The sequence below is a fragment of the Cibotium barometz genome, chromosome 25 (assembly GCF_041138505.1).
Source record: "Cibotium barometz isolate CiBa-2024 chromosome 25, ASM4113850v1, whole genome shotgun sequence".
Lineage (NCBI taxonomy): Eukaryota > Viridiplantae > Streptophyta > Polypodiopsida > Cyatheales > Cibotiaceae > Cibotium > Cibotium barometz.
The window spans coordinates 48,383,232-48,455,320 of NC_141070.1; positions in this window are offsets into that span (position 1 = coordinate 48,383,232).

Sequence of the window (72,089 nt, forward strand, 5' to 3'; positions counted from 1 at the left end):
AGGGAGGACCATACATTTGAGGTGGAGGCGGTGGATACATCCCTGCTGAGGGGTGGGGGTATGCCCTTGAGTTAGACCCCCAGGTTATTGTTGCAAGAATTGAGGGGGTTGCAAAGCGACAATCGTCTTCTTTGAAGCGGGGTCAGACTGAACTTTATCAAACTTTTGAGCAATCTCATGTGCTAGCACCATAGTTTCTGGATTCTCCCATTTAAGCTTGAGGCAGAATTCGTCACTTGCTCTTGCTCTACAAGGTAGCCCAGCACATGCTGAGTCATTCCAGCTCAAAATCTGGCATTGTCCTCCTGCGTGGCAATTAAACGGTCCAGGAGCATGGCCTCTCGATCCACATATCGACGCGCCGTCTCACCTTCTGACTGCTTCAAGTTTGCCACCTGTAGGTACACATTCTCCAGCTCCTCTTCTTTCCTGAAATACTCAATCATCGCTGATGTCAACCTTGGCCAGCTTTCGCAAACGTCTTCAGCCTGCTTTTGATACCACACTTGAGCCAAACCCTCTAGAAATGTGGGAAGAACCAACAGCCATCTATCTTCAGTAAGAAAGTTGAGAGAAACACAACGGCGCTTGAAGGCCACAAGATACTCATTTGGATTTTCTTCAACCCGTCCACAGAACACGGGAATGTCAGCCATGCTTGGAAAATGGAAAAGAGAGAGATGAAATGAGGCTTATCTATGGGCAAACAATGGAAAAGAGGTAGCTTGAACTGAAAATCAGGTGAAGATACATCCACAAAGCACACATATGCAGGGTAGGGTGTGACTGGTGTATTGTGAAATACTACACGGGAAGAATCTTCAGCATAGAATAGCTCATAGACAATCTTAAAAGGACCAACCCTCATGATATCGCATCCATTTTTACAAGCGAGGGTTAGAGACGGTGCTACATGAGGTTGTTCATTAAGGCAAACAAGAATGCCATGACAAATGTCAACAGTTGGAGAGCTTGCACATCACCTTTAGCTTCTTCCAGTTCTTGTAATCGCCATGCTATTTCTTCAAGGGGTGTGCGGTTTGGCATCCTTCTTTTGAGCAATGTCCTTGAGAACCTTTCTGATGATCTTCCAAAGTCGGTAAACTCGTATCAAATATGCCCAACACTTAGTTTCATGTGATGACCACAACCTTTGCATTCCTTACAAATGATCACTCTCATTCGTGGCTTGCGACTTTTTTGGGGCGGTGCTTCCGCTCGTTTCATGCGTGATAGAAGTACAAACTTCATGTGCCAAGAAATCAGCAACTAGATTTTGAGCTCGAGGGGTATGCTGAATTTTTACCTCTTCAAATTGTTGGCAAAGTTCCAATGCTTGTTGATGTCATGAAACCAAGCCTTTGCTCCGCACCTTCCACCTTCCACTAGTACTTGTTCACACATGAGTTGAGAATCTCCTTGCACCTCAAGTTGCTTGATGCGATGTTCTTGCACCTTTTGTAGCCCAAAAATGAGTGTCGAGTACTCAGCTTGGTTGCAAGTACTTGCTGGTGCAGACTTGCTATAACAATACACCTCATCCCTTGGTGAAGTAAGCTTCACACCTACACCACCAGCCTTGGTTGAAGGTTTGTATGTGCCGTCAAATTGGAGGAGCCAAGATGTCATCACACCAAAACTAAAATTCGGACATCCCAAGTTTCTCGGTAGTCCAAGATAGGTAGAAGGAGAGGGTGAGGAGAATTCAATACTTGAGCAAGACGTTTGGCACCAAATAAACTTGCAATCCTTTGTTGATAGTTTATCTTTAGACCAAAAATAATTACAACTTGAAGCTCAAAATGAGGCACAAAAGGTTGATTAGGTACAAAGGGATTCCTTGGCCAAAACATTACCAACCATAGCTGAGCCCTAGAAACTTTTGTAATGAGATCGAGAAGAAATCATTCAAGACGAGCTCATCCACAGGAATTATAAGCAGATGCGCCAAATCTCCCCCCAAGCTTGGGAAGCATCCCACCCTTCGAAGAATGTCACCCTTTTAATTACCTGTGATGCAGCAAGTAGCTCGATCACCACACAATGAGTAGAATTGAAATCAAAGTCCTCCCAGTGTATCACTAGTTCTTCACCTTGAATCATCCACAGTGTATCATCCCACCCGTCGTCTCCTTGAACAATGCATTGTACAATCAGTTGTTGAAGATTGACATGAAGATCAAGAAAGAGATCTCGCCAATTGGTAGCGGTAATGAGTGGAGGACACCAAGCACCAAATCCTTGAACTCATCGAGAAGTGACATAAATATCCACCCTCCTTGTGTGGCATGTGTCCAAGGAGTTATCTTGAAAAAGTTTAAAATCTACGATCTAGTATCAGATATGAATAGAGCACATGAAATGAAGTACTTTTGATTTTTACAACAAGAGGAAACTCCCTACGGTTAGAGAGTTACAGTTCATGAGATTTCACCATATAAGCAATATCATTACACTTTCATCACTTCCTATTTGCTGGCCCATAGGTAAGTCTTCCTTTTGTGAATGGGGAGGTCTTGGGTTCAATTCCCACTCCTTAATAAAAAAAGAGCAGAGGAGAAGAGAAGAGAAGAGAAAGAGAAGAAGAAGAGGATAGGGGAACGAGATCTTTTGCAGGAGCCAGAAAAGTCTGCCCGCGACGTGCAGGTGCACCAGATGACGTAGGAACCCAGGAAAACAGTTGCGATCTATCCGCGATGCGCAGATGCACCAGAAGACACAGGAACTCAGAAAACAATCGCGATTCGTGATCTGTCCGCGACGCGCAGATGTGCTAGCTTCAACCAGGGGGCATGCAGTTGTTGTTCCAGATGCGTAGGAGCGGTTTTGCAGGTGGGGTCGACCAGAAGATGCATGGCGTTGTGCAGGAACCTAGAAGATGCGCAGGAACCGCAGGCTAAAGGCACAAGAACCCAAAAGATGCACAAGAACTGTAGGCTAAAGGCACAGAAACTAAGAAGTTTTGCAGCCGCAGAGACGGAGAACTACGAGCAGAAGATACACAAATTGGAGGCGCAGAAGCAAAGAACCGCACACGGAAGGTGCTGCAGAACTACACCCAGCCGTAGGAGTAACAAATTTTACACCACTAGCCGTGGAGATTTCGATCCCAGCAGCCACACCAATACTATTAACTAGAAAAGAAATCAATGCATGAGGCTAGACGCTAGGCATGGCGATGCTCGAGGGCCATGGAGGAAAAGGGACCGTGAGGGAAGAAGCATTAACATAGGTGGGGAAAAGGGATTAAGAGGGGTGGGAATGAAGAGGGGGACTATGGCACAAGGGGGAAGGAAGAGGGGGAAGAGGAGCATGTACATGATGGGAGGTGGAATGTAGAGATGGAGACATCAAGGGAAAAGAGTCATGCTTTATTGGAAAGGAAGGATGGGGGGGGGGAAATCAAAGTACTAGCTAGGTGGCCTTACAAGAATGAGCGTGTTCCATCAAGGAATAGCCCCCTCCTTTTATAGCCAAGAGAGGGGGTCTAAATGCCTCCTCCCACATGCATGGTGTGTGTGGAAAAGTCTCTCATGTGGGCTAGGTGGTTACACACTCTCAATTGTGTGCGACAACCCTTGGCCTCATTTTTCCACATATATCAACCCCCATATCCCAAGTCTAAGATACTCCTTTGGTCTCTTCCCAATTTTATAATACATTTAAACATCTAGGAGGACAAGTGGAGGGTTGGCACAAGGAATCTTGCCACCTCATCCTACTTTCCCATTATTTAACTTGCATTCTTGGACTTTCTATACCCCCCCACATGGGCCTATCCTACATGGAGGGAATAATCCAATATAATATCCATCTCCACCTATTTTATATTACTTCTCCCATGGTCCTTGGGCCATATCTCACTAAATGCAGGTGTGGGACCGCCTAGGTGGAGGGGCAGTACATGGAGTACCCATGCCACCTTATCATTTTATATTATTACTACCATGGATTATGTACAACACACCTTATGGTTCCTCTTACGTGGAAGGATGGCACATGGTCATGCCCTGCCACCTCAACCCTGGGCCTTATGCATACCATATTTTATTATACTATAGCTACACATACAAGCACACACACATATTTATGCCTTTTACCTTGGTCAAATTTATCCATAACAGTAGCTGACATATTCATGAAGGCATTGGGCGGCGCAGAGAAGCTGCGCAAGCTCAGAGACCTACTTGGTGTGCAGCAATTGGGATTGAGCTCAAGGGGGAGTGTTGAGATATCGAGCTCCACTCGTGATATGCCAGGGTGACCGTTGTGCATTTATGTCACCGACTTGTTAGTTGCAGATACGGTTGGTACACCACCCATGAATAATAGCTAGATGGCAGCTATCTTTATGTACTCTAGTTAGTGGCTCAGTTAGTATGCCACCTTAGCTAGCTGATTTTGGTTTGAGACCCACATATAGGATTCACCTATTCTTTTGTACTTAGAGTTCTTTTGGCTTACACAACTAAGAAGAGGAAAACTATTTTCAGCCTCCACCTTTGTGTATATTCCCCCATTGTGTATGTGAGAAAGCCGCAAGTGAGACTCCTTCCTTCTCTCCCACTCTCTTCACATGGAACGTTCCCATTTGATTGTTGGATGAGCAGATATGATCCTGATTTGGAATTGCTTCCATTGGATAAGCACGCGTGCGTTGAGGTAATCTTCCACTTGTAGAGCAGCCACAAGCTCTTGATAGACCACCGTTGTGCATTGTAGTGGGGCTTCATTGGTGTTGTCTTCCAATGCCTCATTGTTGTGCATTAGCAATTGGAGTTCAAGCTTGGAGATGATTATCTTTTGGGAGTGCATCTCATTCATTTTTTCTTTGTATTGTTGGTAGATGTTGGTATATGCCTCCTTAAGCTTTCTCATTTGCAAGGTGACCTTTGCCTGTTGAGGAATGTCTTCAGTGGTATTGGACCATTGGTCCAAGACTGTCTTCAAGCTTGTCTTTGCAATCCTGGAGCTCTTCTTCTTTGTGAATTAGAGTGAGTCGAGCTTGTGCCACTACCTCCGTCTGTTGAGCATGTGCGGATGTCAAGGAGTTATAGTAGGTATGTAGGATTGCCGTTGCTTGTACTGCTGCTGTCAGTTGTGTTTGACTTTGGTGGAGGTTGAAGGTCACATCCCTCACTGCCTTCTCTTGAGCTTGGAGAGCTTGGTTCATGCGCACTTCTTCTACCTCCTTCTCATCTATATGCGCCCGAAGTGCCTTGACCTCTATGGCAATTGCCTGGAATTGGTCTTCGATTTCTGTTGCAGTCTGTCTGTCCAATTCTCTTGCATATTCTTCTTTGGCCAAGCTATTGAATAGTTTTGACATTTGGATCATTTGGCTAGCTTGATGTTGGAGAATGACAGACGATGATGAGGACTGGCAATCCTTTGCTCTAAGTAAGATGTTGCTTCCTGGGAGAGAGCATAAGTCGATGTGGGTGGCCAAACAAGTTCCAGTGTGACTGGGCCCCGTCTCAGTGTTTGTGTAGGCCAGTGGTGACTGGGGTGGCATTTGTTCTTCTTAGTCATGCACTGAATCCTCTTTGGAGCTATCGCTCTGGACCACAAATGCATGTGGTCATCGTGGTTGAGAGGACGTAGATGGCTGCGAACTCTGGAGGGGGTCTCGTGGTTGAGGCGGTGGGGTCTTTTTGCGCATCCTCTTTAGTGGCGGCATCTTTTCTGAACCTGCATCCATGTGCATGTGGTGTACCATTAATCATTAGATTGGTTGGCATGCAGGTATGACCTTTCTATGTGTTTGTGGGAGATCTTATTTTTATACATTCTTTGAGAATGTGGAATGAAAGTGTGTGGTACAATTATTCATGCAATCATCTATGTGCCTAAGCGAAAGCGTGTGAGTACACATGACCTAGTAGCTAGGTAGGGACTAGCTATATGTTTTTTTTTTGTTGGGATTGGTCATAGGGTAGCTAGAACTTAAGCATCACTTCTCAGCCCTAGGTTAAAATCGATTAGCTATATGTGCAAAGATGTACATATGCAAGTGAGTGCTCGTGATACAATCTAATCCTAACTAAGGAAGACTTGGTTTCCCAAATCTTCATTTTTGTCAAGGATGGCTTGCGTGTTGAAGTAGTAGCGCTTCATTCGGCTCCCGTTTATTGTTGTGTTGAATTGGACTCCATTCAATGTTTCTAGCAGAACAGCTCCGATGGGATTCATCTTTCGTACTCGGTAGGGTCCTTGACCTAGATACTTCAGTTTCCCCTTGTGTACTTTGGCATTGTATAACAGGACTAAGTCGCCTTCCTTGATGTCTTAAGCTTTAAGATTTCTATCAAACCATGCCTTTCTTTTGCATTTTTTTGTTGTCATGGCATGGTAGGCGACTAGTCTTGTCTTTGTATGCTTCTCCAACTGATAGAGCCTTTCTTTCAAGGATTCATGGTCTCCCATGCATTCCTGTACTGCTATGCATAGGCTTGGTATTACAAATTGTAGTGGGACCATAGCTTCAAGGCCGTACACCAATTGAAAAGGTGTGTTTCCTATACTGACCTTGAGTGTGGTTCTGTATGCCCATAAGGCTGTATTCAGTTTCTTTGCCCAATCATAATGCTGTGGTTCTACTACCTTGGTGAGGATAATGCATATTATTTTGTAGGTGGATTCAGCTTGTCCATTCCCTTGGGGGTAGTAGGGTGTGCTTTTTCTATGGATTACCATAAAGCTAGACAAGAGTTCTTGGATTACCTCATTGACAAAATGTGTGCCTCTATCCGACACAATTTCAATGGGGCATCCGAACCGGGTGATCACATTTTTGTATAAGAATCTTGCTATGCTTTTGGCATCTACCTTTCTGACTGCTTTAGCTTCAGCCCATTTTGTAAATTAATCAGTTTGGCCACAATGATGTAGCATGCCTGTGTTCCTTTTGTTGCTAGATGGATGGGACCCACATAGTCAATCCCCCATTTTTCAAATGGTTTTTGTGCAACAACTATTGTTAGGGGATTGAAGCCTTTATGTTGTGGTTTAGTAGTCCGTTGGCATACATCACAGCCTTTTACATATTCATAGGCATCTGCCCACAGTATTGGCCACTAGTAGCCTGCAAGGAGAACTTTTCTTGCTATGGCTTCCCCTTGGAAGTGTCCTCCTGCAATGCCTTCATTAGGGTGAGCACCTTCCCTTATAGGTATCGTGTGTACTGCCACTTCTGGTGAAATTCCTTTCATTTCTTTGTATGACCATGGTAGGCAGTCACGGTATTCCATTAGGAGTGCTTTCAGTTTGGTTTCATCTTCCTGTGGAAGCTGTTTCCCAATGAAAACCAGTTTTTCTTCCTCCCCTTCATTGTACGTTTTTTTGCCGGTCCCTCATAGATTGGAGTTTCTCCAATACTATCAGTTTCTTGAAGTTTCAGATTCTCGTAGTGGTCTTGGCATTGCTATTGGCGCACTGCCACTTGTGTAATTCTTGAAGTATTTTGGCACTTCTCAAAGATCAGCCTCTGATGGTGTTGAACTAGCCTGGCATGTGCCATGTGCACTGGGTGGCATAGTTGCATTTACCAATTTGTTAGGCTCTTCTTGACTTTCTTTTTGTGAAGTCTCTTGATCGAGCTTCATCTGCACATGTGGCTTATATTTCCTAAACTTTTTACGTCGGGAACTGTGGGGTAACTTTTCCACTGGTAACGTGTTTCCAAGTAAGGGTTCATTTGCAGCGCATACTCCTTCCAGTCCCTCAGGGGACCATTCAAGAGGTAGTGGTTCTAATTTTGAGGGAGCTGGCTTTGCAAGGTACAATTCGACGATCCTTGTTTGGACTCATTCGAATTCATTGAAGTGTTCGGGCTTGGCTTTTCTGCAATTTTCTCCTTCAGCTTTCTTGCGGGATCTTCTGCTATTATTCAACTTTGGAGGTGGAACTTTTGGGAGCTTGACTGCCATTAGGGCATGCAAAATGGCTAAGTTATTATCAAAGATTTGATCATCAATTTCAGCATTTTCAGCCTCTATTTCAAGGTCCCAAGGAAAATCGAAGTCATCATTGGTCTGGGTACCTTCTTTAGGTTCATTATTCCACCCGAGGTTCATTATTCCACCCGAGGTCAGCCATAAAGAATGGCACCTCTAGATCGATTGGTTCTTCATGTGTGAGTGGAGGATCTACCTGTAGCACCTTAGCATCAATCTACGAGAAGATGGGGTCTAATCAGTGGTAGTTGTTGATGCTTGTCAATGTTTGTATCTACTTATTGACATTGCTTTGTGAGTCCCCCGCTATGGTATGCTATTGCAAGGGAGCTAATTTGCTTGAGATTTTTCCGTGGAAGATGTGTCATCCAATGCTCTAGGCACAATTGGTTTTATAGCTCCTATTCCCACATTCACCCTGACTATAGTGTCACGATTTTGGATTGTTGTCAGTCTATCAATTCCCCAGTCATGGAGGACTGATGCTTCCCGTAACCAAGGACGTCCCAGTAAGATTTGATAGGATTTTTTGGGGAGATCCAAGATTGTGAATTGAAGGGAAAAGCAGACTCCTACAACCTTTGTGGACACGCCATTCACTATTCCCAAGGGTTTAGCCCGTGAATCATTGGCAAGGTGTATGTTGAAATTAGCCTTTTTCATTGGTGGGAGACCCCATTCTTTGTAGAGCTCCTTTGATAGGACATTTACACTTGCTCCACCATCCACTATGGCTTGGACTTCATTATATGTCTTGTGGATCAAAGGCATAGTAAAGTTGCGTATGTCATCTCTCTCACCCATCTGCACAGGGATATCTTCGATGCCGTTCATAGGTGGAGGGGGATTTGTGAGTTCAATCCATCCTTTGAAACTCTCCCAGAGATTGGGACAATTCCGTAGGAGGATTCCGATGGGAATCGACACAGGGCAACTCAAGATGCTAGAGAGTGCGGCTCCTTCAATTTGACGTGGCGGTACATTATGTTGTGGAGTCTGTTGTTGGAACAAAGGCTCCAGTACAGTATCAATACTATGTGGGGCCAAGTCATGGATTGGGTCTTGAGCTTGTTTCTCAGCCTCAAATTGTTGAAGTGCTTGAAAATGAGCCTTCTCCACCTCTGCATTTGGGTATGGAGCTTATTTTAATTGAGGCTCGGGAGTTGATGTGGATGGGCTCGGCTGCTCATTGCTTGGCGGAGGTGGAGGCACTTGTGCTTTCTTTTTAAGAAGTCGCTTTAATTAGATTGGAATGTTAGGGTCCTTGGTGGCCTCTTTCTGTTGGCGTGTAATTACATTGACAGGTTGTGATATTACACTTACCGTAGACCCAGACTTTGACGTTCCACCATAATGATGCCGATTGGGATGTCAGGCTTAACCTCTATTTGTTGTGGGACTTTATTTTTCATGGGACAATCCATACAGGCATGTCCTATGCCACAATCTCTGCAGAATGGTTGGAAAGCAGTGGGGTTTCTACCACGATGAGGGCACTCTGCGATCCGGTGATTTTCTCCACAACCGTAGCACTTGATTGGTGCTCGATATGTGTTGGGACGTACTTGATTTGCATTAGACCCTCTGCACCTTCTACATAGTACATTGGGTACTGTGTTTCATACTCAAATGTCGAGTCTACTTCCTCGGTGTAATTGATGTATTGGAACTGCCTGAGGAGCTGGATTTGGTGCTCTTGGATATGGTCCTGGATTTGGATTCTTGAGTAGTTGTGGGACCTGTGTCCGAACAGGAACAAGATTTAGCCTCGGAGATGGGGGCGCTTGTGCAAGTGCCGGTTGCTTGTACACTGGCATGGGTGCCGCTTGGTATTGTTGAGGTTGAGGTGGGTTTTTGCGCATGTTGAAGATGCAACTGTTTTCATCATGGCCGCCGATGACGCAGATATGGCACCACAACCTTGGCAGTGGATTTGCTTGTGTAGTGATCCTAGCTCTTAGGACGACCGGGCACTCATTTGCTACATGATTGGCCCTTGATTGTTATTATTTCTTCGATTAAAGAAATTGTCAGCGGTCGATATCCCCATCATTGTCATGATGGCGTCTAGCCATGTTGTGGCGTGGAGGATTTAAAGGGGTGATTGGATCCGGGGTAGAGGATTGTCGAGGGCAGTGGTTGTAGCAAAGTTGTATGCGGATTTGGCGAGTGTTGGAGTCGGAGGCATTGGCCGAAAGGTAGCTCCATGCAAATTGGGCGAGATTTGCAAAGGGTGTCTCTATTGCAAGTGCGGGTGTTGATGTAGTTTTGTTGGGAGGGTTAGAGTGGTAATAGTTTGTGTAGGGACCATCATGTTAATAATGTGCCTAAGATTGTCCTACGTGTGTAGGAAAATGTGCCTGTGCAGACAAATCATCAATTGGAGGTCACGGCATAAAGATACGAATGAATTTGTGTGAAATAAGGCCCACATGGGGGTGCAAATGAGCGAGTGCTATGGATGCCAAAATGGTGTGCAATCGGCTAGAAAAATACCCCGTAGCGTGGTGTTTCCGTGTGTGAAATCTTGGTTCAAACGGGGTCCAATTTGGGTCCCAAACGGGCACGATACGATGTGTTGAAGTAGGGGTAAAATTGGCCTTGGGGGGGGCTTGGTCTTAAGGGTAGTGTGAATGGACTTTAAGTCCAATTGAGGGGTTTAAACCAAGTTAATTCTAGTTAGATTAACTAACCTATATCCTCCCAATTACTGGAACTGGGTAGTTAACCTAACTAGTTTTACTAACTATAGTTAGTTACTGAAGGTTAGTTAAACTAACCTAACTGTTAGTAACTAACCTAGGTTCAACCTAACTAAAATAAACTAACCTAACCTAGGTCTAACCTAATCTAGGTCTAACTAACCTAACCTTGGTTAGTCTTCGGGTTAGGTTAGGGATTTTTAAAAATAAAAATAAAAATAAAATTTGGGGGGGCGAGGGTGGGTTTCGACTGGAGTCTGTGGGGGGGGGAAGGGGATTTTTGTGTTCGGCAGCGCCGGGGGGGGGGGGGGGTGTGTTTCGAGTGGCGGCGCGGGGGGGCGACTGAGAGAGGGGGGATTTTCAAACGGAGGGAAGGGAGGTGGAGGGGAGGTTGGAGGAGGTGAGGCGGGGTGTGGATGGCAGAGGGCGGCGCAGGGAGGAGGTGGCAAGGGTGCGGGGGGTGGATGGCGGAGGGCACGGGAAGGAGGTGGCGGAGGGGTATAAAAGAATGATTTTCAATAGAATTAAATTCTATGTATAGAAAGATGCATATTGATTATTATTTTAATTACAAAAGTGTTAAATTCATCAAAATGGATTTTTATGCATAAATAGACGCATAAAAGAATAATTTTTTTATTATAAAAGTGTTACTTTCATCATTATTGATTTTTATGCATAAAATGATGCATAAAAGAATTTTCTTAAATTATAAAAGTGTTACTTTCATCAAAATGGATTTTTATGCATAAATAGATGCATAAAAGAATAGATTTTTTATTATAAAAGTGTTACTTTCACTATTATTGATTTTTATGCATAAAAGAATATATTTTTTATTATAAAAGTGTTACTTTCATCATTATTGATTTTTATGAAAAAAATGATGCATAAAAGATTTTTTTTAATTATAAAAGTGTTACTTTCATCAAAATGGATTTCTATGCATAAATAGATGCATAAAAGAATAATTTTTCTCTTATAAAAGTGTTACTTTCATCATTATTGATTTTTATGCATAAAATGATGCATAAAAGAATATATTTTTCATTATAAAAGTGTTACTTTCATCATTATTGATTTTATGCATAAAAGAAAATTTTTAATTATAAAAGTGTTACCTTCATCAAAATGGATTTTTATGCATAAAAAGATGCATAAAAGAATACATTTTTTTATTATAAAAGTGTTATTTTCATCATTATTGATTTTTATGCATAAAACGATGCATAAAAGAATTTTTTTATCAAAATAAGAGTTCACTTTAATCCTATGTTTAAATCCCATGACTATTGGAAAAATGAATAAGTAAATACTCAGTGAAGGAAAATTATACCGTTTCATATTCTCTAGGATGGTAATGAGAAAATTTAAAAAAAACTATCGAAGTCGGAATTTTAGATAAATGACTAATTTATTCCTCATAGGAATTCGTGTTTAGTTTTGAATTCAGTAAAGTAGTAATTGAAATATTACCTTCGAGAAAGATAGTTCAGGGAGAACCTTTACAGACTCAAACCCTGAATCAGACTATGACCAAGACGTAACTCCTTCGTCAGTTTCAAGAAATGACGATGTGACCAGTTCAATAATCTACACTCAAATCACCCACCGAATTTGAAACTAAGTTGAGACCTTTGATTTTGATCTGAGGATCAAGAATTCAGAATTCAAGGAATTCTGCTTGGGAATCCAGACCTGTGATCTAGAAGTCTTGGGATACGGAATTAAGATATACTCATTGTATTCAAAAGAAAATCAAAACTGAAAACTTGCATAGAAATCCTATTTTCTTAACTTACGCCAGAATGCTGGAGGGAGCATTTGGTATATGTGTGTTCTAAGGGAAGTTCGGTTGCAACAGCTTGGGGGGAGTGTTCAAAGGACGGCTCATGTGGCAAAGCCTTTGACCAGCCTCGATATGGTTAAAATGGTGCGCTTCCGGTGTACGATGGACGAGGGCTGACGAAGCGGTCTGTGAGTAAAGTGCCAGGACACCTAAGGAGGATCCTGGGGAGGGTTCTAACCAGGCGATGCACGGGCTCGCGGTGCCAAGGACACCCATGCGTATGTCGAGGAAGATATATATGTATGATGACGAGAAACTTATTGTAATCTGTTATTGGATCTCGTTGCTGACCTACTGGTCTCAACGGAGAGTCCAGAGTGATACTGTTTTGTGAGAAACAAGGACTGAATGGAAATTTTGAGTTGTGACATCTGTACCCAGTAATTGTTTGTTAATGGATTGTCTTTTAGATTAAAGTTTGAAGAGGAGTGTGTGAGTATCTGTATTCTAAAGCAAAAGTTAAGAAAGGCTTTCAATTACGGGAGAGAATGTAAGATTCCTCCCCAGCCTCTCAAGATGTCCAGCATCTTCCCCTCTAATCAAATCCTTCTTCAGAAATATAAAAGATCTTGTTTCTACCTGTTTTGACCTAGAGAGAGAAAATATTCTAGAGAGAGGTTATTCAGATTTTGAATATTTTTGGATGGAAAAATATCTCTTCTTATTAAAATAAGTTTCCCCGAAACATAAGTTCAAAAAGATTTTCAGAAGGTGCAATAGAAATCAAGTATAATCTGTTCAAGAGGCCTTACCCTAGGGGTCCAGATTTTTGAAAAATTTTAAATTAAGTTTTTGAGGGGCCAATTAGATTTATCCAATTGTGTGGAGAAGATAAATAGAAGAAATAAACAAAATCTTCCCAAAAATGAGTAAATACTCACATAAGATGAAGAGTGGACTAAGGACCAAAGGAATTACTAAAAAAATAGATTTTTGACAACTCAGAATGGGGATTCCCCCCTCATGAATGAGGCGCCTACTTCACATGTGTGGTGGAGTTTTAAATCATCAAAAATTGAGATATTTCATCTCTCCTCTCTCCTAATTCAAGTCTCTCCTCTCTCCTCATGAATGAGGCGCCTACTTCACATGTGTGGTGGAGTTTTAAATCATCAAAAATTGAGATATTTCATCTCTCCTCTCTCCTAATTCAAGTCTAGTTCCAAAAAGTAGCTAAAGTGACCTAAAAATGGTCAAAAATTGACCAAACTGATCTAGAAAATTCTAGAATCAGTTTGCTTGGTTAGGAGCTCACTTTTTCCTACAAATACAAGCCTCCCCCTTTGTTGAAGCTTAATAGTGTTTTATGCACTGTTACTCTACTCCCAAGAGCCAAGATCTGTGAATTTCTTAATAATTCACTAGTTTTTGACCATTCCCTCTTCTAAAGAATTGGTGGCCACTCTTGTTGCAAACAAGAGTAGACCCCTCAAACCATCAAGCCAAAGAAAAGCTCCGAGAGTTCATGTAAACTAGAAATCTTATATTTTTCTTTATTCTTTTAATGGTGTTCTAAATTGTTTGTTATCTTAAAATGATAAACAGATGCTATGCCTTCTTGGAAAGGCTTTCCCCCTCTCTCATTCTTAAAATCAGCACTTCTTTATCCCAGTAAAGTGATCTAATTGTTAGAATTAAACTTTTCATATTGTTTCTCTCTTAAAAGTGAAAATTGATTAGTTTGGAATGCTTTAAACCAATTGGGGATAATTCCTAAGTAGATTAAGGTTAGAAAAATTGAAAAATGGTCAGCCATACAAAGGAGGTTATGGCAAAATTTTCTAAAATTTTGTGAAATAAATTTCATCTTTTATTAATCAAAAAGAGTAATCCCCATCGTTAGTGTATTCTAAAAGTGTCATTTTCATTCATGCATAGAAAGATGCATATTGATTATTCTTTTTATTATAAAAGAGTAATTTTTAATAGAATTAAATTCTATGCATAATAGAAAGATGCATATTGATTATTTTATTATTATAAAAGAGTGATTTTTAATAGAATTAAGTTCTATGCATAGAAAGATGCATATTGATTATTATTTTTTATTATAAAAGAGTGATTTTCAATAGAATTAAATTGTATGCATATAGAAAGATGCATATTGGTTATTTTTTTATTATAAAAGAGTGATTTTCAATAGAATTAAATTCTATGCATAGAAAGATGCATATTGATTATTATTTTTATTTAATAAAAGAATGATTTTCAATAGAATAAAATTCTATGTATAGAAAGACGCATATTGATTATTATTTTTATTACAAAAGTGTTAATTTCATCAAAATGGATTTTTATGTATAAATAGATGCATAAAAGAATTTTTTTTATTATAAAAGTGTTACTTTCATCATTATTGATTTTTATGCATAAAATGATGCATAAAAGAAATTTTTTTATTATAAAAGTGTTACTTTCATCAAAATGGATTTTTATGCATAAATAGATGCATAAAAATTTTTTTTTTTAAAAGTGTTACTTTCATCATTATTGATTTTTATGCATAAAAGAATATATTTTTCATTATAAAAGTGTTACTTTCATCATTATTGATTTTTATGCATAAAATGATGCATAAAAGATTTTTTTAATTATAAAAGTGTTACTTTCATCAAAATGAATTTCTATGCATAAATAGACACATAAATGGATTTTTTTACTTTCATCAAAATGGATTTCTATGCATAAATAGATGCATAAAAGAATAAAATTTTATTATAAAAGTGTTATTTCATCATTATTGATTTTTATGCATAAAATGATGCATAAAAGAATATATTTTTCCTTATAAAAGTGTTACTTTCATCATTATTGATTTTATGCATAAAAGAAAATTTTTAATTATAAAAGTGTTACCTTTATCAAAATGGATTTTTATGCATAAATAAATGCATAAAAGAATAAATTTTTTTATTATAAAAGTATTACTTTCATCATTATTGATTTTTATGCATAAAATGATGCATAAAAGAATTTTTTATCAAAATAAGAGTTCACTTTAATCCTATGTTTAAATCCCATGAATATTAGAAAAATGAATAAGTAAATACTCAGTGAAGGAAAATTATACCGTTTCATATTCTCTAGGATGGTAATGGGAAAATTTAAAAAAAAAACTATCGAAGTCAGAATTTTAGATAAATGACTAATTTACTCCTCATAGGAATTCGTGTTTAGTTTTGAATTCAGTAAAGTAGTAATTGAAATATTACCTTCAAGAAAGATAGTTCAGGGAGAGCCTTTCCAAACTCAAACCCTGAATCAGACTATGACCAAGACGTAACTCCTTCGTCAGTAATCTTCAAGAAATGACGATGTGACCAGTTCAGTAATCTACACTCAAATCACCCACCGAATTTGAAACTAAGTTGAGACCTTTGATTTTGATCCGAGGATCAAGAATTCAGAATTCAAGGAATTTTGCTTGGGAATCCAGACCTGTGATCTAGAAGTCTTGGGATAAGTCTTGGGATACGGAATTAAGATATACTCATTGTATTCAAAAGAAAATCAAAACTGAAAACTTGCATAGAAACCCTATTTTCTTAACTTACGCCAGAATGCTGGAAGGAGCATTTGGTATATGTGTGTTCTAAGGGAAGTTCGGTTGTAATAGCTGGAGGGAGCATTTGGTATATGAGTGTTCAAAGGACGGCTCACGCGGCAAAGCCTGCCCAGGTCTTGACCAGCCTCGTTATGGTTAAAATGGTGCGTTTCCGGTGTACGATGGACGAGGGCTGACGAAGCGGTCCCTGAGTGAAGTGCCAGGACACCTAAGGAGGATCCTGGAAGGTTCTGGCCAGGTGATGCACGGGCTCGCAGTGCCGAGGACACCCATGCGTATGTCGAGGAAGATATATATGTATGATGATGAGAAACTTATTGTAATCTGTTATTGGATCTCGTTGCTGACCTGCTGGTCTCAACGGAGAGTCCAGAGTGATACTGTTTTGTGAGAAACAAGGATTGAATGAAAATTTTGAGTTGTGACATCTGTACCCAGTAATTGTTTGTTAATGGATTGTTTTATAGATTAAAGTTTGAAGAGGAGTGTGTGTGAGTATCTGTATTCTAAAGCAAAAGTTAAGAAAGGCTTTCAATTATGGGAGAGAATGTAAGATTCCTCCCCAGCCTCTCAAGATGTCCAGCATCTTCCCCTGTAATCAAATCCTTCTTCAAAAATATAAAAGATCTTGTTTCTACCTGTTTTGGCCTAGAGAGAGAAAATATTCTAGAGAGAGGTTATTCAGATTTTGAATATTTTTGGATGAAAAAATATCTCTTCTTATTAAAATAAGTTTTCTCGAAACAGAAGTTCAAAAAGATTTTTAGAAGGTGCATTAGAAATCAAGTATAATTTGTTCAAGAGGCCTTACCCTAGGGGTCCAGATTTTTGAAAAATTTTAAATTAAGGTTTTGAGGGGCCAATCAGATTCATCCAAATGTGTGGAGAAGATAAATAGAAGAAATAAAGAAAATCTCCCCAAAAATGAGTAAATACTCACATAAGATAAAGAGTGGACTAAGGACCAAAGGAATTACTAAAAAAATAGATTTTTGACACCTCAAAATGGGGATTCTCCCCTGATGAATGAGGCGCCTACTTCACATGTGTGGTGGAGTTTTAAATCATCAAAAATTGAGATATTTCATCTCTCCTCTCTCCTAATTCAAGTCTCTCCTCTCTCCTCATGAATGAGGCGCCTACTTCACATGTGTGGTGGAGTTTTAAATCATCAAAAATTGAGATATTTCATCTCTCCTCTCTCCTAATTCAAGTCTAGTTCCAAAAAGTAAGCTAAAGTGACCTAAAAAATGGTCAAAAATTGACCAAACTAATCTGAAAAATTCTAGAATCAGTTTGCTTGGTTAGGAGCTCACTTTTTCCTGCAAATACAAGCCTCCCCCTTTGTTGAAGCTTAATAGTGTTTTATGCACTGTTACTCTACTCCTAAGAGCCAAGAACTGTGAATTTCTTAATAATTCACTAGTTTTTGACCATTCCCTCTTCTAAAGAATTGGTGGCCACTCTTGTTGCAAACAAGAGTAGAACCCTCAAACCATCAAGCCAAAGGAAAGCTCCCAGAATTCATGTAAGTTAGAAATCTTATATTTTTCCTTATTCTTTTAATGGTTTTCTAAATTGTTTGTTATCTTAAAATGATAAACAGATGCTATGCCTTCTAGGAAAGGCTTTCCCCCTCTCTCATTCTTAAAATCAGCACTTCTTTATCCCAGTAAAGTGATCTAATTGTTGGAATTAAACTTTTCATATTCTTTCTCTCTTAAAAGTGAAAATTGATTAGTTTAGAATGCTATTGGGGATAATTCCTAAGTAGATTAAGGTTAGAAAAATTAAAAAATGGTCAGCCATACAAAGGAGGTTATGGTAAAATTTTCTAAAAATTTGTGAAATAAATTTCATCTTCTATTAATCAAAAAGAGTAATCCTCATCATTAGTGTATTCTAAAAGTGTCATTTTCATTCATGCATAGAAAGATGCATATTGATTATTCTTTTTATTATAAAAGAGTGATTTTTAATAGAATTAAATTCTATGCATAATAGAAAGATGCATATTGATTATTTTATTATTATAAAGGAGTGATTTTTAATAGAATTAAATTCTATGCATATTGATTATTATTTTTTATTATAAAAGAGTGATTTTCAATAGAATTAAATTCTATGCATAGAAAGATGCATAGAAAGATGCATATTGGTTATAGAAAGATGCATATTGGTTATTTTTTATTATTATAAAAGAGTGATTTTCAATAGAATTAAATTCTATGCATAAAAAGATGTATATTGATTATTTTTTGTATTATAAAAGAATGATTTTCAATAGAATTAAATTCTATGTATAGAAAGATGCATATTGATTATTATTTTTATTACCAAAGTGTTAATTTCATCAAAATGAATTTTTATGCATAAATAGATGCATAAAAGAATAATTTTTTTATTATAAAAGTGTTACTTTCATCATTATTGATTTTTATGCATAAAATGATGCATAAAAGAATTTTTTTAATTGTAAAAGTGTTACTTTCATCAAAATGGATTTTTATGCATAAATAGATGCATAAAAGAATAAATTTTTTTTATTATAAAAGTGTTACTTTCATCATTATTGATTTTTATGCATAAAATGATACATAAAAGAATTTTTTTATTAAAATAAGAGTTCACTTTAATCCTATGTTTAAATCCCATGAATATTGGAAAAATGAATAAGTAAATACTCAGTGAAGGAAAATTATACCGTTGTTCAAAAAGATTTTTAGAAGGTGCATTAGAAATTAAGTATAATCTATTAAGAGGCATTATCCTGGGAGTGAAGATTTTTTCAAAATTTTAAATTAAGGTTCCTATGGACCAATAAGATTCATCCAAATGTAGGGAGGAGGTAAATAGAAGAATAAAAGAAAAATCCCCCAAAAATGAGTAAATACTCACATAAGATGAAGAGTTGACTAAGGACAAGATTAATAGTTAAAAAAGAGAGATATTTAGGTGAAATGCACTACAAGAGCTTGAGGGCATACCGACGCTAAAATACCGACGCAAATGTCGAACGTCGGTATGCCCGTCGTAATGTTGGAGGAGACAAGTCGGGCGGGGTATTTTCAAATTTTAGTTTACCGACGCGTATACCGACGCTTATACCGACGCCATTCCGTAGTATATACCGACGCATATTCCGACATATATTCCGTAGTATATACCGACGCTCGTAAGTTTTTTACATCCGAGAGCCTATTTTCTGTTTTTTTCGCAGAGTACAGCGCGTTACAGAGAAGGTCTCTTTCTCTCCCTCTCCTCTTTTTTCCTCTCTCCTCTTTTCTCCTTCTTTCTTCTTTTCTCCTCTTCTCCTTCTCCTAATATGTTCTTGCTTTTACTTTTTAATTTAAGAATTAGGACGTTTAGGGTTTTGTGTTTTTTTGGCTCTCTATGCATGTTGAGAGCTCTCTATGGATGCATAGATCTCCTAATGCATGCATAGAGATTTTAGGGTTTTGTATTAGTTCTTATTCTTGTGTTTAATTTACTAATTATTTTATTTAATATTTTATTTTGCAGCTCTTTCACCTCACCAATCTTTCACCAATCCTCTCCTTCAGCTTCGCAAAAAAGAGGTAGATCCTCTTTCGATTTTTCTTGTTTATGCTATTTTCTATGAATTATTGCATCCCTGTTTTATGGTTTAGGGTTAGTTTTGGGTTCTTGTAAGCTTATACATAGGATTAATTTAATATCTATGCATAAAACCTATCATAAGCTTGCAATCTCTATGCATAGCCTTCTTGCAAGCTTTATGCATAAGCTCTATTCATAGAGCTTGCGAGCTTGTGAAATCTCTATGCATAAGCTCTATGCATAGGCTTTATGCATAGAGTTTGCAAGCTTGTGAAATCTCTATGCATAGGCTTTATGCATAGAGTTTGCAAGCTTATAAAATCTCTATGCATAGGTTTCTTACAAGCTTATAAAATCTCTATGCATAGGTTTCTTGAAAGCTTGCATGGACATTGTACATAGAGCTTGCGTAGCCTTCTTGTTGAAAGCTCTATGCATAGCCTTCTTGTAAAAGCTCAATGCATATGAAATCTTGAAAGCTTGCATGGACATTGTACATAGAGCTTGCGTAGCCTTCTTGTTGAAAGCTCTATGCATAGCCTTCTTGTAAAAGCTCTATGCATAGCCTTCTTGTAAAAGCTCAATGCATATGAAATCAGAGGGATGAGCTCAAAAGTGAAAACCAATGTTTTGGATGCCAAGGTTTTGGTCACCAACTGAAAGACTGCCCGACTCCTACCATGTTAAGGGGACAGGGAAGTCAAGGACCCCGAGTTCAGAGACCAACCCTTTTTTACCAGTCCAATCAAGGTCCGTCTCGCCCAAGCCAGGGAAACCCTAGAAGAACTCCAGCTTAGCCATCTGCCTCTATCCAGAGTAACCTCAGAACTCCTTCCCAGAATTGGGGCAACCAAAGAGAAAGAGTTCCACCTCAGACTGCAGCAGCCCCAGCCAGAGTAGTCACAATTTCAGATGTAGTAGAAGAGGAAAGAGGGCAGATCTATGCTGCAATTGAAAACCAAGGGCCTAACCATCAGTTCTCAGTCATCCATACTCCAGCAGAGTATCAGGGTAAGCCTTTTAAGATTTTGATTGATTCAGGCAGTTCTCATTCATTCATTTCCCCTGGATGCTTGTGTAAGCTAGTCTTAGAACAGAAATCAGGGAAACCTATGCAAGTTGAATTGGCCAGTGGGAAGATTCTTTTCACTCACCATGAGACAGATCTTATCCAGTTCAATCTAGATGGTAATGTAACCGACTGTCAGTTCAAAGTCTTACCTCTGGGAGTTTTTGACGGGGGGATCCTTGGAATGGATTGGCTCCACAAAAATCAAGCTGACATACACTATCACAATGGAACCATTTCCTTCCATGACCTTCACGGGAACAAAGTTCAAGGAACTGGAGTTTCCAGATCCCCAGACCTTCAGTTAATAAAAGCTTCCAGGTTGCTGAAAGGACTTAGGAAGAAGTAGCAAATTTATGTTGTCAAAATGAACCCAGTAGACTCAAAGCTCAAGGCTAAAGAACCAGAATGGTTAAGTGAATTTGATGATCTATTCCCAGCAGAACTAACTGAAATGCCTCCAATTCGGGAAGTAGATCATGTGATTGAATTGACCCCCGGAGCTCAACCAGCCCTACGCACGTACAAAATGCCAGTTCCTGAAGCCATCAAACTTAAGGAACAGCTTAGACAGCTGTTAGAACAAGGGTTTGTAAGACGCCTGTTTCACCTTAGACAGCTGTTAGAACAAGGGTTTGTAAGACCCAGTGTTTCACCTTAGGGTGCGCCAGTTCCCTTTCAGAAAAAGAAAGATGGAACGCTTAGTGTGGACAGAGGTCTAAATCAGCTGCTGCTGACAGTTAAGAATAAGTATCCTATCCCAAGAATTGATGAGCTTCTGGACAGGCTAAATGGAGCCCAGATCTTCACAAAGATAGATCTCAAATCCGGGTATTACCAGATCAGGATCAATGATCAAGATATACCAAAAATAGCCATCAATACTCGCTATGGGCATTATGAATTTACTGTCATGCCATTTGGATTGACAAATGTCCCAGCTGCATTCAATCACTTAATGCAGGACATTCTCAAAGAATACTTGGATGATTTTGTTCTAGTTTTCTTTGATGACATTCTGATTTACTCAAAGAATGCAGTTGACCATGAGACTCATGTCAGAAAAGTTCTTGAGATTCTAAGGAAGCACCAACTCTTTGCAAAAAAGAGCAAATGCACTTTCTCTGCTGACCATGTTGAATACTTGGGCTTTTTGGTATCCAAAGATGGAATTTCTCCAAATTTCGCAAAAGTCCAAGCAGTCATAGATTGGCCTGAACCAAAGACAGTGAAAGAAGTCAGAGGATTCTTGGGATTGACTGGTTGGTATAGAATTTTTATACCAAAGTATGCTCTCATAGCTTCCCCCTGACTAATCTTCTCAAGAAGAATACCCCATTTCAGTGGTCTGCCAGGTGTCAGAGTGCTTTTGATAAGCTAAAGACCGCCTTGGTAACGAGTCCCGTTCTGAAGCTGCCAGATTTCTCTCTACCCTTTGAGGTAGTAATAGCTGATGCAAGTGGTTTTTCCCTAGGAGGTGCACTCATGCAGGAAGGTCATGCAGTGGTCTATGAATCCCGAAAGCTCAGAACACATGAGAGGAATTATGCTGTCCACGACCTAGAATTACTTTCACTAGTCTATGCCTTAAAGTTGTGGAGACATTACCTACTGGGAAAAAGATTCACTTTGATGACAGACCATCAGAGTTTAAAGTGGATCTTCACTCAGAAGGACCTCAACATGCGCCAAAGAAGGTGGATGCAGACCCTGCAGGAATTTGATTTTGAAATCAAGTACCGCCCAGGCAAAGAAAATGTGGTAGCAGATGCCCTCAGCAGAAAAGCCTCCTTGCTTGCAATTTCTGTAATATCAAATCCTTTGATTATTGAAGCAAGAGAGAAGATTATGCAAGATAGATTCTTTGGCCCTATTGCTACCCTACTTATGCAGGAAAGCAAAACTCCACAGGAGTTGAACAGAGTTCAAGGGTACAACCTAGATGATGGCATTATGTATTATAATGGCTATGCATTCCCAATGATGAGGGAACCCAAGGATCAAATTCTGAATGAAGTCCATGATGACAGCCTTATAGCAGGACATCCAGGTTTCATCAAAACCTACATGTCTGTAAAGAAAAGCTTCTTTTGGCCTGGTCTGAAAAAGGATGTACTGAATCATGTACGTCAATGTTTGACATGCCAGAAAGTCAAAGCTGAAAGAGTAAAAATGCCTGGGAAGTTACATCCATTGGACGTCCCCCAGATGAAGTGGGAATGTATCAGTATGGACTTTATTACTGGATTACCTTCAGTGCAATCAGGTTACAACTCCATTTTCATGGTAGTTGACAGACCAACCAAAGTTGCCCATCTGATCCTAGTAAAAGAAACTTACACTGCAGTGGATGTGTGGCCAGAGTGTTCCTCAAAGAAATCTTCAGATTGCATGGCCTACCCAGGAGAATAGTAAGTGATCGAGATCCCAAGTTTACTTCAAGGTTCTGCACTGCATTTTTCGAAGCAGTGGGAACTTTCTTGGATCTCAGCACAGCTTATCACCCTGAGACCGATGGTCAAACTGAACGGGTAAACCAATTAATTGAAGATATACTTCGGTCATGCTGGCAGGGAACCCAAGAAGTGGCTAAGCTATCTGCATCTAGTTGAGTTTGCCTACAATGCTTCTTATCGCCGAAGTATCGGGATGAGCCCTTTTAAAGCTCTGTATGGACAAGATTGCTTAACTCCATTACCTTGGTCCGACCCATTGATTAGGGTCGAGATGTCCAGACAGATGCTTGACAACATGGAACAGCAGATGCAGTCAATTCGTAAAGATATTAAAGCTGCCCAAGATCGACAGAAGCAATATGCAGATAAGAAGAGGACAGATAGAGAATTCAAAGAAGCAGATGTGGTCTTCATTCGAGTACGGCCCAAAAGAAGTTCTCTATCTCTTGGGAAGTACAAGAAGTTATCCCCCAGATATTGTGGGCCATATCTGATTACAAAGAAAGTAGGTGACTTAGCCTACGAGCTTCTTCTCCCTCCTCATCTCAAAGTTCATAATGTATTTCATGTAAGCCTTCTAAAGAAATATGTGCCAAGCCCAAATCATGTACTTGATGAAATCCTAACCTCTTCAACCCAAGGGCAACCTGAAGAAATTCTTGATGTTCGAGAGAAGATTCTCAGGAACAGAATTCTCAAAGAACTATTGGTAAAATGGAAGTTCTATCCTTTTGAAGATGCCACCTGGTAGAATGAAGCCGATCTGCAGGATTACCCCCAGTTTGCGAGATGAGGGCATCTCGCGTTCTTCAAGTGGGAGAGAATGTAAGATTCCTCCCCAGCCTCTCAAGATGTCCAACATCTTCCCCTGTAATCAAATCCCTCTTCAGAAATATATAAGATCTTGTTTCTACCAGTTTTGGCCTAGAGAGAGAAAATCTTCTAGAGAGTGGTAATTTAATTTTTAAATATTTTTGGATAGAAAAACACCTCATCTTATTAAAATAAGTTCCCCTGAAACAGAAGTTTAAAAAGATTTTCAGAAAGTGCATTAGAAATTAAGTATAATCTGTTCAAGAGAGGCATTATCCTGGGGGTGAAGATTTTTTCAAAATTTTAAATTAAGGTCCCTATGGACCAATAAGATTCATCCAAATGTAGGGAGGAGATAAATAGAAGAATAAAAGAAAAATCTCCCAAAAATGAGTAAATACTCACATAAGATGAAGAGTTGACTAAGGACAAGGTTAATAGTTAAAAAAGAGATATATTTAAATGATGTATTTTTGACACCTTAGTATGGGGGAATTCCCCTCATGAAGGAGGTGCCTATTTCACATGCTTGAATGAGTTTTAAACTCCCAAATAATGAGATATTTTTATCTCTTCTCTCTTCTGTTTCAACTAGATCCAAAAAGTGAGCAAAATTGACCCAAAAATGGTCAAAAATTGACCAAACTGATCTGGAAAATTCTAGAATCAGTTGGCTTGGTTAGAAGCTCACTTTTTCCTATAAATAGAAGCCTTCCCCTTTGTTGAAACTCAATAGTGTTTTGCACTGTTACCCTGCCTCTCCCAAGTGCCAAAAACAATGAATTTTACTCATAATTCATTAGTTTTTGACCTTCCCTCTTCCAAAAGATTGGTGGCCACTCTTGTTTCAAACAAGAGTAGAACCCTCAAACCATCAAGCCAAAGGAAAGCTCTCAAATTCACTAGTAAGTTGGAGATTCTTCTCTTTTCCATTCATTTTATGGTTTTTTTATGATTTTTGTCTTCTCTAAATTGCAAATGATGTTATGCCTCATTGAAAAAAGGCATTCCCCTCTCTTCTTTAGTAAATCCAACAATTCTTTATCCTAGATGTTTAATTATTGGATAAAATCAAGTTTTCTATAATGTTTCTCTTAAATAAGTAGAAAATGTTTACATTAGAATGAATTAAATACTCTTGGTGAACTTCTAATTAATTTTAGTAAGTAAAAATTAAAAAATGGTCAGCCATACAAAGGAGGTTATGGCAAAATTTTTTGAAAACTTATGAAATAAATTTCATCTTTTATTAAACAAAAAGAGTAATCCCCATCGTTAGAGTATTCTAAAAGTGTCATTTTCATTCATGCATATTGATTAATTTTTATAAATGAATGATTTTCAATAGAATTAAATTCTATGAAAGATACTTATTGATAAAATTTTTATTATGAAAGTGTTACTTTCTTCATTATGGATTTTTATGCATAAAATAATGCATAAAAGTATTTTTTTTTTAATTACAAAAGAGTTACTTTCATCATATTGATTTTTATGCATAAAAGAATAATTTTTATTATAAAAGTGTTACTTTTATCATTATTGATTTCTATGCATAAAAGTATGCATAAAAGAATTTTTTTTATTATAAAAGTGTTACTTTTATCATTATTGATTTCTATGCATAAAAGAATATTTTTTTATTATAAAAGTGTTATTTTTTTCATTATTGATTTCTATGCATAAAAGTATGCATAAAAGAATATTTTTTTAATTATAAAAGTGTTACTTTTATCATTATTGATTTCTATGCATAAAAGTATGCATAAAAGAATATTTTTTTAATTATAAAAGTGTTACTTTTATCATTATTGATTTCTATGCATAAAAGAATAATTTTTTAATTATAAAAGTGTTACTTCTATCATTATTGATTTCTATGCATAAAAGTATGCATAAAAGAATATTTTTTAAATTATAAAAGTGTTACTTCTATCATTATTGATTTCTATGTATAAAAGAATATTTTTTTATTATAAAAGTGTTACTTTTATCATAAATGATTTTTATGCATAAATGGGTGCAAAAAAGATATTTTTTTATATTAAAAGTGTGATTTTCATCATAAATGATTTTTATGCATAAACATATGCATAAAAGATTTGTCAATGGATTTTTTTAATATTAAAGTTTTAAAGAGGTGTGTGTGTATCTGTTTTCTAAATCTAAAGTTAAGAAAGGCAATTCAATTATGGGTGGGTGAGTATTTGTTTGGTTCTAGCGATTCCAGTGGTAGGGTGGTGGCTAACCCATGGGCCGGATGGGGTTAGGCTAGAATCAGTGGAGTTTTAATAATCAAACTGAAAAATCTTAGGATTATGCTAGGATTCGAGTAGCTAATCAATTCCCTGATAAATTTCTCAAATGAGTGGATCAACGGCTGTGCCTGATCTTGATTAGGAAAAAAGTGTTGAATTTACTCAGATGATCAAATTATATCAGTGATAGTTTCCTTCTATCTGGTTTATTCAGGTGAAGGATAGTTTAGAATTGATCTCGTTAGAAAAATTTGTTAAGAAAATTCAAAAAGGTGGAATCGCCCCCGCTTTCCGGGCATGGGAAATTTTCCCGGTTTCGGTTTTCGGAGTGACCACCAGCCTAGTCTCGTGCCCGGACATTCGTGGGCGAGGCCTCGAGTGAGAAACCCTGCCCCGCGCATCAGGGGGCTACTTCCGCTGTCAGCTATACCGGGAGTCCGATGCACGGAGGGGCACGGAGGGGGCAGAGGGATCTCACAACTCCACTACCATAGTGCACGTTGGATCACCCCTAGCACTACCATGCTCATCACCCCGGTCGATTTGTTCAATCCTAGTACCCTATTTCTGACGAATGGATTGAATTTGTGATTGAAGGACTGATTTAATAGTAGTGATTTTTTCATTCGTCGATCTCTCAAATACATTCCTTCTTAAGATTGCCTCTTGCAACCATTTCTTTGGCTTTGATTAGAACTCTAATAACTAATTACAGAAATAGAAAGGGTGGTGTTGGTGGATAGCAGTGCCCCACCTCCAACTTCACTAATAGCCAAAGTGTGTTGGCAATTGTGAGGAACTCTAGTCTTTCATGTTCACATAAAGCACATTAAGTTGCATTATTATTATGTCTGGAAGAGGCTTATTGCAGGGATATTAGCCTCGCTTATGTCTCTATGCATGATAATGTGGCATAAATGTTCATGAAGCCTCTCTCACAAGAGAAGTTGGAAGCTCATCTCACAAAGCTTTGGGTTTATTTCCATTTGAGGATTAATCAACCACATGATCTTTGTACATGCTCACATCATCATTATAGGGGGGATTTGTAACCATTTATATGGTAGTGATGTATGGATGTAAGCTAATAATGGGCTAGTGCACTTTTTCCCTCCTTAAAGGGGTTTTCCCCCCCAAGAGTGTGTACACACTCTTATGAGTGTGTAGGTGACCTTATCATGTCATTTCACTTATACTTCACTCATTCTCATTAATCTACTTTGAGTGTTATGCTTCTCTGTATCTCTACTTTGAGTGTTATGCTTCTCTGTATCTCTACTTCTTGCATCTGTGTTGTGTATGTTGTTATTCTAACAAAACAAGCTATGTATGATTCATTGTCACTGGGAAATGAGCTCGCTTGATGTAAAGGGATTTTCCAATGAAGTAAAGATCTCCATTCTCCAAATATATTGTCTTCCATACACTCCAGCACATGAATGTTGTAGAAAATACACATGATACAAGAAAGAGTCTTTTGTGTAGAGAATGCACATGATACTCTTTTGTGTTTGTGAGGATGCTTCATCGTTCAAGTGTGGGAAAATTGATAACACACTAAATAAGCATAATATCACACACTTTATCATTCATTTTATTTCTAATATATGCATAAATGCATCCTAAACACATCCACAATATCATGCTTTTCATAATTCAAAATACTGAAAAAATAATCATCACTATACACCTTTCCTTAGTTCCAATTCTATTTAAAATACCCAAAATTGTTCCAAGTCCCATAGACTATTCCTCACTATTATCCATGCAATTCCATCACTATATCTTTATCCTTAATCCAATTCCATTTAAAATACATTAATAAACATATCAACTCTCACCTATGTCACTAAAGTCCTCACTATAGCCTAGTATCCCTCTCACATAAACTCACAATACCACTTCCTATAGTCTTACCATTTTGAACCTATAGTCATACTATTCTTAATAGTAGTGGAGTGATTTCCATAAGACTTAATCTCAAATCCATCCTTTTACATCACTACTCCATACATTTCCAACACTATTTCCTACTATAGTGAACTTATCTCCATTTTTCTTAATAGTAGTCAAGGATTTCCTTAACACTTAACCTCCAATTCCTTAGACATTTATTCATGCATGAAACTTCCTATTTCCATCCTTTACCTCCTTTAATCACCTATTTTCTCAAAACACATCACTATTCCATAATATTTTTACACTATACCTCACTATTGTTGGCACTATTCCCTCACTAGTATCTCTCTATGTTACATAATATCCACGGAGATGCATTGATGTGCTTGTGTGCCATGCTAGTGAATTGGTATCATGGGTGACCCCACATTAAATACTAGTTACCTAGTGTTATTGGGATAGCTTGAGACCATGCTTGACGGGTGTATGTTATTGAAGTGTGACAAGTAATGCCATGCTTAACACATGTGTGTTGTCAAAGTGAAATATGTGGAGTACGCTAGACAACTGCACACGGTCAAAGTGTAACAATTTGTTTATGCAAATGACATGCTATGCTAGATAATGTGTATAATGATTCATCAAAGTGTAACAAGTGGTAAGACACACCATGCTAGATGATGCATAAAATGATACTCTCATCGAAATGTAACAAGTGGTGAGTGTATGTTGTGTTTATGCCTATCAATGTTTCATATTGTGATTAATTGTTGAGATAGTAAATTAATTGGAATAACTAATGTCTTTACGTTTATGAGATAGGTGATGGGAGCAGTGCGTGTGTCACACATGGAGGATCGTATTTGTATCATCTGGTATTATTATTATTTCATATGATTTATTTTGTTGGCCATGTACCGAACGATTGTACATATTATTTATATGCGCCTATGTGTGGCATTGCTATTTTACTAGCACGTGTGATAGAGGAGTTTTGGCTGTCTTACACTTAGTGTGTGAACAAGATTTAGTGCTTGAGTTATTTTTGTAAATTTGGAAAAGCAAAACCCTATTTTGTATGCACAACTATTATTAGCTCCTTAGGCTATATTTTGAATACAATTCTCAAAATACTCATGTAATGAAAGTGGAGTTGCACCCATGAGGGAAAAGATTGCACCCAATAGTGTATTGATGGTGATGTTTACTCTATCTCATGTTTTTATGTTATTCTTAAATCTTGTCGACTTGATTCAAGTCTATGCTTTGTTCCTTGATGTGTATGTGAGTTTGACTAATTCTTCAAGAAGTACATGATTTCCTCTGAGAGTGGTATTAGAGCTATGTGAGAGTGGTATTAGAGTTATGGGTACTTGCACTTGAAGAAAGGGAGAAGCGCACAAAAATCAAGCGGACAAAGAAGGCAAAAGCTTAAGGACAAAGGTTGCATGGTTCATGTGAATTTTTTGGAGAACAAGAATTTAATTTTTTGGAGAACAAGAATTTAATTTTTTTGGAGAACAAGAATTTAATTTTTTGGACAAACAAGATGATGAAGTTGTTGATCTATGGCTAGAAATTCATGTCACCTTTCTCCCAAAACCACTGGTTTTGATAAATTTGACAAGGTTTGAAGATCCATCTTTATCGACGCTAAAGGGAAGCCTTAAGAATCATTCTCCTACTCTTGGATTTCAGGATAGTGGCAAGAGAAAGATTTGTATAATGGAAGGCTTGGGATTTTTCTCTTCTCTTTTTCTTAATAAACAAGATAATAGTTCTTCATTCAATTAATTGGGAAACTAGTTTGATTAAGCTGTGCTTAATTACAATCATCAATGGATTCTAATTAGCCATAGGAGGCATTAAGGAGCGATGAATATTATAGGTAACCTTCATAAGCTTATGTTTTCCATAAACTAAAATGGTCATATTTCTTTAAGCTTCAAGTCTCTCACAAGTTTTTAGTGAAGAAGCCTTGGGTCGCCACCTGACTATTAAACTTCCTCCCTCTCCTCACTAGCCACACCCAAATGCTTAATGTATTAAAAAAAAGCTTTTTAGTTAAATCTTAAACTATAAGCTTTTACTACCAACACTATAAAGCTTAATTATTAGCTTATGATACAAGTTTTTCCAACATATATTAAAAGTCTCAAGCATTTACTTCCCCACTCTCCTTACCATTAAAAGGATTTCCAAGCTCTACTCTTTAAAGGTTTGCAACACTATTCTTTCACCAAGTGGTTTTGCAAATCGTCATCAAAGCTCTCACCCAAAGTGGAAGGATTATGTAGCACGCATTACAAGCCATTGAAAATTCAAGGGCCAAGTCTCTCGAGCTCTTCATGGCAAGTTCATGCCCACTTCGATACTACTTGATGGTCTCTTGGTACTTGTGGATTTTTCTTCTCATAGCACAAGCTGACCGACTTCTTCCAAATTGTGGATGATAGCGAAGTATTATCATTATTTCAGTAATTTTCATTTCTACATTTAAAACTTACACTTTTTATCTATCTACATCTACCCCCAACCATTTAAGAGAAAATTCAATCACTCCAAAACCAAATTCTAGTTTTGACAAGGAGTTAAGAATGGATCTAAAGGATAGATTATCCCGCAAGAAGAGGAATAGAGATGCTAGTAATGGTGAATCTTCAGACTCCGATGGTCGCCAAATTCAGAGAACTATGAAAGCTACTCTTATAGAGCTCAAGAATCTAGGAAAGAAAGGAAAATTAGCCGCCGCAAAGCTTTTACCTTTCAAAATTTTGATAGCAAGAAAGATGCTCGCACAATACTTTCTTGCCTTAGTCAACTTAATGATTACTTTTCAGGGGAGAAATTCTATAATAATGATAAAATCAAGTGTGCTACCAATAATTTGATGGTGGAAAAGGATCATTTTATTTTACAATGGGCAATATCCTCTAAACATAGTACCCTCCCTTCAACTCAAGCAATTGCCCCCAATCCTTTACTCTCTTTTTTTCCCTTGCTCTCTTATTTGGGTACTACCCAATGTAAAAGGTTGTTACAATCCAAGATCACCAGCCCCAACTCATGATGCGTCAGTGAGACCAGCCTGTGGGGCATGTTTCACTACCAACAGTAATCAGTGCAACGTCCTTTTGGGAGCCAACAGTAGCTTAAAACTAGGAACAACTAGTGATTCATCTAGCAAGGATGACTCTTAAAAAGGATCAACTTATGTGTTTCCCATAGTGATCTAGCCAAGAAGGAGAAAACCACATAAAAATCCTAAGAAGTATCTTCTCTGCCCATGGGGATGGATCTTCATTGGCTTCACTATGTTGAGACCATGGATTCACATGAGACCTACTCTAGATAGTGGGAAGCCGATCCTTTAGGCCAAGACTGTGTCCAATAAAGGTGATGGGAGCTCATGAGCTTTGAGTGAGTAAAGCTCTTGAGCCGCGAGATGTAAGCTAAGTCACGGCGGTTAACAGAGAAAGAAGCCAAACTAAAGGATCTTACGAGCCTCAAGAGGAAGATATGAGGTAAGCGCCGGAGTACTTTAAGTTCTAAAACATTGGGAACAGGGTGGTACACCATGAGATGGCTCAAAGAAGCCCTCAGTCAAGCCCTCGGTCAAAGCGAGGTCAAAAAAGTAAATCTTGCTGGCCCCAGGTGAAGAACCTAGCAAATGTTTATTGCCAAGACCTCACCCGTGAGAGCAAGAAGGAAAATTGATAGCCTTGCTCAAGGAATTTCACAATGTTTTTGCCTAGAAATACATTGACATGCAGTGAGTTTCTCCGGAACTATGGTGAACTACACCATCCCTCTCAACGAAGGCACAAAACCACCCAAACAAAGAGCCTATCACATGAGTCACACGAATTCCAAGTATGGACAAATGATCAAGGAGGACATTAGACAAGCTCATAAATTTGGGATTTGTGTAAGAAATTAAGGGTATCACTGCGCCGAAAGTGACCATTTGCTAACCTATGGCGGACATTGAGACGTATTACTTTTTACGTCATATAATTATTTTACGTATTTTGAGTCATGGGCTGGGTTTGTCCGTACCACATGTAAAGGGTAAGGGGATTGGGTGATCGCCCATGAGAGGTGCACCCCGAATTTCATCAGGATAAGGGTAAGGATCGGTCGACCATGTGTGGGCACCCATGTGTGAACAGCTAGGTCACATATAAAAGTCAAATGTAACCTAAAACCTCTCATTCTCTGAGTGTTGAATACAAGGAGTGATCTTGCTTCATCTTCTCCATCTCCTTCTCCAGTGTAAGGTCCCGGTCTCCACCGCGCAACGGATCCGGGGTACTAGCAGCGGAAGTAGCACATCGTGCGCGGGGTAGGGGTCTCACACTCGGAGCCTCGTCCACGGATATCCGGACAAGAGACTAATCCATCGGTTTTTTCCAAAACCGAACCCGGAAAAAACTTCCCTTTTCCGGACAGCACGGGCGATTCCACCAGGATAACTTTTTACTCTAACGTAGTCAAGATCATTACTGATCACGCTGATTCGACTGCACCTATAAAGATACTCGGTCGGATCAAGGAAGAAACTTGCACTTGGGTCATTGGGATCAACGCTTTTTTTCCCATCAAGAGGCACAATCGTTGATTCCTATCCATAGAACAATTACTATCCGAGATTTACTTTATCTATCATAATAACAGAAATTGAGTCTCGATTTATGGATCCATCAGTCCAGCCTAACCCCATCCAGTCCCATGGGTTAGCCAACCTCCCAACCACTGTAGTGATGGAATCCAATTAGGAATTTGGTTAGGTTTTGTCCCGGGTACTAAGAAAAAGAGTTCCTAGGCCCCCTAGCCGGAAGTTCATGCAAACATAAAACTAGTCACACCACTTACACACCCAATATGAAATCGCCTTTTTCTTAGCATCAGCTAAGAAAAAGGTTTTATCCCAGGTACTAAGAAAAAGAGTTCCTAGGCCCCCTAGCCAGAAGTTCATGCAAACATAAAACTAGTCACACCACTTACACACCCAATATAAAATTATCTTTTTCTTAGCATCAGCTAACTTTAAAACAATCCTTTAATGAAACCATTATATCACTGATGACAATACTCATAGTTTCTGGTTGAATCCTTATTTCTAGTCATTCATTCATCGGTATACTTATTGCATCATTGGTAACTAGAACGCTCACCACCTGTTCACTCAGGGGCCTTTTCCATAGTTCCTAGCTCATAGTAACCGGCAATATATTCATATAATAGAATGGAATCTCCGTGTGGAAGATCAGCAAGATCAACCCACAGATCCATATAAAAGGGCCATGGACTCATCCATTGAGGACCAGCAAGGTCAATCAACCAGATCCATTCTCGGTTTCAGAAAAACAACTCTTATTCCTTGTTCCAATATCTTCCACGATGCACGTGTGGGTATCTTCGACGACCCAGAGCCCGAGCACCGTATGGTCAGCACCCTCTAGGATCCTTCGCAGGTGACCTAGCGCTTCACTCATAGGCCGCTTCCTTGGTCCCTAATCCACCGTACCGGAAGCTCACCATTTAAATCAAACCGAGGCTGGTCAAGACCTCGGCCGACCTTGCTACGTGAGACGTCCTCCATTGACTCTCCGTCAGCAGTTGCAACTTTATCAGTTAGGTCTCCTTGACCTTAATCCACAAGACGGTCAAAATGCTTCCCCAGCATTCTTGACATAAGACATTCATTTACAAACAGTTCACAAAATACAGTTTCTATATCGAACTCTCGTCTTTTCCATTTTATCATCCTTAGTCCACAATTACTTATTCCACATCCCATTCATATGTATTCATCATCATCCATTCACTCATATCGACGACACATTATTTTCCATACACATTCACATTCATTATTCTACATACACATCCATGCATACATCCATTTTCACATCCTCATTCATACATCCACTTCCACATACATACATCCACATCCGTATCTACATCCATACATCCACATCCACATCTACATTCATATCCATACATCCACATCCACATCCACATCCACATTCACATTCATACATACAAATCCACATTCATACATCCACATCCACATTCACATTCCTACATACATATCCGTATCTACATCCATACATCCATATTACATCCACATTCTCGCCCTACACATTCCATATACATCTTATCATATCCTATCACATCTCATACACATCTTATCACTTCTCATACACCCTTATCACAACTTATCACTTCCCATACGCATCTTATCACATATTATCACATCTCATACACCTCTTATCACGTCTTATCACATTTCATATCTTTTTATAGAATACAAGAGAATTCTTATATTTGATATAAGATTTCTCTACATTTTTATTTATGCATAAATTCCATTTAAGGAGACTAACACTTTCGAATTAAAAATCAATCTTTTATGCATCTTCCTATGCATAATTTCATTTTAAATGAAAATGACACTTTTGAATTAAAATTCAATCTTTTATGCATCTTCCTATGCATAAATTCAATTTGGATGAGAATTGACATTTTTGAATTAAAAATCCATCTTTTATGCATCTTCCTATGCATAAATTCAATTTGGATGAGAATAACGCTTTTGAATTGAAATCTTATTCTTTTATGCATCTTTCTATGCATAAATTCAATTTAGATGAGAATGACACTTTGAATTAAAAATCAAACTTTTATGCATCTTCTTATGCATAAATTCAATTTGGTAGGAATTACACTTTTAGAATAAAAGAATTTCTCTTATGCATCTAAGTTATGCATAAAATCCATTTATGATGAAAATCACACTTTTAGTATAAAAAGAATATCTTTTATGCATACCTCTATGCATAAAATCCAATATGATAAAAGTAACACTTTTGATATAAAAATTTATCCTTTATGCATACGTCTATGCATGAAAATAAAAATGATAAAAGTAACACTTTTGATATAAAAAATTATCCTTTATGCATACTTCTATGCATGAAAATAAAAATGATAAAAATAACACTTTTGATATAAAAACTTATCCTTTATGCATACTTCTATGCATAAAATAAAAATTGATAAAAGTAACACTTTTGATATAAAAATTTATCCTTTATGCATACTTCTATGCATGAAAATAAAAATGATAAAAATAACACTTTTGATATAAAAACTTATCCTTTATGCATACTTCTATGCATGAAAATAAAAATTGATAAAAGTAACACTTTTGATATAAAAATTTATCCTTTATGCATACTTCTATGCATGAAAATAAAAATGATAAAAATAACACTTTTGATATAAAAATTTATCCTTTATGCATACTTCTATGCATGAAAATAAAATTTGATAAAAGTAACACTTTTGATATAAAAACTTATCTTGTATGCATACTTCTATGCATGAAAATAAAAATTGATAAAACTAACACTTTTGATATAAAAATTTATCCTTTATGCATACTTCTATGCATAAAGGATAAATTTATCCTTTATGCATACTTCTATGCATGAAAATAAAAATGATAAAAGTAACACTTTTGATATAAAAATTTATCCTTTATGCATAATATAAAAATTGAATTTCTCCATGATTACAATGAGATTCTTTTAATTAATCTAGGATGATAATTCCTAGAATATGGTAGGAAGTCCTCTTTTCATGCTTTGAATGAAATTATTTTGTGTAAATTTTTATAAAATTTTGCCATAGCTCTGCTGCTATGTGACTGATAAATCTCAATTATTTTAAAAGATAAAGCTTATCTTTAAGGGAATGATTAGAATGATCCCTAATTGGATCATTAATCCATAATGGATTGAATAAAAAATAATCATGAAATACATAAACTAAAAGCATAGAAAAAAAACCATTAATTTAGTCTCAAGCATAGATTAATCTTGGATTAAGGAAAAGCTTTATGAAAAGCTTCATTTGGATTGAGAATGGGTCATGAGAATGACCATTTCTTGAGTGAGAGAGAGAAATTACATAAAAACCATTAGAATTTAAACATAAATAGAAATTTATGTAATTCTTTACTATCATTAATCAATTAACTTCAATAGCATTCATCAAATTATGTAACTCTTCACTACTATTCATTAATTAACTTTAATAGCATTCATCAAATTATGTAACTCTTCACTACTATTCATCAAATTATGTAACTCTTCACTACTATTCATCAATTAACTTCAATAGCATTTAAAAACCATACCAATAAAGCTTCTCAAGCTTGAGAGGGATTGAGAAGAGAGAAACTTGAGAAATTATAGAAAAGATCAATATTCACTAATTACCTTACAAATTGCTTGATTCTTTGTTCACGGTAGAGGCCCCCAACCAATCAATTGGTTTAGTATGTTGATGGAGCCACCAATGGGGATTGAAGAAAGAAGAAAGTGTCAAAAACTAGTGAATTATTAATGAATTCACAGTTCTTGGCTTATGTGAAGTAGAGTAGCAATGCATTAAACATTGTTGAGTTTCAACAAAGGGGAAGGCCTCTATTTATAGGAAAAAGTGAGTTCTTAACCAAACAAACTGATTCTAGAATTTTCCAACTCAGTTTGGTCAATTTTTGACCATTTTTAGGTCAGTTGAGCTAACTTTTTGTAACTAGACTTGAATTAGGAGAGAGGAGAGATGAAATATCTCAATTTTTATGAGTTTAAAACTCATTCAAGCATGTGAAATATGCACCTCCTTTAAAGAACTCCTCTTTCTTACATATATGTCAAAATGGAATCATTATACCCAAAATATCTCATATTTTTAATATTGCTCATAGTTTTTTACTAATAAACCTTGTACATTTTCAACTCTTCATCTTATGTGAAATATGCACCTCCTTTAAAGAACTCCCCTTCCTTACATATGTGTCAAAATGGAATCATTATACCCAAATATCTCATATTTTTAATATTGCTCATAGTTTTTTACTAATAAACCTTGTACATTTTCAACTCTTCATCTTATGTAAGCATTTACTCATTTTTGGGTATCTTCTTTTACAAATTGGATTTATCTCCTCCCCCTACACATGGATTGATGCTATTGGCCCATAGGAACCTTGATTGGACCATAATCCAAAAATTTCTGAAAATCTAGACCCTTAGGCTAAGGTCCTTTATACCCATTTCCAATTAATTCCAATTCCACATTGGAAAGTTCTTTTTGAATTTCTGTTTCAGGGGAACTTATTTTAATAAGATGAGATAATTTTCTATCTAAAAATATTAAAAAACTGAATATTCTCTCTCTAGAATATTTTCTCTCTCTAGGTTAGAAACAAGTCTTTTATATTTCTGAAGAGGGATTGATTACAGGGGAAGATGCTGGACATTTTGAGAGGCTGGGGAGGAATCTTACATTCTCTCCCACTTGAAAAACGCGAGATGCCCTCATCTTGCAAACTGGGGGTAATTTCGCAAGATGCACAAGTATGAGACTGAGAGAAAATTTTTAATTAAGATTAACCACCAAGAAAAGTCTCAAAGAGAGTAAGGGTCAAGACAAGAACAAGATTTAAACTTTATTCATTCTTGGAACATATACAGTAAAGATAGAAGAACTCTTTACACTTCCATAAAGCCCGTCCATCATATGATCACAAAAGCAGCACTCACAAGCTGCGCACGTATAAGGTAACTCATCTATGGGAATAATTCTGTTGGTTATTGCCGCACCTATCTCAGTGGTATGAGGTGATCTAACAAAAAGACCTCTGAGAGGCAAGCCAAAAACGGGGTAAAGGGATATCTTCTGATGAGGAAGAAAACACGCCAGTAAGAAGATCCGCTCAGAAAACCCAAGATGTCTTGATCTCATGACGCAGTAGTATCGGGGTATTCTGGTCAACCCAACAGAATACTGGGATAAATATTCCTTATATAGAACTCATCATTAAATAATAATTCATTTAGATCATATCATTCATACGATAATGGTCCATTAGACCGAAAAATTTCCTTCTGAACATTCCTCCACGAGAATTTTAGTTAAGTAAGTTCTCAATTTATCATCCCTTAACTTGATCTACCGTGTCAAGTGTTAACAGTAGCAATTTGACAGCACAATCCACTAATCTCATAGTGATTTGCTGAATTCATTGTCATCATTCTAGTTATGAATATCATCACAGCAGGGACTCGTCCCAATCATCCACATTGTGGTTTCGCTCAGTTTATTACATTTCAATCCATTTTCAGGGATCATCATTTTTCAATCAGAATCCAAATCAACTCATCAGTTCTTAAATAGAATTAAAAATCATATCAACCACATTCAAAATCATCATCTGGATAGCATTAATGCTTATAATTTCAAGTCTTGGATTTACTCGTATATACTGCCGGTAAAGAGCTGCAGTTATACCCTCGATATATACGGATAGTCATGGTACTCGAAACTATAAGGTAAATACCATCATGTCTAGGCCTCAAGCAAGTCAGGGTTCCATACAATTGCGGTACTTTCAATTTGAAGACCCTCGGTATATACGGATAGTCATGGTACTCGAAACTATAAGGTAAATACCATCATGTCTAGGCCTCAAGCAAGTCAGGGTTCCATACAATTGCGGTACTTTCAATTGAAGACCCAATTACTAATTTACGAATTTCAATTTGAATTAATAATTTGTATGAATTATATCACACAATTACAACCTTTTTGTGCGTCTTGATAAACTTTTGACATAATTGGCTCCTCAGTTGATCTTATTGGAGACCTATGACATAAGTCTGATAAACAGATTTTTCTTTATCCGATCGTCTGTAAACAATCACTTGAAAAAAAACATTTGTATATTTATATACAAGTTGCAATAAGTACATAGAGTGGCTCGGCTCCAAAATTCAAAATCTCCTCGAGAGACGCATAAGACGACGGTACTGGGGCCATAGTCATGCCCTGTTACATAATTTCTCTAATTGCGAAGGGAGCTATTATTTTCTCCTTAGGGATAAATCGACTAAAGAGTCTATAAACTCGGCAAGCAAGTCTGAAATTTTGAGGTGTTGAATGATATAGAATGACACCACGCGTCATTTTCAGCTTTAACAAAATCATGGCCAATGAGAGGTTCTGTCTCAGCATTGCATGCCGGTTGCAAGAGGCGTGGATATATAGCCCTGCAAACCACTTATGCTGTTGTCTCTCCACTAGATTAGGAAAATATAATTCCTCGAAATGGCGTGTGAGTCTTGCTCGGCTTGTTCGAGTTGAAGCGGAAGAGATGAGGTGCTCGAAGGCAAATGCAATCATATCTTGAGACTGGGTGAGGTCGGGAATACCAGATAAATGGGAAACTTCCATCTATAAAAACAATTTCTTTGATTAAAATTTCTTCATTAAAGAAGCTTACGGAATGAAAATACATTATGAAAATGTTGTTTCTGAATTCTTATTACCAATTTCAGATAAGAATTTAATTATCTTTATTAGCCTTCAATTTGGCTCTGATACCAACTGTAAGGTCCCGGTCTCCACCGCGCAACGGATTCGGGGTACTAGCAGCGGAAGTAGCACATCATGCACGGGGCAGGGGTCTCACACTCGGAGCCTCGTCCAACGGATATCCAGACAAGAGACTAATCCGTCGGTTTTTTCCAAAATCGAACCCGAAAAAAACTTCCCTTTTCCGGAAAGCACGGGCGATTCCACCACGATAACTTTTTACTCTAACGTAGTCAAGATCATTACTGATCACGCTGATCTGACTGCACCTATAAAGATACTCGATCGGATCAAGGAAGAAACTTGCACTTGGATCATTGGGATCAACGCTTTTTTCCCCATCAAGAGGCACAGCCGTTGATTCCTATCCATAGAACAATTACTATCCGAGATTTACTTTATCTATCGTAATAACAGAAATTGAGTCTCGATTTACGGATCCATCAGTCCAGCCTAACCCCATCCAGTCCCATGGGTTAGCCAACCTCCCAACCACTGTAGTGATGGAATCCAATTAGGAATTTGGTTAGGTTTTGTCCCGGGTACTAAGGAAAAGAGTTACTAGGCCCCCTAGTCGGAAGTTCATGCAAACATAAAACTAGTCACACCACTTACACACCCAATATGAAATTACCTTTTTCTTAGCATCAGCTAACTTTAAAACAATCCTTTAATGAAACCATTATATCACCGATGACAATACTCATAGTTTCTGGTTGAATCCTTATTTCTAGTCATTCATTCATCGGTATACTTATGGCATCATTGGTAACTAGAACGCTCACCACCTGTTCACTTAGGGGCCTTTTCCATAGTTCCTAGCTCATAGTAACCGGCAATATATTCATATAATAGAATGGAATCTCCGTGGAAGATCAGCAAGATCAACCCACAGATCCATATAAAAGGGCCATGGACTCATCCGTTGAGGACCAGCAAGGTCAATCAACCAGATCCATTCCCGGTTTCAGAAAAACAACTCTTATTCCTTGTTCCAATATCTTCCACGACGCACGTGTGGGTATCTTCAGCGACCCAGAGCCCGAGCACCATATGGTCAGCACCCTCTAGGATCCTTCGCAGGTGACCTAGCGCTTCACTCATAGGCCGCTTCCTTGGTCCCTAATCCACCGTACTGGAAGCTCACCATTTAAATCGAACCGAGGCTGGTCACAAACCTCGGCCGACGACCTTGCTACGCGAGACATCCTCCATTGACTCTCTGTCAGCAGTTACAACTTTATCAGTTAGGTCTCCTTGACCTTAATCCACAAGACGGTCAAAATGCTTCCCCAGCATTCTTGACATAAAACATTCATTTACAAACAGTTCACAAAATACAGTTTCTATATCGAACTCTCGTCTTTTCTATTTTATCATCCTTAGTCCACATTACTTATTCCACATCCCATTCATATGTATTCATCATCATTCATTCACTTATATCGACGACACATTATTTCCCATACACATTCACATTCACATTCATTATTCTACATACACATCCATGCATACATCCATTTTCACATCCTCATTCATACATCCACTTCCACATACATACATCCACATCTGTATCTACATCCATACATCCACATCCACATCTACATTCATATCCATACATCCACATCCACATCCACATCCACATTCACATTCATACATCCACATCCACATCCACATCCACATCCACATCCACATCCACATCCACATCCACATCCACATCCACATTCACATTCACATTCATACATCCACATCCACATCCACATTCACATTCATACATACACATCCACATACACATTCACATTCACATTCCTACATACATATCCGTATCTACATCCATACATCCATATTACATCCATTCTCGCCCTACACATTCCATATACATCTTATCATATCCTATCACATCTCATACACATCTTATCACATCTCATACACATCTTATCACTTCCCATACGCATCTTATCACATATTATCACATCTTATCACATATTATCACATATTATCACATCTCATACACCTCCTATCACGTCTTATCACATATTATGACATCTCATACACCTCTTATCACGTCTTATCACATTTCATATCTTTTTATAGAATACAAGAGAATTCTTATATTTGATATAAGATTTCTCTACATTTTTATTTATGCATAAATTCCATTTAAGGAGACTAACACTTTCGAATTAAAATTCAATCTTTTATGCATCTTCCTATGCATAAATTCAATTTGGATGAGAATTGACATTTTTGAATTAAAAATCCATCTTTTATGCATCTTCCTATGCATAAATTCAATTTGGATGAGAATAACGCTTTTGAATTGAAATCTTATTCTTTTATGCATCTTCCTATGCATAAATTCAATTTAGATGAGAATGACACTTTGAATTAAAAATCAAACTTTTATGCATCTTCTTATGCATAAATTCAATTTGGTAGGAATTACACTTTTAGAATAAAAGAATTTCTCTTATGCATCTAAGTTATGCATAAAATCCATTTATGATGAAAATCACACTTTTAGTATAAAAAGAATATCTTTTATGCATACCTCTATGCATGAAATCCAATATAATAAAAGTAACACTTTTGATATAAAAATTTATCCTTTATCTATGCATGCAAATAAAAATGATAAAAGTAACACTTTTGATATAAAAATTTATCCTTTATGCATACTTCTATGCATGAAAATAAAAATGATAAAAATAACACTTTTGATATAAAAACTTATCCTTTATGCATACTTCTATGCATGAAAATAAAAATTGATAAAAGTAACACTTTTGATATAAAAATTTATCCTTTATGTATACTTCTATGCATGAAAAAAATGATAAAAATAACACTTTTGATATAAAAATTTATCCTTTATGCATACTTCTATGCATGAAAATAAAATTTGATAAAAGAAACACTTTTGATATAAAAATTTATTCTTTATGCATACTTCTATGCATGAAAATAAAAATGATAAAAATAACACTTTTGATATAAAAATTTATCCTTTATGCATACTTCTATGCATGAAAATAAAAATGATAAAAATAACACTTTTGATATAAAAACTTATCCTTTATGCATACTTCTATGCATGAAAATAAAAATTGATAAAAGTAACACTTTTGATATAAAAATTTATCCTTTATGCATACTTCTATGCATGAAAATAAAAATGATAAAAGTAACACTTTTGATATAAAAATTTATCCTTTATGCATAATATAAAAATTGAATTTCTCCATGATTACAATGAAATTCTTTTAATTAATCTAGGATGATAATTCCTAGAATATGGTAGGAAGTCCTCTTTTCATGCTTTGAATGAAATTATTTTATGTGTAAATTTTTACAAAATTTTACCATAGCTCCGCTGCTATGACTGATAAATCTCAATTATTAAAGATAAAGCTTATCTTTAAGGGAATGATTAGAATGATCCCTAATTGGATCATTAACCCATAATGGATTGAATAAAAAATAATCATGAAATACATAAACTAAAAGCATAGAAAAAAAACCATTAATTTAGTCTCAAGCATAGATTAATCTTGGATTGAGGAAAAGCTTTATGAAAAGCTTCATTTGGATTGAGAATGGGTCATGAGTATGACCATTTCTTGAGTGAGAGAGAGAAATTACGTAAAAACCATTAGAATTTAAACATAAATGAAAATTTATGTAATTCTTTACTATCATTAATCAATTAACTTCAATAGCATTCATCAAATTATGTAACTCTTCACTACTATTCATCAATTAACTTCAATAGCATTCATCAAATTATGTAACTCTTCACTACTATTCATCAATTAACTTCAATAGCATTTAAAAACCATACCAATTAAGCTTCTCAAGCTTGAGAGGGGTTGAGAAGAGAGAAACTTGAGAGGGGTTGAGGGGTTGAGAAGAGAGAAACTTGAGAAATTATAAAAAAGATCAATATTCACTAATTGCCTTACAAATTGCTTGATTCTTTGTTCACTGTAGAGGCCCCCAACCAATCAATTGGTTTAGTATGTTGATGGAGCCACCAATGGGGATTAAAGAAAGAAGGAAGTGTCAAAAACTAGTGAATTATTAATGAATTCACAGTTCTTGGCTTAAGTGAAGTAGAGTAACAATGCATTAAACATTGTTGAGTTTCAACAAAGGGGAAGGCCTCTATTTATAGGAAAAAGTGAGTTCCTAACCAAACAAACTGATTCTAGAATTTTCCAACTCAGTTTGGTCAATTTTTGACCATTTTTAGGTCACAGTTGAGCTAACTTTTTGTAACTAGACTTGAATTAGGAGAGAGGAGAGATGAAATATCTCAATTTTTATGAGTTTAAAACTCATTCAACCATGTGAAATATGCACCTCCTTTAAAGAACTCCCCTTCAGGTTACATATATGTCAAAATGGAATCATTATACCCAAAATATCTCATATTTTTAATATTGCTCATAGTTTTTTACTAATAAACCTTGTACATTTTCAACTCTTCATCTTATGTGAAATATGCACCTCCTTTCAAGAACTCCCCTTCCTTACATATGTGTCAAAATGGAATCATTATACCCAAATATCTCATATTGTTAATATTGCTCATAGTTTTTTACTAATAAACCTTATACATTTTCAACTCTTCATCTTATGTGAGCATTTACTCATTTTTGGGTATCTTCTTTTACAAATTGGATTTATCTCCTCCCTACACATGGATTGATGCTATTGGCCCATAGAAACCTTAATTGAACCATAATCCAAAAATTTCTGAAAATCTAGACCCTTAGGCTAAGGTCCTTTATACCCATTTCCAATTAATTCCAATTGCACATTGGAAAGTTCTTTTTGAATTTCTGTTTCAGGGGAACTTATTTTAATAAGATGAGATAATTTTCTATCCAAAAATATTAAAAAACTGAATATTCTCTCTCTAGAATATTTTCTCTCTCTAGGTTAAAACAGTTAGAAACAAGTCTTTCATATTTCTGAAGAGGGATTGATTACAGGAGAAGATGCTGGACATTTTGAGAGGCTGGGGAGGAATCTTCCATCCAGCATGTGTGTGTGTGCGTGTGTGTGTGTGAGAGAGAGAGAGAGATAAAGAGAGAGAGTGTGTGTGCGTGTGTGTGTGTGAGAGAGAGAGAGAGAGATAAAGAGAGAGTGTGTGTGTAGCGATTGAGCATTGCGTGGCAGCACGACGGCAGCAGCGAGGCAGTAGAGCAGCGGCGGCGGCGGCTCCTTCTTCATCGCGGTGCGAGAATCCTTCACGATGGCAGTCGGAGCGGTGAGTGACACACCATTGCTCCCTATTTTGAGCTTGCTGGTTTCCTGGTTGTGTGCTTGCAGCCATTTGTGGCTCACACACGGTGCTTGGCAAGTCCCTAGCTCCGACACATGTGGCAAGAGCGCACATTTTTGGCGCCCGCGCTGTTGCCGGGGAATTGCCAAGCTCGAGATGCAGCTCGAGCTGCTGTTTGAAGTCTATTTTATCCTGCAAGAAAGGCAAAGAGAGGCGTGTTTGTGTGTATACTGTTGTGTGCAGGTTTGTGGAGCTGTGTGTGTGTGTTTGCTGCTACTGTTCTTCAGTCATTTTTCAGTTCTATTTTCTTCATTTTCTACACATTTCAGTTCTGTGTGTTAGCTGTTAGTGTGTGCATGGGCGCGTGTAGATAGAGGGTAGAAGAGCTGCTGCGTGCTGTGCTACTGTGTTGGTAGCCGTGGTGGAGGGCGCCGCGGCGCGGCAAGCGGTGCCCTCTAGGTGCACATGAGCTAAAACATTATCCTTAAGATTTTTTTTCTAAAAATTTTTCTTAAGTAAAAATAAATAAAAAATAAAAAAATTAAATCAACCCAACCCGCGTGGAAAGAAATTTTTTATTGAAAAGAAAAAACCCCCAATCCACCCTGGCCTCAGTCTTTTGATATATATATTGATATATATATATATATATATATAGGAGAGTGAGCCTCCATAGCTTTCTCTCAAGTGAAAGCTTAAGGGGAGTAAAGCTCTATATATAGTCTACCCCCCCAAGGAGTGGAGTGGGCATGTGGGACAAAGCCTTTACCTTTCCTCCCACAAGCACCCTTGGACTTTCTAATTTAAGCCTCACACCTAGGCACAAATAGAGTGTTTTGAGAGCCACGGAAGCTCCGGATAGGCGAACACTATGCTGTAAAGCACACTAGGACGCCTTGAACGATACGCTCGTCTCGTGAGCTATCACACGCCTTAGTCCAGTTTCGGCCATAAGTAAGGGGGTAAAAACGGGTTGAAAACAAGACAAAAACAAGTAAAAACGGGGTGCGAAACACCTGAGAAACCACTTGTATGGGCTTCAAGGGTAGTTACTAACACTCGTAGGATACCCACGTCACATGCATCTACGCTCTGGTCGGGTGCTAGAGTCTGAGCAACTAGAAAGCGTTTCAGTTTATGCAGACTCACACCATCCCTCCACGTTAGCATCTTGGCCTTCAATTGGAACCCAAGGAAGTACAACCCAAGATCCACGAATAGTGGCTAGTGACTCGTCCTCTGACTCTGAAGTCATGGAAGGGCATCCTACCCAGAACTCTAAGGAAGCAAGCCAAAACGTGCATGTTTGGGCCCCACAACCTGGATCTAGCATGTTTAGTCGTCTAATAGAGACTTTTAGTAGAGCTACACGCTCTGAACCTGCGACAAGTGAAGTAAACGAAGGAGGTGGGGAAGTAGATTCGCCATTCACATCTCATGTAGACCCTGCCCTGCCAAAGAGTGTCCATGTGGATATTCTACCCACTTCATGTAATGAAGGCCCTACTGAGCTACCACCGTCTGACGCTCTTCCTAAAGTAGAGGCCCCTAGAAGTCAAACCACAAGAAGTGACATTGCGTCCACTTCGAGAGAACCTTTTGGCACGCCAAGTTTAGATGGGATATTTCTCAATGAAAATTGGGAATATGACCTACACACGGAGACTCTGACTGACCTATACACGGGTTACACATACCATGTAGGATGGTTAGAAGTCATACAATCTACATCTAGTGCCACCAATCTAGATGAACAACAACAAATGATATGTGAAGTTATCCATAGAATTATCCAATTCGAGAGGCAGAATAGGGGAGTGAACCTAGTTTCAACTGGCCCTATGAGATTTTTGGATACGGGCAAGGCTAAACAACCAACCCTGTCGCAATTGGAGACTCCCTCGATGAGTCTCGTAGATCCTTCGTATGTTGTTTCGCCTGGAGTCTCAATGTAGGTTGAGCCCACGAGCAGTAACTTTAGCTTTCCAACTTTGGCTCAACTTTCCATTAGGGAATCCACAATGCCTACTCCGATGAGCATGACAAAAAGTGCACCTATTATCACTGTAGTTAGTACAACACCGCTACCTATAGTGATACAGTACCTACACAACAGTGCATACCAGTGCATATCGACCATATGTACCTATCGCTACTCATGCTCATGTAGCTCCTACGCCTCCTGTTATGCCAATGGTGTATGCTCCATGAATGCCTTATCAGAACCCTTATCCAAGAGGAGCTATGCCTAGTCATATATCATATCCTGCATCAGCTGCATACATACCAAGACCAATGCCAACTCCTGTCAACCAGGCCATCCCAGAAGTGCCTCCACCAGCTATACATGCTCACTTAGGTGATCTAGCAGCATTTGCTCAAACGATCGGATGATCTATTGCGGAAAACATGCGTGGCATACCTGAGAGAGAGCCTAGAAGCAAGGCGGTACAAGTTGCCAAGCTCACTCAGAAGTTCAGTGGTAACGCAAAGATGTTAGGAAGCACATTGAAGTTTTTGAACACGTGTGTGATTCCTTGGAAGAGCACAATGAGCTACATAAGTGTAAAGCCTTAGGCTTAACCTTGAGTGGAAAAGCCGGAGATTGGTATCGAACTTTAAGGGTTGAAGAGCGTACTCACTATCCCACTCTCAAGAGATTGTTCTTGAAAGAATATATACGTGAGGGTGTGCTTTGGGGTGTAGCATCTCAACTCCAAAAAGCTGAACGCGAGGAAGGAGAGTCAGTGAGAGACTTTATTAGTCGACTAAAGCATCTAAATTCTCACTGTACTCCCGATGAGCGCTTTAATAACAACCAACTTCTTGATAGATTCATCCAAGGATTACACCACGAGGACATATACAATGGCCTAGTCATTAGAGGTCTTACGACGTGGGAAGCAATCACTGCCAATGCAATCCAGTTAGAAGACAACTTGATGATTTGCAGGTAAAAAGGTGTCTTCAGAGACAAAGTCTGTTAGTTCGCAAGTATCTGGGCACGAGCCAATGACTCTAAAACCTATTGCCAAGGAGCCCAAGATATCCGAAATGTCTATAGATGACCTTACTAAGGCTCTCCAAGAATACTTTAGGGGTAATCGAGCTCCTCAAAATAGCCATATGTACCCAAGAAGAGAGCAACAATGGTGTTCGGTTTGCTTAGGACCACATAGTACGAGTGAATGTCCCACATTTAGAGTTAAATTCAATGGGACTTGCAATACATGTGGTAAGTATGGCCATCAATCTAAGGACTTTCTAGTACTTAAGCATATGTTAGCAAATCAGGCACCACCAGCCTGATTAATCTAAGGACTTTCTAGTACTTAAGCATATGTTAGCAAATCAGGCACCACCAGCCTGGTCAAACACACCTCAAGTACCCGCACTGATGCCTGCACCACTTGTTGAGCAACCGTCACAACACATAGTTCCAAGGAACCCAAATTTAGTCCAGTCTGTGCCATTACCACCGCTAGTGCTAGGACCACAACCTCCGCATCCCGAGAGTTACCCCTATAAACCAGATGGGTTGTGAGTCACATAGTGCGTGTGGGGATTATGAAGAGGATATAGACCCCACTGTTCCATATGGGATTGATACATTTGAAATGACTCCCCAGTACTACATGGAGGATCATTTCAGGCAAGTCAAGCCTGTATATCAAGCGGCTGCTCTCGCCACAAGTGCGCAAAACCTTAATACCTTTGCCAGGAGACCACCTCTTCAATGCTACGATTGTGGTGGACCGCATCGTGTGTAGCGGAGTGCCCTAATAGGCTACAGAGAAGATCGCTACTCAAATGCAACCAAATCAAGGGAGCACGTCGAGAATGCCGGTACTTACATGTAATCGTTATGGCATAGATCATTTGATTGCTCAATGTCCACATAATCCAAGTGCACCACCCAAGATTACGCCATTGAATTTGGTTGAGGTCACCAATGAGGCACTAGGAACCACACTTGTTGTACCCGCAAATGTAGTCACACGGTCAATGCTTCAAAACCGCAACGAAGGAGAATCAAGAAAAGACATAAATCGGGGGAGACAAAAGGAAACTCCTCCTGCCCCACAACCAAGTCAGCTAATGCCCTCTCGGCTACCCAGATTGACTGAGACTCTCAAAGACAAGCCACGTGGGCCAAAAAGATTGGGACTTACCCAAACCCAATAGAGCAGATTGAACAAGTGCAACACTTAAGGGGTTTGGTGGAAGAAACACAAAGAGAACTGGAGCCAGAACCTAGAAAAATCAAGATCCTAGACACAGTGTTTCCTACACAAGTTCAGCCTCACATGAGCCATAAACCGTTAGCTATACCTAGTATCATTCGGGAAGAAAGTGAGGATAGGAATCAAGAAGTGGGCAGACACCCTTCTTGCTTAAAATAATGTTTAGTGAGGGAATGCCTGACCCCATCGAAGAGGAAGTGATTCCATCTTCACTAGTCCCTAGTCAAGGGCCGATATCTCAAAAAGTACCGTTGAATGTGTCCAAACTAATGGATTTCATTTCCTTTGAAATCAGAACCACAAACTAATGTGTCCAAACTAATGGATTTCATTTCCTTTGAAATCAGAACCACAAACATATCCAAGTTATACGGAGATCTTGAGCTATTCTTAGCTCTTCGGGCATTTCTCAATGGAGAACTGAAGGTGGGGTTACCATAATTTGCAAATATGGATAGACCCGACACGCTTCAAGATGTGGAGGAACATTTGGATCTACAGCCCACCAACCTAGATGAAGACTCGGTCGTTGAAATACCTGTTAACAAGTTGGGACAGTACTTTGAAGGTGACGAATCTAATGCAACCCTCCCCATTACTACCAAGGGATTAACTCTAAAGGGAATCCTTGATGGTGGTGCTGGAGTGAGCATTGTGACTAAAAACTGCTGGGAATCTATGGGAAGACCTCACCTAGAAGTCACAAACATAGTGGTTAAGATGGCAAACGGAACTATAGCTAAACCAAACGGAACTATAGCTAAACCTATTGGAATGCTAAGGGACCTTAAGATCAAGGTTCTGGGATACAAGGTAAGGCATACCTTTATTGTAATGGATTTCTCTGAGCATCCTATGTATCAAATGATCTTAGGATGTCCTTTCATGAGAAAAGCATAAATGGTGCATGATTGGTCAAAAAACCATGTCTACTTACAATTCCAGGACTCTGTCATTCGAGTTGATCTTGAGAATGGTTGCACGCATCCTTTAGGAAGCAAGGTTATCATTGATAATCGATCGGATACCACTATTCACTTAGCCCCATTAAAGTATTGCTATACATGCAAAAAAGAGACCGATGATGGGGAAGATTCTCCTTATATGGATGTCCTATACCGGGCATGACTGAGTCAGATATAACGTAGATTGAGTACACCTAAGCGGCAACCATAGACACATGGGGAAATAGAAGCACAAGTTGGGTAACACCTGAGGGGCAAGATATGCCACCATTAGTGCCAGTAAACATGATAGGTGTTATGCACTTGGCTTCTGATGGCAAGAAAGTGGCAAACTCCCTTGACACTGAAAGTAGCAAAGACTCTGACCAATGTGACTCCGAGTCTGAATCTCAAGAAGAAACTAACTCTGAGCCTGATAGGAGGTATGAATTGAATATTCACCCAAGTGTGGAAGCCACGTGCTCAAGGCCTAGGATAGTAACCTCTTGCAGTTCATCCGAGAGAGTGAGGGAGACACAAGTGAAGATCATCGATCAAGTGAGTCTGAATTTGATATAAACAAAAATCAGAGACTAGGTAAGAAGAAGACGAGACATAAGCGACAACGCTATTGAGCTAATGTACGAGCTAGAATAAACAAAGAGAGATACACTGCAGAATGGCTTAGTTATGTAGGAGCATATGACGCTCATTGGAAGTTAGTGGATAATTGGGGAGAATACCTCCAAAGTGTCATGTGGTGTAGTCCGCAACCTCATGACATCGGCCAATTAGAAATCGAAGAGAAGCCGAAACTAAGTCGTACTGCGAGAAGGCGTCAAAACTGAGAGTTAGCTCAGCAACAAAAGGAAGCGAAATTTAAAGAAAAAAGCATGGCACAACAAGAACTGGTAGACTTACACCCCGCACCCGAGCATTTCAAATCTTTTACCACGGAGGAATGTAAAGTCATCTACACAAAAGCCCAACGAACTCCTAACAATGGGAGTATCGGTGTCTACGATGGCCCGACGGTAGTTAAGGAGATAGAACTAGCAGATCCAGGTGAGGAGTCTAAACCAGTTTTGTTTGCTCAAGACCTCACCAAGACGGAAGAAGCTACACTTAAGATGCTTCTTAAAGAATTCAAGGACATATTTACTTGGACATACCATGATATGAAGGGTGTTCCACTCTCTGTGGTGCAACACACAATTCCAATGATTAGCACTGCTAAACCAGTCCAGCAACATCCCTACCCAATGAATCCTAAGTATGCAAAGATTGTACAAGAGGAAATTAAAAAGCTTATAAAATGTGGATTCATATACCCTATTGAGCACTCAGAATGGGTTTCTCCGATAGTCATTGTACCAAAGAAGAATGGGAAACTCAAAGTGTGTGTTAATCTCAAAAAGGTTAATGCAGCCACTAGAAGAGATCATTACCCCTTCCCGTATTCGGAACATGTGCTTGAAAGAGTTGCAGGGGCAAGGAGGCTTATAGCTTTTTAGACGGGTACTCTGGTTATAATCAGATCACAATTGTAGTAGAGGACCAAGGTAAAACAGCTTTTATAACAGAGTTTGAAGTGTTTTCCTTTCGCGTCATGGCCTTTGGCTTAACCAATGCACTTGCAACATTCCAATGATTGATAAACACAGCCTTTAAGGAATATCTAAGGGACTTTTGTGAAGCCTTCTTAGATGATCTTTGTGTTCATTCCTCTTGGAATGAGCACTTGATGTGTTTACAAAAAGTATTTGAAAGGTGTAGATTATATCGCATCTCATTGAATCCTTTCAATGAGATTTTGGGTTAAACACGGAGTTATTCTAGGGCATATAGTGTCCAAAAATGGGATTTCCCAAGTAAAATCAAGGTCATTCTAGAATTGCCCCCACCCACCAACTACAAGGGAGTCCAACACTTTATGGGCCATGTTGGTTATTATCAAAGGTTTATTTTATTCTTTTTTGCTGAGATAGCTTGACCATTGTACAAGCTTCTCATCGAGTTTATTTGGACCGAAGATTGTGACCGTGCATATGAGTTATTAAAGAAGGCCCTGGCGAGTGCTCCAATCTTGCGAATGCCTAACTGGGATTTAATCTTCCATGTGCATTTTGATGCATCAAACTTTGCTATTGGGTGTGTACTAACTCAACCTGGAGAACATAAACTAGACTACCCCATTAGCTTTGCCAGTCGCAATGCTGAAATGAACTACACCACTATGGAGCGAGAAGGGTTGGCAATGATATATGGAGTAAAGAAATTTCGTTATTACCTTCTTGCCACCAAGTTTGTTTTCTATGTGGATCATCAAGCATTGTTGTATCTGGTGAACAAACCATGCTCCACAAGAAGAATCACACGATGGTTGTTGATTCTTCTTGAGTTTGATTTCACTGTTGTTGTGAGACCTGGCAAAAAACATGTCATGGCTTATCATTTGTCTCGCATACCTAATGGTGAAGCTCCTACGGGAGTCGATGATGACTTACCTGACACTTCCTTGTTGATGGTGGAGACAATGCCTGAATGGAGTGAGAAGATTGTTAACTTCTTGGTTAATGGTTTTCCACCCAAAGAGCTTTGTAAAGATCTAGCTCGAAAGCTGATCAAGGAATGTGAACCCTATTGCCTAATGGTCGGGACTCTTTATAAAAGAGGAAAGGATGACGTTCTTAGGCGTTGTGTGAGATCCCACTGCTCTCTCTCCGCACCGGATTCTCGGATGGTAGCAGAGCGGAAGTAGCTTCCTCATGCGCGGGACAGGGTTTCCCACTCGAGGCCTCGCCCTCGAATGTCCGGGCATGAGACTAAGTTGGTGGTCATTCCGAAAACCGAAACCGAGAAAATATCCCATGCCCGAAAAGCGGGGACAATTCCACCATTTTGAATTTCTTAATGAAATTTTCTAACGAGGTCAAGACTGAACTTACCTTCATGTGAATAAACCAGATAAAAGGGAAACTATAAAAACAGACTTAACTTGAAGGAATCAACGCTTTTTTCCTAATTGAATTCGGCATAGCTGTTGATCTATTCATTTGAGAAGTCTTCAGGTTATTATTTAACTATTCGAATTCTAAGCGTAATCTTATTAATCAGTTTTATTATTAAAACTCTACTGATTCCAGCCTATCCGGCCCATGGGTTAGCCACTGCCCAACCACTGGAATAGTAGAACCAAACAAGTACTCACCCACCCATAATTGAAAGCCTTTCTTAACTTTTGCTTTAGAATATAGATACTCACACACTCCTCTTTAAACTTTAATCTATAAAACAATCCATTGACAAACAATTTTCACAACTCAAAATTTCCATTGAATCCTTGTTTCTCACAAAACAGTATCACTCTGAACTCTCCATTGAGACCAGCAGGTCAACACAACGAGATCCAGTAACAGATTACAATAAGTTTCTCGTCATCATACATATATATCTTCCTCGACATACGCATGGGTGTCCTCGGCACCGCGAGCCCGTGCATCGCCTGGTCAGAACCCTCCAGGATCCTCCTTAGGTGTATTGGCACTTCACTCAGGGACCGCCGCTTTGTCAGCCCTCGTCCATCGTACACCGAAAGCACACCATTTTAACCATACCGAGGCTGGTCAAGACCTAGGCAGGCTTTGCCACATGAGCCGTCCTTTGAACACTCCCCGCTAGCTGTTGCAACCGAACTTCCCTTAGAACACACATATACCAAATGCTCCCTCCAGCATTCTGGCGTAAGTTAAGAAAACAGGGTTTCTATGCAAGTTTTCAGTTTTGATTTTCTTTTGAATACAATGAGTATATCTTAATTCCGTATCCCAAGACTTCTAGATCACAGGTCTGGATTCCCAAGCAGAATTCCTTGAATTCTGAATTCTTGATCCTCAGATCAAAATCAAAGGTCTCAACTTAGTTTCAAATTCGGTGGGTGATTTGAGTGTAGATTACTGAACTGGTCACATCGTCATTTCTTGAAACTGACGAAGGAGTTACGTCTTGGTCATAGTCTAATTCAGGGTTTGAGTCTGGAAAGGTTCTCCTTGAACTATCTTTCTCGAAGGTAATATTTCAATTACTACTTTACTGAATTTAAAACTAAACACGAATTCCTATGAGGAATAAATTAGTCATTTATCTAAAATTCTGACTTCGATAGTTTTTTTTTTGAATTTATTCCTATGAGGAATAAATTAGTCATTTATCTAAAATTTTGACTTCGATAGTTTTTTTTTTGAATTTTCTCATTACCATCCTAGAGAATATGAAACGGTATAATTTTCCTTCACTGAGCATTTACTTATTCATTTTTCCAATATTCATGGGATTTAAACATAGGATTAAAGTGAACTCTTATTTTGATAAAAAAATTCTTTTATGCATAAAAATCAATAATGATGAAAGTAACACTTTTATAATAAAAAATTTTATTCTTTTATGCATCTATTTATGCATAAAAATCCATTTTGATGAAAGTAACACTTTTATAATTAAAAAAATTCTTTTATACATCATTTTATGCATAAAATCAATAATGATAAAAGTAACACTTTTATAATGAAAAATATATTCTTTTATGCATCATTTTATGCACAAAATCAATAATGATGAAAGTAACACTTTTATAATTAAAAAAATATTCTTTTATGCATCTATTTATGCATAAAAATCCATTTTGATGAAAGTAACACTTTTATAATTTAAAAAATATCTTTTATGCATCATTTTATGCATAAAATCAATAATGATGAAAGTAACACTTTTATAATGAAAAATATATTCTTTTATGCATCATTTTATGCATAAAAATCAATAATGATGAAAGTAACACTTTTATAATAAAAAATTATTCTTTTATGCATAAAAATCCATTTTGATGAAAGTAACACTTTTATAATTAAAAAAATTCTTTTATGCATAAAAATCAATAATGATGAAAGTAACACTTTTATAATTAAAAAATTATTCTTTTATGCATCTATTTATGCATAAAAATCCATTTTGATAAAATTGACACTTTTGTAATTAAAAAAATAATCAATATGCATCTTTCTATGCATAGAATATAATTCTATTGAAGATCATTCTTTTATAATAAAAATAATAATCAATATGCATCTTTCTATGCATAGAATTTAATTCTATTGAAAATCACTCTTTTATATTAATAAAAATAACCAATATGCATCTTTCTATGCATAGAATTTAATTCTATTGAAAATCACTCTTTTATATTAATAAAAATAACCAATATGCATCTTTCTATGCATAGAATTTAATTCTATTGAAAATCACTCTTTATAATAAATAATAATAATCAATATGCATCTTTCTATGCATAGAATTCAATTCTATTAAAAATCACTCTTTTATAATAATAAAATAATCAATATGCATCTTTCTATGCATAGAATTTAATTCTTCTCTAAGACCTCTCTAGTTGCAATTTTGTTAGAACTTGGACAGCTCAAAGCCTTCATCAACAATCCTCTGCAATGTATGTTGGTAATGTATGTTGGTGGTGACTGGCTGTAGCGTGCTGCTACAGTTATGGTGGTTGTTTATGGTCTTTGTGAAGTTAGAATATAGGGTTTTACTGGGATAATAGTACATAGGTTCCTTGGTTTCATTGTGTTCTCTTTTTCCTACTTTATCCCCAAAATCTCAGGGGTGTTGAGATTTTCTCTATTGTATATACATAGGGAAGTTAGTTTATGTTGGATTTATGAAATCTTATGTTTTGGTTTTTGTTATGTTGTTTTTGATGGAGTTTGTTGAGAAGAAACAATTGTGAGTGAAGTTTTGATTTATGTTGAATTATATCTGTGTTAGTTGTGTTTGAGCTAGCAAGTACTAGAAGAGGTAGCTTGATCAGCTGTGTGTCAATATAGGTTAGCTAAGGTTGTTTTAGTATTGGTCTAATCTTGTTTAACGCTTGTGTGGTCTGGGCTGACGATTAGAAGTAATCAACTCTGCTATCAGTTTGACAAGTTTAGTATTGCTAGTGGTCTAGGTGCTAGTTATAGATTGTGTTAGGTCAAAAGGGAATTGACTTGAATTAACTGAGGCCCAATAGGGGTTAGTTGTGGGTTTTCAGGGGTGGTTTTGGTCCCTCAGTATTGAAGAGGAAAGTTTTAAGTTAGGTCTGATTGTCCAGCAACAATCAGCAATCAAAATGGCTAGTGGGCAGGTGTTTGTGTGGAAGCTATGAGTCAACTGCTACTGTCAAAAGGTTTAATTGTGTTAGATCCTTGTGGGGTTTAAGTGTCTTGAAGGATTAAAAGGGTCAGTGAACACAAAGGGGAGAAACTCTGCTCCAGTTGGGTCTGTTGGGTCAGATTGGTCAGAAATCAGAATATAATTTGTTGGAGTTAGTAGTGAGTCTTTGGTGTGGTAACTCTTTGAGATTTAAGCATCTTGAGGGTCAGGGAATGTTAAAGGACCCATTAGTGAAGAATTTTTCTTCAGTTGAGAAACTTGGATCAGTTAAGTTGATAGATTTTTGATTGGGGAAAAGTTGAGGACTTCAGAGGTAGTTTATAGCCAGTTTTGTGGCACTTGGAGGGGATTTTGGTTAGCTAGATGTTAGCTATGGTCAAGAGAGGCTTAAATTGGGAAGATCAGAGGTGTTGAAGGTCTATGCTGACCTGAGAGGACAGCTGAAGTAAGCAGATGGGCCAAACAGGGAGGTTGAGGATTGTTAAGGTGTCCCATTGAGTCAGCTAAAGATCAGGGGACATCAGCTAGGTGTACCGGTGCCTTCTTTTGGTGTTGTCTACTACTAGTGTTGTGGTGTTGGTGATAGTTCCTCCTCATGGTGGTGGTGTGCTTCAAACGGGGCTATAGATGCAGGTTCTTTCGGACACATCATCGTAAAGCGTATCCTCGATGAAAAGCATCCCAAACACATCATTGTCTACCCTTTCAGCCTATAAATAACAAATCTCTACTCACAAAATCTAACTATATAAAAACAACCTACAAGTACTCTCTCAATACCCACTAAATATAACCCCGATGGCTGTGCCAGTAGATCATTAATGATGAGAGACATGCGAAGTGTATGAAAAGTGGCAGAATGTAGAGTGTAGAAATATTACTAGCAAGGATGCAGAGTGTAAAGTGTAGAGTAGAAATAATGTTAGTGGCAAGGATACAAAAGTCAATGGCAAAGAGTGTATGAAAAATAAGTGTAGAAATGTTACTGGCAAGGATTAAAAAGTTGATGACAATGATGACAGTGCTAATGAAGCTATTGTTGATGAGCTCAAGATGATGATAACAAAGAAGCCACAATGATTGTTGAGTAACACTTATAGTATATACACACAATGTTTACACACTATCTTGCTACACTGTAGAAAACCTAAAATCAAATAAAGATAGTTAGAACTGACACACATCAGGGATGTTTGTAGGAACCTTATAGCATGCAAATGGGTCTTGAAATGTGACTAAAAATAGCATAAAAGTTACAAAAAATTATGTTAACTTCAATAATGACACTCTATGATGTATACCTTCTTCACCTAAGAGGATAACTCAATTTGAGACAATCAAAAGAGCAACTCAAGGAGGTGATGATGATAGAAAATGATGGAGGTGAGAGCCAAGAGAACCTACTCTGATACCAATTATTGGAGTGAAGATAAAGGTAGTAACACACACACAAGTGTAGCAAGCAAGAAAAGATACAAAGAAGCACAATGCTCAAAGTAGATTAATGAGAATGAGCAAAGTATAAGTGAAGTGACATGATAAGGTCACTTACACATGCCCTCATAAAACTGTGTACACAGGCTCGGGAGAAAAAAGGAAAAAAATGTCCCAACCCATACTTACATCCACACATCACTACTATATGGTTACATGTATTTGGAGGAAAGGGTGGCACCATCACTCTAACTATGCCATACACAACCCATTTCAATTAGAAATGGCAATGAATTGGGTGAGGTTTCTTTGGTTAGAAACGTATTTTACTCTAGTCGATTGGTTTGATTGGTATTAGTTAATTAGAGAGGGGTTTGTTTGACTACAACTTTTGTTATGTGAAGTTGGTCATGAAAATACTATGGATCTGGTTTTGGATTGCAAATTGTATTATTGTGTTTCTCTTGGAGAGGTTTGAGGAATATGAAATGTGGAGGTGTAAAGTTGTGTTGCTCTAGGTATGGTTTGGAAACGTAATTTATTTGATGGAGTATATTGTTTGAGAACATTGTATGAATCAACTTGGAATGAGCATACACATCTCTCAAAGCTGTCACATGATTGATAGAAGAATGTTCAAATTTGTTAATTATGTAGTGTATGCAACTTTCACGCGTGGCCAGGCATGTGCAGATGCATAAAACAATTACCTATTGAGCTTGATAGCTAAGTACATGGCGATTGAATCGAATGCCAAGACCATCAAAAGCATACTACGAGTGGAAGGTGAAGTTAATACAATAGATTCAAAAGAATTCAACCTCTCCCTTTTGAAATAATTAAAGCATGAAGTAATAGTACTAGCCATATGGTTAGGCATGTGTAGATGCATAAAATGGTTTTACCTGCTCTGCTGAGAGGTGTTCGGGGGGGCAAATAATCACAAGGATTATAAGCATGGCCTCATGGACTCTTAAGTATATAAACTCGATCCAAGGCTTGATCCTACAAAAACAAGGCCAAAAAAAAACCAAACATAGAGGTCAGGGATGGTCGAAGGCCACCTATTCAAGGAAGGAAGTCTCAAATCAGGATGTCATCTAGTACAAACCTATAAAATAGTCGCACATATGCACTCACCAAGTTTGAAAGATCCATGTCCCCTCCACGCAACAAATTCTGGGGTGCTAGCAGCAAAAGTAGCACTTCTTGCACGGGGCAGGGTCCCTCACTCTCGGGGCCTCACCCACGGATATCGGGACAAGAGACTAATCCCTCGGTTCTTCCTAAACCGAACTCGAAAAAACTTGCCTCGCCCGGAAAGCATGGGCGATTCCTCCAGGATATTTTTACTCCAGGATATTTTTACTCTAACGTAGTCAAGGTCATCTCACTAACCAAACTGATCCGACCGAACCTGTAAAGACACTCGGTCAGATCAAGGAAGAAACTTGCACTTGGATCATAGAGACCAATGCTTTTTTCCTCATCGAGAGGCACAGCCATTGATTCTTTTCCATAGAATAATTTTTTTTCGAGATTTACTTCATCTATCGTACCATAACAAAATTGAGTCTCATTTTAGGGATCCATCAGTCCAGCCCTATAACCCCATCCAGTCCCATGGGTTAGCCAACCGCCCACCAACCACTGTAGTGATGGGATCCAATTAGGAATTTGGTTAGGTTTTGTCCCGGGTACCACGGAAAAGAGTTCCCAGGCCCCCTAGGCAGATTTTCATGCAAACTTAAAACTAGTCACACCACTTACACACCCAATATGAAATTGCCTTTTTCACATATTCAATTCTCTTTAAAACAATCATTTATTGAAACCATAGTGTCACTGATCATAATCCTCTGAAAGATCCGGTTGAATCCTAATTTCCAATCATTCCTTCATCGGTGTACCTATGGCATCATTGGCAACAGAATGCTCACCACCTGTCCACTCAGGGGCCTTTTCGATAGTTTCTAGCTCATAGTACCTGGCAATATATTCACTTATAAAAATCAAAATGGAATCTCTGTTGAAGATCAGCAATATCAACCAAAATAGATCCATATAAAAGAGCCACAGACTCATCCGTTGAGGACCAGCAAGGTCAATCAACCAGATCCATGCCCAAATTCAAAAAAAAACTCTTACTCCTTGTTCCAATATCTTCCCCGATGCACGTGTGGGAATCTTCGGCTACCCAGAGCCCGAGCACCGTATGGTCAGCACCCTCTAGGATCCTTCACAGGTCACCTAGCGCTTCACTCATAGGCCGCTTCCTTTGGTCCTTCATCCACCATACCGGAAGCTCACCATTTAAATCGAACCGAGGCTGGTCAAGACCTTGGCCGACCTTCCTACGCGAGACGTCCTCCGTTGACTCTCCGTCAGCTATTGCAACTTTATTAGTTAGGTCTCCACACAACCTCATTCACAAGACGGTCAAAATGCTTCCCCATCATTCTTGACATAAAACAATCATTTAAAAATAGGTCATAAATACAGTTTCTATAACGAACTCTCGTCTTTCCACATTGTTCCACATCAATCCACATTATTTCACCCACATCCATTTCATATGTATTCCCATTCTCATCCAATCACATCCATTTCATATGTATTCCCATTCTCATCCAATCACATCATTTTCATCTCATCACTTCTTTCCTCATTTATCCTCATTAGATCTCATCCACTCGCATCTACCCATATCCACATCTCATCCACTCGCATCTACCCATATCCACATCTCATCACATCACGTTCATTCACATCTCATCTATTCATATCTACCCCGATCCACATCACATCACATCACATCCATTTCACCTCACGTCTCATTCATTCACATCTATCTTGATTCACATCCCATCATATCTCATCCATTCACATCACATCTCATTCATTCACATCTATCCCGTTTCACATCACATCACATCACATTCATTCACATCACATATCATCCATTCACATCTATCCCAATTTACATCACATCCATTTCACATCACATCTCATTCATTCACATCCAGATTCACATCACATCACATCTCATCCATTCACATCCCATATCATTCATTCACATCCCGATTCACATGACATCACATCTCATTCATTCACATCCTGATTCACATCACATTACATCACATCTCATTCACTCACATCGATCCATTTCACATCACATCACCTCCATCCATTCACATCCATCACATCACATTCATTCATATCCATCACATTCATTCTCATCACCATCTCATCACATACATTCTATCCACATTACATCACATCACATCACATTCATTCATATCCATCACATTCATTCTCATCACCATCTCATCACATACATTCTATCCACATTATATCACATCACATCACATCTATCCACATCATATCTCATTCATCCCATCCACATTAATTCACATCCACATCATGTCTCATTCATACACATCTCATCTCATTCATCCACATCCATCCAATCGTTCACATGTACGATTACCCACATCTATCCATACATTCATATCTGTCACTTCACATCCACATCCATCCAATCGTTCACATGTACGACTACCCACATCTATCCATACATTCATATCTATCACTTCACATCATGTCTCATTCATACACATCTCATCTCATTCATCCACATCCATCCAATCGTTCACATGTAGTACGACTACCCACATCTATCCATACATTCATATCTGTCACTTCACATCCACATATATTCATGTCACATCATATCTCTTTACATCACATCACATTCTTTCACATACACATCCACATCCATTCTTCACATACACATCCACATCCATTCTTTCACATCCACATCCACATCCATTCTTCACATACACATTCACATCCATTTTCATCACATACACATCCACATCTATTCTTCGCATACACATCCACATCTATTCTTCACATACACATTCACATCCATTTTCATCACATACATATCCACATCCATTCTTTCACATACACTTCCACATCCATTCTTCACATACACATCCATTTTTCACATACATCCACATCCATTCTTGCACATACACATCCACATCCATTCTTCACATACACATTCACATCCATTTTCATCACATACACATACACATCCACATCCATTCTTTCACATACATCCACATCCATTCTTTCACATACACATCCACATCCATTCTTTCACATACATCCACATCCATTCTTTCACATATACATCCATATCCATTCTTCACATACACATCCACATCCATTCACATACACATTCACACCCATTTTCATCACATATACATCCACATCCATTTACTTCCCATCATCTCACCCTTTCACATATCCTCTCTTCTCATTCTCATCTCATCATTCACATCCACATCTATTTACTTCACATCTCATCCACATTCATTTTCATTACACCACATCCTATCACATCCCATTTACATCTTATCACATGCCATTTATATCTTATATCACATCCCGTTTACATCTTATCACATCCATTCCATGTCCTATTCCCATTTAGTAGCTTTTTCTACTTTGATACCGATAATGGAACTTTTTCTAAATTTCTTCCAATTGCTTGGCTTAAATAAAGATTCTTTTTCTCGACGACTATTTTCATATTCCTTCTCAATTCCTCAATTGATATCAATATTCCTCTTGAATAAAAGAATTCATGGGATTTACAAAAATCAATTCTACCCATATTTCCACTTTTGTGATGAATAATCATAAATTGAATTATACTAAAAATTCCTCTTCTTCTCATTTGATTTCATGGATCTCAAATACCATGGGAATTCCTCTTTTTGCATTTAATTATTTGCATTTCAATGTCATGGGAATTCCTCTTTTATCATCATCAAATATTAAAGGTGGCCTTATCCTCTACCTTTAGTGATCTAAACCACTACCTAGCTTTGCCATCTAGGGTGAGGTCGAAGGCACTCACCTTAACTTGGTCGTCCACACGGCCAAATTCCTCACAGATCTGATTGAACATTTCTAAATGTGGTATGGGATCTCCAGTTCCATCAAACTTGGTGATTAATTTAGAAATGTGGGCTGGTTTGTTTCACTCTTGTCTCGGCCCTTGTGATGGATGAACTAGTGTTGGCGGTGTTATTCTAGAAGCTATCCCCTCCCTATTTCCATGGCTACCTCAACATTTCAAGAGTCAGTGTCATGCTATGGATAGAGCTGGTGTGGGTTAGGGTAAGATAGGTGGGGGATGTTGAGATATCGAGCTCTAGTGAGGCGGTAGACACTGATGACCCGCCTGGGGGATAGGCCCCACACTTACACCACTGGCATGGTTGGTGAGATCCTGGGAGATATGCGGCCAGTGGGATGACAGGCTGTGTGACAGCCATTCTAGAGACTGGCATAGTTATAGCGCCAGCTCATTTAGTCGGGTTCACACTATAGAGAACCTGTGTATGTATTTGGTTGAGTACCTTTCATATAGTGTGTACTCTTATTCTTGTATATGGTGTGTTGAGTGTTGAGTAGAGAAGAAGAAGATTTTCAGCCTCTCACCTTGTGTGTTCTCTATTAGGGTTTTGTGAGTGTGTGTGTGTGCTTGCAAGAGCTCAAGCTCTCTTCCCCCCTGCATCTTAACAGGGGAGCTAGGCCGAGCGGATAACATAGCATGGGGGGTCGTTGTCTCTCAAAGGAGGACCAGTATGTGCTTTGTAAGGTCATGTATGGTATCTAGGGTATATCCCATGAGACGAGTACTATTGGTACATTGGTGCGGCGGGTGGATAGGATTGTGCAGGGTAGGCTCTCTCTCTTTGATAGGATGTTTTTGGGCCATGGAGAGCGGGTTCCTGACCTAGGTTTGGCATATACCTATGGTCTTGGTATGAGTTGGCCATTCTAGTGGGGTTAGCATGGCCCCCCAGACTTGTGGATTAGTCTGGGTTAGGTTACTCACTTTGTCGTATGTTCGGTCTATGGTCTAAAAGTGGTGTGGAATCCCTTTTAGGCTTGCATTACATGCCTCTGTCCCTGGGATGTGGATCGTTTGATTGTGCATTTCCTAGGATAAAGTTTTTGAGTCTTGAAGCAAGACTTCTTTGTGAATGCGTGGGGGACTCTGGGTCTTGCTCTAAGGTAGGTGGTGTGGTATGTCCATGCACTGGCCCACCAATCCTCCTATCTCTAAGTCACGGGTAGTGCGTCCCATGCTAGGATGCTCCTTGCTCTCATCATTGGTGCTGTCAAAGACAAACACCATTTGGCTCCATGCTATATTGACCAAAGGGTCTGATCTTACAGCAAAGAAGCATCAAAAGGATCTATGTCGCCAAATAGAGGGTTGTTTCGCAGCAATTTTCCCGAGCATAGATGCATGAATGTGGGAAGTGGTAGTGTTGGATCCCCCTCTAAACAGTTTTTAATTTTGTGAATTTTTATTTATTATTTTTGGTGAAAATATGGCCATATGCTGGTTAAGGAATGGGTGTTCCTTTCTAGGAAGACACGGGCATGGCTGATCAAGGAATGGGCATACGCTTATGAAAGGAATGGGTGTTCCTTTCTAGGAAGACACGGGCATGGCTGATCAAGGAATGGGCATACGCTTATGAAAGGTATGGATGTGCGCTTATGAAAGGTACGAATGTGCATTTGATAAAGACACGAATGTGGCTTGGCATAAGGTACGGGTGTTCCCTTCTAAAAGGAATAGGCTTGGAAAAGGGTACGAGTGTTCTCTTCTAAAAGGAACAGGTGTATGCTTGAGGAAGGAATGGGCGTATGCTTGTTGGGTCAAGTAAGACTAATTAAGGGATGTTGGGAAAAGCATAATGAGTGATAATGCAAGCTTAATGTGAGCATGGAGTGATGAAAGAGCTATGGTGGTTCAAGATAAGCCATGGTGGTCATATGAGCAAAAGTGTAATTAACTAGTACTTAATCAAAGATTAAGAGAACATAATGACAGCACAATAAGGAGCATCACATAGCATATAAATTCGTGTTTTTCTCATTAGGAGGGCCACCATTTTATAGCCAAAGTGTACATGGTTGAATGACATCATTGCTTACATCTCATCAAGAGCATCCAAGGCCATCTCCCCCCACATGGCTCCCTAGAATATAGCCTCCAGAGAATCTTCAGAAACTCGCCTACTTCAAGTGGGGGTTGACCCTTTCATTCACCTGGATTCTCTTCATATTACTTGATCCTTTTACATTTTATTGTGTGCCTTAACCTTAGACCATGACATTGATCATATATTCCAACACCCTCCCTTGATCATGGCATGGTATATTGCCCTCCCTTGATCCAAACATTACATGAAAGAAAAAGCTTAACTCATAAGGAGTATAGCTCTACAGTACATAAAAGAAATTAGCATTGCTCATAGGGAGCATAGCTTCTACATTGTGAAAAGAAAATATCATGACATGAAAACATTCCTCTCCCATACCCCATCATCATCATAGCATCATCATCATCATCATCATAGCATCATCATCATCATATCCATGGGCATCAACATCATTTGTTGGTCATGGAGACCCAACTCCCCATCAATCCCCCCTTGAGGGCTACATGGCCTACTGAGAGATATTGTGGGCATCATAATAACACATAACCTACATCATCGGTGGTTAGAGGTGTCCATACATCATCGGTGGTTAGAGGTGTCCATACATAAACATTTGGGTAAGAGAGGTCATAAACATTGTTGGCTTTAGAAAGCCCATTCTGCATCTACCGCTTCATCAAAAGAGGTAGTAACATTGTTGCATGCTTGAATTGCTTCTTCGGAATCATTCGAAGTACATGCCATATTTGCCTGGTTGGTGTAACATTTGTCGGCGAGGTGACCTGGCTTTCCACATTTGGTACATATTCGCTTTGGCTTGTCTTTGTGGTAGCAATTCTTGGCAAGATGTCCTGTCCTTCCACAATGTGTACATTGGAGTGGTTTGCCGGTTTGCTTTTGAACAAGGTATGCCTGGTTTGAGACAAGATCAATGGCTCTACCTTTCAACTTCTTCTCTTCTTCCAATAGAACACTCTCTATTCCCTCCAAAGTGGGATCCTGCATGTACTTTAAGGTCGGCATGAGTGTATCATACTCGGATGGCATTGACTTTAGGAGGATGGCTATGGCATCACTCTCCTTGACTGGTTCATTGATGGCTTCGAGCTGGGCCATCAAGCTCTTCATGGTGTTGATGTGAGATGCAAGTGTCTCATCAATCTTGTACTCTAGACTGTAAAAGTCTACTTTGAGATTGATTTTGCTGTGGAGGCCTTGAGCACCAAAGGATTTATCCAGTGAATTCCAAGCAATTTGTGAAGATGTTCCATTACCAATGTAATGTATATAACTATCTTCAACTCCAAGGCAATGAGAGCTAATGCTTTCTCATCCTTGGTTTTCCAAGAGACTTCTCCTTCTCGTGTGGCAGGTTTAGGTATAGTACCATTGTACCATTGACTATGCCCCAAACTCCTTCTTTCATTAGTAAAAACCTCATTTTGACTTGCCAAGTGTGGAAGTCATGACCGTTGAATTTCTTGATGAAAGAGGATGAAATGTAAGTTGACTCCATGATTGGATTTGAACAATGCAAAATATTAAAAGCTAGAATCCCCCTTCACCATATAGATGCATAATATTACTCAAGAATTCCCCAAACCCATAAACCTTTGCATAGTAATAATAACTGGGCCTAGACTTAATTTTCATCCTAGGTTTTCTAGTTTTGCTTTTGGGTTTCAATGATTTCTTGATATAAGCTTCATTAGATGATTCAGCATCCGAAGGCATGATTGTAAAGAGGTATTCAACTCAATATGCATATTAGAATGTCATCTCAATAGATAATTACTATTAATTATATGATGATTAGTAGAGATGATTAATTCAAAGAGAAAAACTGCCCCCTAAAATAGAGTGAGCTTTGAGCAATTGAATGAAGCTCTTCCCAAATGAGAAACATAAAATGCTTTAAACTAAGTGAAAACCAAGGTATTGGCTTTAAGCTCAGCACTCAAACATGTCAAGATGCTGCTTCAATCTCTGTAAATCTTCTCTGCAACATAGCATGTACTGTTACTGATAAATTAGTTCAATCAGCAGCTACAGTGGACCATTGCTCATGAAAATCAACACGTGGGAGCTTCATAGCATCAATGTTATGCTCACAAGAGGAATTAGCAAACCATTCATCGTACGGCACCAATTTGAGAAATTTTGCTGCGCAGAAGCGTGCTATTTGCAGAGCTGATTTCGCCGCGTGTAGTTTGTGGGAGCTCAAATGGAGCTAGGCGTAGATTGAGCCGGCTGTTAGCTTTCTTTTGAATCAAAAAGCTTGTGATTTGATGGACTATAGAGCTCATATAAAGCAAAAGACCAGCAGGGGGTGAGTTGAAGCTTTAATGGAAAGCTTGAAAAATGAAAAATCTAATTAATGTGGTTAATTACTATGCCTAGGGATAATCATGGCTCTAATACCATGTTGGGAAAAGCATAATGAGTGATAATTCAAGCTTAATGTGAGCATGGAGTGATGAAAGAGCTATGGTGGTTCAAGATAAGCCATGGTGGTCATATGAGCAAAAGTGTAATTAACTAGTACTTAATCAAAGATTAAGAGAGCATAGTGACAGCACAATAAGGAGCATCACATAGCATATAAATTCGTGTTTTTCTCATTAGGAGGGCCACCATTTTATAGCCAAAGTGTACATGGTTGAATGACATCATTGCTTACATCTCATCAAGAGCATCCAAGGCCATCTCCCCCCACATGGCTCCCTAGAATATAGCCTCCAGAGAATCTTCAGAAACTCGCCTACTTCAAGTGGGGGTTGACCCTTTCATTCACCTGGATTCTCTTCATATTACTTGATCCTTTTACATTTTATTGTGTGCCTTAACCTTAGACCATGACATTGATCATATATTCCAACAAGGGATTAAGCTACTTATGCAAGTTTTCACAAATGTTGAAGGAAACAAAAAATTATAACTTCAAGAGAAAAATTAGGCCCTTACTTGTGTCTCCCACTTTCGATCAAGACTCCCCATATCCTCATGATCCATGGAGCTCCATTGCTAAAGAAGACTAGATCAAACAAACATATAACTACCGTGGTCTCAAGAAGAAGACAAGAAGAGGGAGAAGAGAAAGCAAGATAAGAATCATCACCTACATGTAATTCTTGACACTTCTCATGTAGAGAAAGAGTCTTCTTTATTTGTGGATTTTTCAGTGATACTAGATTTTCAAAGAAAATATACAGAAGCAAAACTTAAATGTAAAAATATTTAATACATCATAAATTTTGTATGGATCAACATGAAAAGAAGGCTCAAGTAGATAGAGCAAATCTTTAGAGTAGTATCAATGCTTCAACTACCAATGAGGATATTGATATTTATGAAATGTCAACAAATGACATAGATAATTATGAAGTTAGAATCCATGGGCTTATAAAGAACTTATATGCCAGATATATTAAAGAATTTGAGAACATCATTTATCCTTCGTGCTGCCCAGATCACCTTTAACACAAAAAGCAAGATGGGAGCATGCGGATTTGAACCTGGGGGATCAGGAGAGCAAGGCACATAGAAACAACAATAGCAACAACAAGCCAGGCTTCATGCCAAACTATTTTTAATAGCAAGAAGGTGATGGTAGAGCTAGATGAAAACTTTCAAAGACTTCAAAGAGAATGCATATTTTTTTAAGAACATTCTTGTGCCTTTCGAGTAGTTTATGAGTGAAGTTGAAGATCTAAGGCTTGCTAATCAAGAACTTGAGAAGAGAAATGCTGAGCTTGAAGGTCAACAAGTTCTTGATTTGGTAAGAATTACAAAGCTGAAAGAAAGAATTACTTCTAGAGAATTGAGAGATGTTGTTAGAAAATTAGATCAATATGAAGAGGATATTTAGAGGCTCCATACTCACAATGTTGAATATGAAGAATTGATGGAAAGTAAGGGAAAGATTTTGGAAACACATGTTGCAAAATTGAAGACATCAATCTAAGTATTGGAGTGGGAGCTGGAATAGTGTTCCACATGCATACTAGATGCATGTGGAAACTCTAAGATCTAGACAATTATCTCTACCGGCAGCCAACTGGCCTGTTGTGCAACATATAGTGGCCCATTTCAATAATCATCTCTAAGTGCTCCGAAAGGTCATCAACAATATTCGGAACATGCTTCAAATCTAGGACCTTTTGCAATCAATAGAGGATCTCCTTCAACTCCAAGGAAGTTCCACCACTCGCTCAGTAATCATCTCTAAGTGCTCTAAAAGGTCATCAACAATATTCGGAACATGCTTCAAAGCTAGGACCTTCTACTACACAGATGATGCTGATATGAACAAAGTGTAAAAAATCATGATTTAGGATACACATAACAACAAACAAATTTTTTAAATTATCTATATTCTATATTTCATTATTATAGACAAGTTCATCCTTTAGTTCATGTTCTAGACATAGATTTTAGACAACCATGAACTAGATCTGGATTAGGTTTTCAAGATAATCTATATAATCAAGAAGTTACAGAATCCAAATTTATTTTCACTTATTCAAATAATCCTAGTCATCAAGTGGGTTCAACTTTTATCCATGAGGTGGACTACCCACTGGGTGTGCTAGGTGTTAGCTTAGGAGATAACATGCCATAGTAACTTTATAACCTTAACTTAGAGGTAGTTTAAGAATAGGATTCTAACAGTTGTAGATGTCATTCTAATTCTCAAAGTTGATAACTATATACCTACTTACAAGCACTCATTGTAATCATGTATGAATGGATGAATGAATAATCAAGAAGAAGAAGTGCTTTGAGTCTACTTTCTATTTTTTGCATTGTTTGTGTAGTGTCGCATTCGCCTGCAGTATGTATCAACAAATTGTTTATTGTTTAATTTTTCTAAAATGTTTACTGCTGCTAAGTCTTTTATTAATGTGTTGGTTTATCTGTCAACAATAGCGAGACCATAGCTAACCTTGCTAGCACTACCACAAACACTAGCCCTCGGTTCTGTAACCAATTAAGCAATGGTTGAGCATCGCACTTAACACAATGAGACCAAAACTAGCCTTTCTGCCACCACCACAAACACTAGCCCTCAATATTATAACTAATCAAGCAATGGTTAAGCATCCCATGCAACAACTCCTATCAAAGGGCATGCACAATGTACCCAATGTACCATTACCTCCACCAATCTTAGGGCCGCAACCACCTCCACCAAGGATGACACCTCCGAATCAAGTAAGCTTTGAGGAGCCTACTGAGATTACCAAGAATACAAGGTGGATGTTGAACCCATTTCACACCTCTTTGAGAAATGCATTGAGCTTCATATCCTGACTATTATGTAGTGGATGGGAGAGGGGGCATCAAGCCAGTTTACCAACTTGCCGCTATGGGAAGGGGTCGTGATGTCAATGCAATGGGAAGGAGAATGCCTCTTCAATGTTACCACTATCAAGGTCCCCATCGAGTTTTGGAATGCCCTATAAATTTTCCTTAACTCAACCAAGCTATGCCCTCAAACATGCCATTGGCTACTTGTAACCTTTATGCATAGATCATTGGATTAAAGACTACCCAACAAGACTGTGGTGATAAGTCCACAGACAGAACCCATCATTACACCCCTAAACATGATTGGGGTAAGTAATCAAACCCAAAGACAAATCTTGAAGAATATAGATCCCACACCTTTGAATGCTATTACCCAACTACAAGCCCAGAACCAACATGTTCTTGAGTAATAATTTGTGGCCTTGGTAGAAGAAGAATCTAAGAAGAAGAAGGGCCATAGGAGAAAAAAGTCAATTAAAAATGGAAAAACTAGAGAGACCAAAAAGATAAATCTGAGAATGCCTCAAGAGCCACTCTTCATTAGGGACTTGGGTGAGGACTTGGACTCCTTGGACACAAGGGCCAATTCTAAACTTGGCAAGGAGATACCACCCAAAACTAAGAACATAGGAAAGGAGACCCCACAAGTGAACCTATAGTTCCTAAAATTAAATCACACATAATGAAACTTGGCTCTTATCCCGACCCTCAAAAGGAGATTGAGCAAGTCCAAGAATTTAGTGATTTATGAAAACACAAGGGAAGCTGGAATCAAAGCCCAAGCAAGTGAGAGTCTCAGATATTATACACCCTAGTACCTTAATGACCAATACTAAGATTCACAAACCCCTAGATGTACCCAGTGTCATCATGGAAGAGACTGAGGCCTCCACCACTCGTGTATATCTGCGTATGTGTAGCCGTGTACATCCAAGCCTTTACCATGCTCATAAAGAAGACCATAATGTGCAATGGTCTTTACATAGCACATAATGCGCCTCACCGCATCCAAATGAGGTTTTCTGGGGCTTTGCATAAATTGGCTTACTAGCCCCACAACATAACTGAGATCCGGTCGTGTGATAGTCATGTAAATAAGACTGCCAACTATCTTTCTATACATAGATGGATCATCCAACTCTCACCAACAAAATCAGCCCACAGCTTCACATTCTGCTCCAAAGGTGTACTCATTGGCTTACACCCTGTCATCCCATATATCCAATGCATATTGGCGTTGCACTAACCATGTTCCTGCATGGTCTTTGATCACTTCAATCCTAAGAAAATATCTCAATTCACCCAGGTCTTTCATATCAAACTGCCCACTCAATGCCTTCTTGACATGCATAACATCTGTAGTAGCATGATCTCCTGTGACAATCAAGTCATCCACATAGATGACAAGCAAGACAATTCCATAATTTGTTTTCTTCACATAGAGTGAAGAATCTGCTGAAGAAACCTGAAATCCAATGGAGATAAGATATCGACTTATCTTATCACTCCAAGCATGAGGTGCTTGCTTCAAACCATATAATGCTTTCTTTAACCTGCATACATGAGTGGGGTACCTCGGGTGTACATATCCTTCTGGCTGTGCCATATAAACTTCCTCTTGTAAATCACCATTTAGAAATGCATTTTTCACATCCATTTGATGCATTTCCCAGCAGCCATAGCAATGACTGCTCTCACTGTTCCCATCTTTGCAAACTGGACTAAATTTTTCATTTAATCCAAGCCTTGGGTTTGTGCATAACCCTTAGCTACCTGAGCCGTGCTTTATGTCCCTCAATGGAACCATCTGATTTGCATTTCACCTTATAAACCCATTTGCAACCAATGACATTCTTGCCTTGTGGGGTAAGGCAACCAAATCCCAAGTTTCATTATGGACCAATGCGTCCATCTCAACATCCATTGCCTTCTCCCATACATGCTTCCCAATAGCTTATGTATAGCATGTAGGTTCCACATGCTTCACCAAAGAGGTATATATGCAT